The 71,470-nt window shown below is 42.7% G+C and overlaps 4 protein-coding genes and 1 non-coding gene across 5 annotated transcripts; 2 read left to right on the forward strand and 3 right to left on the reverse strand.

Moving 5' to 3' along the window:
* Positions 1-371: 371 nt before the first annotated feature.
* Positions 372-17,706, reverse strand: WBP11 (WW domain binding protein 11). The gene is made up of 12 exons (XM_056134561.1): positions 17,589-17,706; positions 15,944-16,063; positions 15,446-15,477; positions 13,997-14,090; positions 10,712-10,908; positions 9,600-9,733; positions 8,939-9,138; positions 7,600-7,788; positions 5,939-6,040; positions 4,992-5,279; positions 3,917-4,099; positions 372-1,333 (listed from the first exon to the last, which is right to left on the reverse strand). The coding sequence occupies exons 2-12, from the start codon at positions 16,005-16,007 to the stop codon at positions 900-902; spliced, it is 1,917 nt and encodes a 638-aa protein (XP_055990536.1). The 5' UTR covers positions 16,008-16,063; positions 17,589-17,706; the 3' UTR covers positions 372-899.
* A 3,599-nt stretch (positions 17,707-21,305) lies between these two features.
* SMCO3 (single-pass membrane protein with coiled-coil domains 3) lies at positions 21,306-21,983 on the reverse strand. The gene has a single exon (XM_056134656.1). It carries the CDS (start codon positions 21,981-21,983, stop codon positions 21,306-21,308), a length of 678 nt encoding a protein of 225 aa, XP_055990631.1.
* An 885-nt stretch (positions 21,984-22,868) lies between these two features.
* Positions 22,869-22,973, forward strand: LOC130042492 (U6 spliceosomal RNA). The gene has a single exon (XR_008795240.1). It is a non-coding gene; the product is annotated as a U6 spliceosomal RNA (small nuclear RNA).
* Positions 22,974-31,627: 8,654 nt separating this feature from the next.
* Positions 31,628-32,326, forward strand: CUNH12orf60 (chromosome unknown C12orf60 homolog). Its single transcript, XM_056134593.1, has one exon. It carries the CDS (start codon positions 31,628-31,630, stop codon positions 32,324-32,326), a length of 699 nt encoding a protein of 232 aa, XP_055990568.1.
* Positions 32,327-41,209: 8,883 nt separating this feature from the next.
* On the reverse strand, positions 41,210-52,757 carry ART4 (ADP-ribosyltransferase 4 (inactive) (Dombrock blood group)). Its single transcript, XM_056134632.1, has 3 exons — positions 52,333-52,757; positions 47,652-48,360; positions 41,210-41,817 (listed from the first exon to the last, which is right to left on the reverse strand). Exons 1-3 carry the CDS (start codon positions 52,462-52,464, stop codon positions 41,726-41,728), a joined length of 933 nt encoding a protein of 310 aa, XP_055990607.1. The 5' UTR covers positions 52,465-52,757; the 3' UTR covers positions 41,210-41,725.
* Between the last annotated feature and the right edge of the window lie 18,713 nt (positions 52,758-71,470).

A 71,470-nucleotide genomic window follows, 5' to 3' on the forward strand; every position in this document is an offset into this window, starting at 1 on the left:
TTCCTACATGTAAAACATGCACCAGACTCACTGAATTCTCTCTCCAGCTCTCTCCCTTAAACTCAGGACAAGAGAGATGACTTCTAGGGCTGGATTTGATCCTTGGCACCACATGGCCCTGGGAACCACTGTGAGTAACAGCAACTGCCCTGGAGCATGGCTAGGTAGGGCTCCTAACACAAAACCAAAAGCAAGCCTACTTGAAACATTTTCGCTTAGGATACTTATTCTGTACCAGAACTAGTACTTCCTTAAAAACTGATTTAAAATACTTTTTTCACCATGAAACAGATGTTTTTACATTATTACTAAAACAGGTATTTTGGTGTAGAACATTTATTTATTTATTTATTCACGAAACACTCAAAAGATCGGTGGGAAATAATTTTAATCAAAGAATTGTACATTTCTTCCCACGTATCTTGCTTTGTATTAGGAAATGACATTGCAATCCTTTTCACTACAATATTACAAAATATTTACAATATTAAGAATAACTCAAACACAAAAGGCAAGATGGGGTAAAATAAACTTTTCCCCCCCCCAGAAATCTCTACTCCAGTGCCCCTCAACACATCAGAAGAGAACCGAAACAAGTAACGAAGATCCCTGGTCACAAATTTCCAAAGATTTGTAAAGGGAAAGAATCGAAAAGGGATGGAAATGATGGTCTGAACGGGCATGGATGTTAGCAGCACTGCTTCGACAACCCATCTAATCTGAATGAAATACCCGTTAGGATATGGAGTAAACTGTGAACAATGCTAAACTTTAGGATATTTCTTGAACTGAAATGAGAAAATACCCTGACAAGTGAAAGTAGCTCTGCCTGCCTTTACTCAGAGCCTTTCTGCACCAACCACTGATGTGAACAAATTCTGCTCTGGCCCCAGCCGCTGTCACAGTAGCCCTTCCATCTCTTTCATGAACGCTTCATAAACATCATCCTTAGTTTGTACTGAAACAGGAAGAGATGGGCCAGATTTAGGGGCTGCTTTGGCAAGAGGCACAGCAGAATCATCCTCCGACTTTCTTTGGGGAGCAGCGGTAGCCCCTTTATTCTCCCGACGGACCCTCAGTGCGGTGGGCACAAACCGAGTAATCTCGGCTTTGGGGTTGGTGATCTGTGGCTTGGCACTGATGGTTGCTGTCGCCTTCTTCTCAATGGTGGCTGCGCTCGTATCATCCGCCTTGGGGCGCTGGATCAAGTTGGGAGGCGCGCTTAGAACTCCTGGGTTCGGCAAGGGAGCCGGTGGGAAAAGCCCAGGCGGGGCAGGTCCAAGTGGAGGCACCAAAGGTGGGCGCATCATCCCAGGACGAGGCGGAGGGATCCCTAAGGGAAGAACACAGGCAGGTGAGCACCACAAAATACAACTCGACTCGTATTAAGTTGGCAATTTTAACTTTGGACTTTTGGCCTGTATTCCTCCTTCAGTTTATATCCCTCTTTGTAATTTTCTCAGTAATACAAAACTTTAAAATATAAGTTGCCTAACTTCAAATTGGAATTTAAGTTTGTTAGCCAGCCCGAGTTTTTATTCTAGCTGTCCAGGGCAGATGCTTGCAAGGTGGGATTTATTCCCCGTGTATCACTGGTTTCTACATCACTCCATCCAAAAATGTAACTCAAGTAGTTTTAGCTTAAACCCTCAATTAGGAGAATCACTGTCATCCCGTTGTTCATTGATTTGCTCGGTCGGGCACCAGTAACGTCTCCATCCATCCCAGCCCTGAGATTTTCGCAGCCTCTCCTTACTCGTCTTTCCCAAAGGTGCCTTATTAGAGGCTCTTTCAGGGTCAAGGGAATGAGACCCATTATTGTTACTGTTTTTGGCATGTGGAATACTCCACGGGGAGCTTGCCAGGCTCTCTGAGAGGGACAGAGAACGTATACAAGAGAATTTAAGCAAGTAGGTACCAAAATGTAAGTACAATTATATAATATTTAAACAATATAAGCGTGTTCATAAAACAGCTTATCATAGAATAAATAGATAATAAAAACACTGGATGGTTTAGAGAACATACTTCCAAATCAGATCTAATTCTGAGTCTTAGTTTGCCACTAATGGGTCCTCCTAAGTTCTCATTTCTCTCTCTGTCCAAGGGTAGTGCCATACTGCGGTGAACGGGAAATGAGAGGATATGCAAGCATGAGAGCAGCAGGCTCAATAGAAGGGACTCCTGTCAATATTGTAGTCCATGTCTGAGGTGTTTTTGTTAAGCACTCTATTTTAAATTTTCTGTGTGTGGGGACAGCAGGTTTGAGCCGGGGCTGGCGGGAGCGGCAGGGACCTCATGGGAAGGGGGGCTTTGTGGGCCGTCCCCCATGCCCCACCGAGGTCGCCAGCTGCCCCCCACGATCGGCTCTCCGGCACGGCCACGGCCCCGGAGGCACAAGGACTTAGCACAGAGAACCAGCCGCTTGGAGCAGAAAAGCAAATGGACTATGTGTTAAACCGCGCCACCAAGCCTGCCCGGAGGGGAAAGGGTGTTGACCGGCCCGCCCGCTCCTCTCTGGAAAGAAAGATGGCGGCCGCACGGGAGCCTTGTGGACAGCAGGTTTGAGCCGGGGCTGGCGGGAGCGGCAGGGACCTCATGGGAAGGGGGGCTTGTGGGCCGTCCCCCACGCCCCACCGAGGTCGCCAGCTGCCCCCCACGAGCGGCTCTCCGGCACGGCCACGACTCCAGGGCACAGAAACCAATCTCTTAACTAGCTAACTTTTAATAGAAATTCTTCCAGGGTCAATAAGTAAAATAGCAGAAATTCAAAACCGCGCGGCCGCTATGGCCGTGCGACATCATTTTATTCTTAAACCAAGTTGTAGAAAGCAAATCATTTCACAACGCTGTTTCAGCATGTCTGATTGGGGGGGGGGGGGGTCGTAAACTCTAAACAATAATTGTGCATCTTCTATCGAAATAATCTATCTAGTCACAGTAGATAGAGTATTAACTAGAACTCATCTGCCTCACAAGAATTGGGAGGGGTGGGAGGTGGGGGTCTATTGGGGTTCGGGGTTAAAAATAAGTATTGGTAAAGGGAAATGTGTTTGATATCTACATGACTGAGACCTAAACCCGAAAGCTCTGTAACTTTTCCCACAGTGATTCAATAAATAAATAAATTATAAAAAAAAAAATTTCTGTGTGTGTGTGTGTGTGTGGGGGGGTGTCCTTAGAGGACTTACAGTCATCTGATTTTCATTTCATTTGATTTTGAAATTTTTAAAATTTCAAAAACAACTTGAGAGACTTGCACAGAGCTCAAAATATTCTTATTTTGTAATTTCTTAGCAATTACAATATCGCCATAACTGAAAAGGAGTTCACGCACTGGCAGTTTACACTTAACATCATTTACCCAAGAACTGCAGATCTCAATTTCTTCAAACGCCACTCTTGTAGAGGGAGGCTACTTGATTTCAATGCTCAGGAGACAATGAAGTCTTGGAGACTGAACCCAAGTCTCCCTCATGCAAAGCACCACAGTGGTTCTCTGAATCCTCTCCTGACCCTCATATCCATTAGTAAGAGTGACTAAAGTACTCAATTTCATTATTGCTTATAAAGATGCATAATTATTTTATATGCCATTAAGAAAGGAAAAGAAAGTCTTGTATAATGAACTGGAACACCCAGTTTAATAAACCAGAAATACAATCCTATTTTTAAAAACTCTAACGAAGAACTAAATCTAAAGTGGTATGTGGTTGGGAAAGCTTGTCATACGTGACAGACAAAATGCAAACACTCTTTGAAAGAACTTCAATTTAGGTCAAAAGTAATGGAAATTATACCACTTAAGATACCTCTTTACGATACCAAAACATCAGTCTTAGAGCAAAAAAAAAGTAAGTATTAAGATGAATCGAAATATGAGACAATACATTTTGATCTAGAAATGAAACACTACCTGGAGGTGCAGGGGGAGGTAGCCTTGGTGGAGGTCCCCGAGGAGGGGGGCCTGGAGGCAGACCTGGAGGCGGACCTGGGGGAGGGCCGGGGGGCCGGCCTGGTGGTGGTCCTGGAGGTAAAAGTCGGGGTAAAGGCCCTCGGAGTCCTGGCATTCCGGGTGGCCTCAAGAATGGAGGAGCTCCTGGAAAGAGAAAAACGATACATTCGCCTTAAAACAAAGATACAGGAAATATTGTGATTTTAAAAACACGTAACTCAGATGCGGTTTAACTTAGCACTTTAACTTGAAACAATTAACAAAAAAAAAAACCCTACAGAATATGTGGAAATATCATTTATTCAACAAAAACCTGAATACCAGAGACTGAATTTGTTTAGATTCTTTCTCTTTATATTTTACATATTTTCCATATGTATATTTATAAATGTATTCTTTTTATTTATGTACTGATTTAGAAATGATCACCACTCTACTTGGATGATACAAAGATGAGGATTACTAAATATCCCAACATAAATTAAAAATGGAACATAAAGCACGGTACTTCAAAGATTCATCTGAAGCGCATTTGGAAAAGACAAGGACCACCCATGTTAAGACCTGTAATCTTTGAATCACTCAGAAAAGGAAAACTTCACCTGAAGAAAATTTATAGGATCAAGTGTTGTAAACTGCCCTACTTCTGCAAACTATATACGTGGTGCACCTCTGGGGGTGAGGGGCACCCCAAGCAGAGTTCAGGAGAGAGCTGGGCGCACCACTCCCAGTGAAGGCTCAGCCAGCCGATCAGGACAGATCAATAGTCGGGGTCAGCAATGCTGGAAACCAAACTCTTATCTCACACATGGAAGACATGTGCAAAAACTGATTCGAGCTATTACATAGCCCATTTTAATGCTTTTAAGCCAAACTCTGATTAATACCAGTCACTTCTGGAGCTAAGGTTACACAGATATCCAATAATTACCAACCTATAAAAAATACGAATACTGACCATGTCCTAGTCCCACTCACTACCTGAGTCAACTTGTCTTATTTAGACATCACTTTATTTCCATACGTTAGTGCTTACCTGGAGGTGGTCCAGGAGGAAGGCCTGTAGGTGGCCCGGGTGGTCTTAAAGGAGGGGCAGGGGGTGGCCCCAGAGGTGGTGGTCCTGGCATGGGAGGTGCCTGTATCTGAGAAGGAGGAACAGACTGCGGAGGCGCTTGCTGCTGGGAAGCACCAGATGTGCCATCAGAGAGTGAGTCCTCCTTGTGCTGCTTCTGTGATGGTTTTTCTGTGTCAGAATCTTCCGAATCATCCTCCTCCTCCTCTGAAAACTCCTCTACTTCACGTCCCTCCTCAGGGATTTCCTGACCTGAAATTTTAAATCAGGAAAGCAGATTCCTTTCTTAGGCTGAAAAAACCCGGATGCCAAAGAGATACACCCACTAAATGTTTCTTTAAAATTAATCTAGCAGTTTTTGATAAAATACTCGAGAGGTGTTACAATCCAAGAGCATATTCTTCTATGCTAGGATAAGAGAGCTGAGCAAGCACAGGGTTTAGAAGAAAACTGGGAAGAAATGGGCAGTTTACCTCATGAACTGGTTTTCGTGGGGGGAGGGTGTAGCTTGAGCCAGACCCGGCAGTGCTTGGTGATCACTCCCTGAAGTCCTTGTGATGCTCAGTACTAGACTATGAGAGACTGTGAGGCAAGTCCCTGATCTATCTCTACGGCCCCATAGATCTGAGCAATTTTTTAAAAAATTTTTTTCTGTGCCCCAAGCAGGAAATAGCTCTGGCCACGAACCTAGTATGAACAAATGTCCATCTGCTATGCTCCTAACTGACAGAAGAGCAACAACACCAATGAGGTGTCCCTTTGCCCACTGCCAGAGCTATCGTAGCTTAATTTTTATAAAATAAGAACTTAGAACAATTATTTCAGGGTTGCTGAGATGTTAAATGTAAAAACACAAGTAAAGCAACAGGCAAGAGAAACACCCAAGGACTCATCTTCTCTTCCCACCTCACCTGCCATTCGAAGCATCATGGCTTGGAGAGGAGTCAGCTCCTTCATATTCTTCTTTTTCTTCCTTGACTTTCCAGGCATATCTGCAAATCGTACACTCAAACCTAAGGAGCAGAGGAGGGACACAGTCCGTAGGCAAACATTAACAAAACTCAGTGAATATTTAGTAGATATCAAATACTGTAAGGCACATACTAGCTATGATTGCTGTCTTCTACTGGGCAGAAGATAAAGACAGAGCATGCTAATGACACATGGAAAAAAAAGTTGCTATTAATGTACTTTATCCAATAACTAAGTTCTAAGGGAAAAAAGATACATTTTCAACATCTTTGTAAATAATTGATTTTTTCCCTAGTAAAGTATATAAATTGTGAAAACTGAACAAAGAAGTGACAGGACCCAGAACATACATTAACTGAAATGGAGCCAAGGATGCTCTAAATAAATACATCTGATCTAGTCCAAATAACTTGTCAGAGAAATTTTCTATAAAAGTGTATGAAAAGATAGCTACCCAGAACTCTTAAAACAAATTTTAGCTTCAATAACAAAACTAACCTGGCGAACATAAAATTTAATTCAAGTGTCTAAAAAAAAACCATTATAAGCATGTAGGATTGGTCCTAGAAATGCCAAGACTGTTGTGGTGCCAGTGATGAAACTGGAGCAGTGACTAGGCAAGGTCAACGCCCCCCGACCACTCACTCTGAACTCTGAGATCTTCCTTATGACTTTCCTTTACTGTTACTTTCTGTTCTGGGGGTGAGGTGGGAGTTGGAGCCTCATGTGGTGGTACGGAGGAGATTCCTGGCAGTGTTCAGGGACCATGTGGTGCCAGGGATGAATTCGGGTGAGCAGGATGCAGTGTGAGGGCCTGACCTCCTTACTCTTTTTGGCCATTTTTCTACATGGGGAGTTTGAGGCGGGGCTATTTTACAAAGTACATGTAACTGTCTGAATTTATGATACATACATGAACATAAATTATTGGCTGAAACATATTTTCCTCGAACTATGACTCCACTCGTAAGCTTACTTGAATTACACTTGTGGTTTTATGTTTTTAAGATACTAAACAAATTTAAAGGACGTATGCTATAGATGAATAAAATAGTTACCCCCCCACCCCCCGCCCACACTTTCAGGACACATCTGGGGAGTGCTCAGGATGTGAAACTGAGCTTGAATTCTGCATGCTAAGCATGTATTCTAGCTTCCTTTCCTCTCTATGCCCATGACACCTCTACTTTTTATAGCTCTTACCTTTTCCCCTAAAAAGTCCTCAGGGAGCGTGTGTGCACCACACAGACACACTATTCTGTTAGGGGGATGGGAGCAGGAAGCACCCCTGGCATGCCTGAATGCTACAGACCACTCTCTGCAATACTTGGAGGGGAGAGACATTTAGATGGTAACTGGGATCAAACTGCATGCCTGGCACATGTTAGGTATGTGCTCTACACTGGAGTCACAGCCCTGGACCTTGATATTTTACACACTATTCTGTACTTCACACCACACCTTTCATACGTTTCACTGAAGACCATGTGTCAAGAGCTTATGAGATTTCTGAGACAAAAAGGTAAAAAGAGCTATGATCTTCAAGAAACTCATAAAGACCCCGTAACAAATCAGGATCTTTGAATTTTCAGTTGCAGACCTTTTTTTTCTTCATTGGTGTCTCTCTCATTATCATCCCGGTGCCCAAAGTCATCGCCTTCACTTTCTCCATCTGATCGGTCAGTGTCACTGTCATCAGTACTGTCATCGTGCTTATCTTGATCCATGTCCTCAGGATAGCCATCATCTTCACTGGTGCTGGAAACGTCATCATCATGACCCCGCTGAGCTGAGAGCAGCGAATAAGGAAAGGAACAAATGAACAGATTCTCCACACCACGGAATCTCTCTCTCTCTCTCTCTCTCTCTCACACACACACACACACACACACACAAACTCACTCAGGGATTGCTTCAGGGTTCTGGGGACCAAATACAGTGCCAGGGATTAAACATGAGTTAGGTCCATGCAAGGCAAACATCCTACCTGGCTGTACTATCATTCCAGCTCCAATTATGCTCAGTATTTGACTCAGAATAATTTAAATTTTTACATACGTATCCCTTCTATTCAGAGAGTCTGACAATACTTTCAAGTAACTTTAAATTCCTTTCTGATGACGGATATAAGATTATTTTGCAGGAGGAGGGGATTTGGGTCGTATCTAGCAATGCAAAGCGGTCATTTCTAGCAGTGCTTTGAGAACATATGCAGGACAGAACTGACCGAGTGCTGACTGCATGCAAGGTATGCACTTTAACCCTTGTAACTATTTCTCTAGTCCCCAACCTAGTAAAGTAAAGGCCCTCCCGTTGATCATCGATTTTGCTCGAGTGGGCCCAGTAACATCTCCATTGGAGACTTTGTTGTTACTGTGTTTGGCATATCGAATAAGTCACGGGGAGCTTGCCAGGCTCTGTCCCCAACCTAAGTTTTTCTTTTTTTTAATTAAGAGATTTATGAGCTGAAGAGATTGTGTAGGACAATAAGGTTCTTGCTCTGCATGTGGTTGACCCCTGGTTCAAATACCCACACCACGTATGGTTTCCTGGGCACTGCCAAGAGTGACACCCCCCTCCCGCACAGCTGGATATGGTCCCCAAAACAAAAGTGGGCAAACAATTTTAAAAGGTTCATGCTTGAAAATAAGCCCACTTCAGAACTTACTATGTAAGTCACGTATATAATAATGCTGTCACATATATAATAATGCTGTCTGGTAACAATAAATGAAAGGCAAACATATCCAACTGCTTCTATATTCCCTCATATATGATGCCTTTTCTTAGGCAGATCCTATGATTTATCCCTTTGTCAGTGTATATAGTGTCCACTCATCACTTTCCAATTTCTGGGAATGGTGGACAAGGTATTACACAGGGCCCACATTGAAAAAGGAAAGTGGCTGTAAGGGTAAAAGGAAACAGTCAATGCCTACCCAGTTCGGGACTATATAGCATGTCTTCATCTCGCCTCCGAGGAGGAAGATCTAGGGCAAAGCCAACTTTACGGCCATACATCTGTAAGACTTGAGGAGGTGGCGGCCCAGGAGGAGGACCGGGAGGCTTTCTGCCAGGAGGCAAGCGTGGGACACCGTGTCCGAGAAGAGGAAGTATAGAAACTGCCCGAGATGGAGGTCTGTGAAAGAAAATTATAATTAACAATGACATATTACTGCCCTCTTTCAACAATTTTCAAGGATTTATTTCACATGTAATTATATACCCACATGTAATCACTACTGATATGCACATTCTTATACTCTACTGCACTGATTTTAGCAGTGTATACACAAGAGGAACTTTACTAAATTTTCTGATTATGAAAAAAATTGGCGATCGGGTGGGCTGAGGTCCCAAACAGGGCTTGGGGGCTTAGGGGATACTCTTTATGATACTTGGTCAAATGGGCCGGGTCATTCAATGGGGTCAGCAATGCAGTGGCACTTAGGGCCAACAGTGTGAGGGCCACCAGGGCCAGCCCCTAGTACTGTCTGGGAAGCCATGTGATCAGAGGATCAAACCTGGGGCATTGAGTATGCTGTACTTCAGCCCTCTGACACTAAAAAGTGCGTTTTGGTTATGTTATCACTTCCTTACCCATAGGCTGAAGTCTTCTTAAGGATGGAGGGCGGCTGGGCACCAGGAAGGGGAATGTCCTGGATCAGGATGTTGGAAGGGGCATGTGGCATATCTGGCAAAGGAATACTCTCCACTTCCACATGCTGAGCGTTCTGAAACAGAGGGAATCCTTCAATAGTATAAGAGTAATCTACAAGACAGACTTACAGTTTAATATCATTTGTTTCATAGACTAGATTTTCCAAGTAGCATATTATGAAAATACAAAGTCGAAAGTATTCCCAAAGACTATCAATGAATTGAGAAAAATCTTTACTCCCTCTAAAAGAACACAAAGCCAGCTGTTTCTCTTATCAGAGGGCTCTTTTTGACTATGATCTGAAACAAATGCTGTTACGTAGAAGTCCAATTGTTGAAGTATTAGCACTGAAGACCATCTACACATTCTGGCTAACAGAATGATAGACATCCAGTGGCAGAATTTGGCATCTAACTTTAATATGCTTTATGGAATTTTTGCCATATGAGCTGATGACATTAAAATTAAACGAGTTACCTTAGTCTCTTTCTCTGTGAAACAGGATGCTTATTACCTAATTGAAAAATCCTCATATCATTTGGCTATTTCACAATGTGATGTAAAACAGAATCACATATTTACCGAGTTTTGGCATATGTACATCCCTCAGTCTTTCAGTTAAGTCAATCCCTAACATATAACAAGGCACCCACCTACTACTAACATTTTTCTGCCATAGCTTTGCCTGCTTTTCACATAAGCGAAAACTTTGAAAATTCAGATTGTTTTCAAAGTTTATACATTAAAAAAGTTTTTAACCCTATACTGCTATAAGTATCAGTAGATAATTCCTTTTTATCCTCAGGAGTATTCAATTTTTATGTTTATCCAGCATCATTTTAATGAGCTGGAATTTTTCTGGTTTGGAGCTACTACTTTAAGCAGTTGGGATTAATTTCTCTTATATATGTTGGATTAAGATATGTTGGCCCAAAAACCTGGTGTATATTTAACACATTGCAGAAAGAGGTTCAGCGCAACCAACTCTTTTATAAATTTTCTGGAGCAAATCTAAGTATTAAATTTTATTTCTCAAAAGAAACTTGATTACCTTGACAGCATCAAAATACTGGCTAAGTTGAGCCCTTTTCTGTTCATATTCCACTTCCAGCTTTCTTAATTCTTTGTATATATCTGGATTCTCTTTCTCATACAGCCGTAGAATACGTTCAAACGTTTCACGCAGTTTTTTACGCTTATCTTTCAGCACCTTCTCATTTAACTGTGGTTGTTGTACTGGGTTAAATTCTTGAGAGAAAAAAGCAGATTAGAGAACTAAACAGGTCACTTTAAGACGATAATCATTTAGTAAGACTCTGCTGATATTCAGGCAAAGAACTATAAATGGTTCTAGAGATCAGATATCCTCTTCAACTTTACTCAAAGAAACTGGAGCTGATACTAAAACCCTATTGGTTTAAGATGACCTTTATTTATTCATTTATTAATTTTTTTGGGGGGATACCCTCGGTGATGCTCAGGGATTACTCTTGGTTTTGTGCTCAGGGATGACTCCTGGCAGGGCGTGGGGGACTGTATATGATGCCAAGGATAAACCCCACTCAGCTGTGTGCACTGCAAGCGCTCTCTACCCATTGTGTTACTGCTCCAGTAACATGTCCACTTATTTTGATAATCATTTCGTACCAGATAGCATACTCAAATCTATATACCAAAATCAAATGTATCTGGTTACACACACACAGACACACAGACAGACACACACACACACACACACACACACAAAGCAGTTTTACTTTCCCAAGAAATGTCACCTTTCATCATCAGAACAATGAGTTAATTTCACTCCTTTAAACTAAAAAGCTGGTATAACTAATGTTCTAGCTTGGTTTTCTCATTTCCTCCTGAGATCTTGAGTACTTTACTTGAATTCTGATCCTTTAGTGCCTTTGTCTGGAAAATGAAAGCATCAACTATTTTACAACAAAGCTCTGATGATTAAACAGAACTACAATAAAATATCCAGGATGACAGGCTCATCAGTCAACCAGTTTTATAATGGAACGATGTTCTTTGTCTAGCTACCACTCAATCCTCTTTCAAGGGATCATGTTCAACATGATGCGTAGTTTTTAGGTCTTCAGCCAAGAGAGGAATATCAGCCAGACTCCCAGGCTCTCCTAGCCTATCAGAATTTTCCTGCCTTCCCCACCCTCCAGACCCAGACAGTCAAGACCAACTGATATATGATCTGAATTGTGAAACGCTCCTTCTTTGAGATTTAAATTCCTAATTCTTTGTATATATCTGGGTTTAAAGGTACAGCCAGGAGACAGACGCTCTCTTACACAGGAATATAACACAAACCTAAGCTGCCTGTGGCCTTGTCTCCTGGCAATCATGAACTCCACGAACAGTGGCCCATCTATCCTAAGAAGTCTTTATTTTAGGACATTTTATTTTAGTCCCACTTAAACATCAGAGCTTTACTGTGGAGTAGTTGATGCTTTCATCAACTGTATATAAGTTAACACAGATCAGTCCAGAGAGATGGAATCTTGACAGTGATCCCTGAGTTTTCCAGGTTAGCTTCCCTCTAAGAAATCCTTGCCACAGAGACTAATGTAACTGACCTTGTTCCCTAAATCCTTTGACCTATTAAGTTGGTCTGGAGCGATAGCACAGCGGGTAGGGCGTTCGCCTTACAAGCGGCCAACATGGCCGACCCGAGTTCGATTCCTCCGCCCCTCTCAGAGAGCCTGGCAAGCTACCAAGAGTATTTGATATGCCAGACACAGTAACAACAAAGTCTCCAATGGAGACGTTACTGGGCCCGCTCGAGCAAATCGACGATCAACGGGAGGGCCTTTACCTTTTACCTTATTAAGTTGGTGATTTTCTGATGAACGTAGTCTTATGTCATGCTATTCCTAGTGTGATTAATCAAAGTATATTGAATGCCTTAATTTTAACCCAGACTTGTTTCCTAACAGAATTTACCTAAGAAAGGTAAATAATCCTTGGGTCTTACTTTCTTCATCTGTAAAATAAGGACAACATAAAAAAGCTACTGAGAGTACCTCGCCCGCACGGCAGAGCCTGGCAAGCTCCCCGCGAAGTATTCAATATGCCAAACACAGTAACAACAAAGTCTCCAATGGAGACGTTACTGGGCCCGCTCGAGCAAAACGACGAACAACGGGAGGGCCTTTACCATTTACCAAGAATCAATGTGGGAGTGGGTGGCAGTGTGGGGAGGGGAGGAATTGATATGTAGCCCACAACTAAGTGTACAAACCATGAACTTCAGTTAAAATCTCTTAAAATGACAAAAATCAGGAGCTAGGCATATGGCTTAAGAGAGAGAACACAGATTTTTACTGTGTAAGGTCCTGAGTTTGGTTCCCCAGCACCACGTTTTCCCCTAGAGGACTACAGGGTGTGGCTCTTACCGGAACAACTAACTCACAGAAATCAATTTGGGAAAATTTGCTAGACCTAGGGATACTACCACATCCATGGATACCAGAGCAGGGGGAACATGGTGAAATAAACAGGGAGATGCAGGATCAGGTAGCCTGATTGAGAACTCCTGGCCAAGGTTATTAGTACATTGACTCTGGCATATTGAAAAACCGTCTGATATTAAGTGGTTTAGTATGTCAACTCTGGCTTATTAAACAACCGCAAAGGTATAAACTTAAAACATTGAACGAGTTACTGTACACAGAGCCTCTGTACTTTTTTTGGGTTGTTTTGGGCCATACCCAGTGGTGCTCAGGGCTTATTCCTGGCACTGTGCTCAGGAATTGTTCTTGATGGTGCTCACGGAACCACATGGGATCAAACCTGGGTCAGCTGTATGCGAGGCAAGTGCCTTATCCCTTACAGTAATTTCTCCAGTCTTGACATCTTTTAGTATTTTTCCTACATATCTTAACCTTATTGAAAAAATAGAAAATAATAATAAAAAAATCAAGTAGCCAGATACTTAGAATTAAATGGCAATTGTCACAATGAAAAAAGAAAAACAAAAACCCCACAAAACCAAAAAACAAAAAAAAACACAAGGTAATTTGAAAATCTGTTGTCCAAATATGAGCTGGCCAAACTAAGCATTCATAACCAAAATTAGTTCAAGTCATTAAGCTATCCCCTCATTTTAGATGAGATCTACAGTTAGGAATAACGTTACCAATTCTAATTCATGTTCCTAATACTAAGCCAAATCGAAGTGTCACATGTCATCAATCATCCTTTATATATATTTTTTCTTATGTCTGTACTGCTTTCTGAGTACCTGCCTGCTTGTCCCAGTGTATCAAACCGTTATCCCTGCTGTACAAAAAAATCCAACCTTTTTATATATTCTTACCCATTTCATCCAATTTCTCCATGTCTCGGATAATTTGTTTAGGATCTTTCATCTTCAAAACGGCAGCTCGTACCATCATGCGTTGCTTTTTGTTCTTAAATAATGAACAGAACGTCAGGATGTTGTACACTCAGTAATTTTAAATTTCAATTTGGATAAAAAATCTAAACTTTAAATTTCAAGTGAAGTCAACTTCTGTCTTTGAATTCTTCTCATGTTTCCACCACCAAAAATAGCATTATTTTTTGCTCTCAGAAATACTCAGGGTGAGGCAGACTGACTTGCATATTGTAGACTGCATACTTAGCTTTCAGGAACCTTGGGTACATTCTCTAAGACATGGCCCCCTCTTAAAGTGCCAGGCTCAGGTAAACCAAACACAATAAATAAAATTTAAAAAATTATTTATATGCCATTTTAGGTTTTTTTTTTTTAAATCTTGTGAAGATCATTAGCAGTTAGGGGGACAGAACACTAGTACAGCAAGTAGGGTGCCTGCCTGACCATGGTCAACCCAGGCTGAATACCTGGCGTCACATATGGTCCTCAAGCCCTGCCAGGAGTGATTCCTGAGCAGAATCAGAAGCCCTGAGCACTGCTGGGAGTGCCACCCCACCCTCAAAAACAAACAAACCCCCAAGGTTGTTATTAGTTAAAAGTTTAAAAAAGGGGCTGGAGCAATAGCACAGCGGGTAGGGCGTTTGCCTTGCATGCAGCCAACCACGGTTCAATTCCCAGCATCCCATATGGTCCCCTGAGCTCTGCCAGGTGCATGAACCAGGAGTAACCCCTGTGCAATCCCAGGTATGACCCAACAAACTGGAAAAAAAAAAAGTTTCAAAAAAATTCCCCACAAACACAAAGTGTACAGTTAAATTCTAAAATTATGCATTCAGAGAAACACTGCATAATTTAATGCTAAACAATGTAATAAGAGCACACAATTTCAAATGATAAAAATCTGAGTTAGGGTCAGAGACAGTACAGCAATGAGTTGCTTGTCTTGCATGCTGCTGCCCTGGGTTTGAGCCCTAGCACCCCATGTGGTTCCTGGGTCTCGCCAAAGCACAGAGCCAAGAGAAAGGCCTAAGCACCACTGTGTGTGGCTCCCCAAGCCCCCAAATAAACAAAATAAAATCTGAGTTCTCATTGTGTTAGGCTTGCCACTAAAAAAGTAAATCCTTATTCTGGTTAAATACTTTACAACAAACATAATAACTATAGTACAAAGTTAATTAAAACAAATGTAATCTACTTAGACACTTAAACAGGGCTGTCTGCATTCAGGATTAAGGCAAGCACCTTAATCCTTTCTGGAAATTTTATGGTTAGTTTAAGAAGCATAAATTTTTCCCCCTAGTATATAATGTTACTTCGAAATCAGCTAATCCCAAATAACATAGTGCTAAATAACATCAATATATAAAAAGGATGTTTCTGAGCTCCTACCTTCTTTAATTCTCTCTTCCGGGCTTCTTTCCCTTGAGAGAGAGAAAATATAAAACATTTGAATCCTATCAGCATTTGCTTTAACAAAGGTAATTCTTACTGTGACCAGCTGTCCTGCGCACTGACAGGTTGAGCAGCACTTTGCCTTACATATTCCTGATTCTTCTAATTATGTAAACAAAAACATCAAAGAAAAGCATCTTTTCTTTCTAACTATGAACATGAAGGAGAAAATACCATAATATTCTTAAGTTTAAACTTACTAACAAAATAATATTGAACCCCCCCCATCTTATTTTACGTGCTAATCTTACAAATATGGTACTTGTTCTTTGGTATATTTAAAGTTTTTATCCTGTATTTACAAGGACAATAATAACTTTATACAACTGATTCTTAGCACTGCTAATATTGTAATTAAGACATAATAAAACAAATTCCCCAAGGCTTCAGATTTTTATTATTCCTCTTTATCATTCCACATTAAGAGACACTTACGGGCTTGGTCTGTAGGGTTCATAAACTTTCCACTCTTGGTGGATGATGTAGATCTTCGTCCCATGTTGATAATTTGTGTGGTTTACTTGCTTATCAAAAAAAAAAATGAAAACCAACAAACTGCAAAAACAAAGAAAGAGCTTACTTTTCCCTGCACTACAAAATTTATTCGTTCATTTATAAAATCTGTCGATATCTGAAAAACATTCCTTTGAAAATCTGAGACCCCTTTTTTCTCCTTTGTTTTTACTTTTAGTGTTTAAGGATGATGGTAGCCGCTTTCTTCACCATAAAAAGTTAGGTCCTTAGTTTTCCTTAGAAAGGAAATGGACTTGAGGATCACTGATCTATTACGTCCTTAATTGAATTCTCTTTATGGGTCACAGCACTGTCAATAGAAGAAATCAATCAGAAGCAGCGTTACTAATCCAAGGCAGCAACTACGCTCCCTTCAATTAATCGGGAGAGGGAGCAGGGTACTGCTGGGGGCTCTGCCCCATTCCCGGTATTTCTCGGCATGTAACCCCACACCCCCTAAAACAGCGAAAACTCAATTAAGCCCAAAGCCATTCAAAATTCGCTTGGCACTCAAGTTTATCATCCTTGGTTTGGGGGTTTAGGACGCCAGAGACGCACAAATACCCATTGCGGGAGGGAGTCGGATACTAGTCCAGAACACTGGATGCAGAAACGTCACTCTTTAACATAAAAACACTTCTCTTGGCAAGGGACTGCCTGACGCCCGGTTTGCCTAACGGGATCTGCAAGGGGCAAGTGGGGGGCGGGTGGGGGGGCGACCCTCAAAGCCCATCACGGTGCCGGAACCAGCCCGACCCCGGGATGGCCCGGGTCAAACTGCCGCTTTGCAGGCACACGCTGGGGCCAACTCTCCCCCTTCTTCGGGACCGAGACGCGTCTGAAAAACGGGTCCGGGCTGGGGTGGGGTGGGGGGTGGGGGGGTAACCAACCCCCACATCGCCACTTCCCCCTCTTCCCCGACGGCGAGTTTCTTAACGTCTCCGCCAGGTCCCGGATTTCGGCTCCAGGTTTCCGAAGCCCGTCCGGGATACAAGGTTTTTTTTTTTGTTTGTTTTTGATTTAAAAAAAAAAAAAAAAGAAAAGTGGGCCCGGATGGACGGGGGCGTGCGGGGCACGAAAGAGGAGGAGAGAAACCGCGGGTGTCACAGCCCGAGTCACTTTCGATTCTTTTTTTTTTTTTTAGTCTTATTTATTTTTTTGGAGGGGGCGCGGGGGGGAGGGGTCCAAGAGCCGCGGCGACGGGACGGCCGGCGCCCCCACCCCCACCCCCACCCCGCCCCCCTGCGGGGTTCTCAGGCATCTCGGCCCGGGGGCGGCCGCCGCGGCGCCGGGAGCAACTGCCGAGGCCCCCCGCGACGGTTGCGGCCGGGCTCGAGTCTCTCAGATCCCCCCCCTTTCACCTCCCCGCACACGTCAGCGCGCAGACACGGGAGAGGCGACGCCCCCCGGAGACCCCCGGCGCCCAGAGGGAGACCCACACCACGGCGGGGCCTGGTGTTTCCGAGGCAACCGCGAGGGCGCCGCGAAGGAAGCGCAGCGAGGCGGAGGGACCGAGGCGAACCCCCCCACCTCCCCCACCCCTGGACCCCCCCCAACGCACACTCACATTTCTGCCGGGCTGCCGAGGCTGGGAGGGGCGGAGAGGGGGCGAGTTTTTACGGCTCTGGGACTTCGCAGGGGCCTTCACCTCTGCCGGCCGGTCAGCCGCCCAGCCACCGCCATCTTGAAAGCTCGCGCCCCTCCGCCACCGTGACGCCACTTCCGGTCTGGCGGAGCCGGCGAGCTACGCGGTTCCCGGCTCTGGAAACCATAGAGAGTCAACACGCGTTTCAGGCCAGAGTGGCTTCCGCCTCGGGAGCAATCCCGGATTGGTTGGGTGGCTGGCTGGGAGCCCGCCCTCCTTCCGCAGACGGGGGCTCTGCGTCGATTTGATGGTCATCTAGTTCAATGACGGCAGAGCCAATGGAACATCCGGCTGGTCTCGATCCTCGGCGGCGCAGTCGACTTGTTCTTTTCTCCTTCTGGCGTCATTTTCTGGGCTCTCCAGGGGTGGGAGCAACCTTTGCGCTGCTGTTTGGGTCTCTTTCGGTTGGGGGCGTGTGTATAAAAATTCAGGAAGTTCGACACTCCTTTGTAAACCTGAGCAAATCAGGACCCAGATTAGGGCCCCAGGTAGCTAATCAGCACGATTTGTGTTTGGAATTGGCAATGTGGGGGAACTCCCTACAGTTGAGAATCAGAGAGGGACCAGGGAGAGAGCACACGGGCCACGGTGGGGCAAGGACGTGCCTTGCATGCTGCCAACCCAGTTCCAGGCGGAGCACCGGGTGTGGCTAATTTCCTCCCCCGAGTCAGTATAAATTCGGGAATGGAAGCTTATATCGGCTTCTTTCCCGTGCACACTCAACATTGATCCTCTATGACGTCACACACGACGTCACTTAGGTCTGGTCATCTTTTCCTTCTATACACTTAAGATTCCTCCCCTATCACTTCTCCTCCAAGGTAAGGTTAAATGTTTGTTACAGGACCCTCTAATGTATTTCTCATCTAAATAGCCATCTAGGAAAATCTTAGAGACACATCGCTTTTCATGAGTGATACATATTCCGGAATATCAGTGGAGATGTGTATTCATTTCCGACAATTTTATATGTTCATTGACTATGCGGGAACGTGTCCTTTTGTCCTGACACCACAAAAACAAAGTTTGTCTCTTAACTAACTTTGCCTATTACAGCTTTGGTTTGAGACAGAATTTTTCATCCTTGGAAAAGCATTAACAAGATCCTATAGAGACTTACAAAGCAGTCAATAAAGAAGACTTACTTTTGTAGGTGAATTTGTGTTATTGTGCAACTAATTAAAAAGTCATTTGAACATATTAGTCATTTGCTCGAGCAGGCCCAGTAATGTCTCCACTCTGAGACTTGTTGTTACTGTGTTTGGCATATTGAATACATCACGGATAGCTTGCCAGGCTTTGCCCTACGGGTGAGATACTCATGGTAGCTTGCCAGGCTCTCTGAGAGGGGCAGAGGAATTGAACCCAGCTTGGCCAGGCTGGCTGCGCACAGGGCAAACACCCTTCCACTATGCTATTGCTCCTGCCCCAATAGTAAATAGTAAATTAATAATTTACTATTTGATATATGCTGACCTTTTTTAAAATTTCAAGACGTTTCTTGTTTTAGGTTGCAAGAATATAATAAACTCTTTGTTTTATTTTGTTTGATAGTCTACTCAAACCCATTCTTGCATGAACAACCTATTTGTAATTTGGTGATGGATTTACAAGACAAATAATGCATCTGCAGAAGTCCAGCAGAACTATTAGGCCTCCATAAGCCTCTTTCTCCCCTGAAATCAGGTTATTAATGAACTAGGTAAACCATCTCAAAGTTTTATTTTTATTTATTTATTTATTTATTTTGCTTTTTGGGTCACAACCAGCAATGCTCAGGGGTTACTCCTGGCTCTGCACTCAGGAATTACTCCTGGCGGTGCTTGGGGGACCATATAGGATGCTAGGAATCGAACCTGGGTGGGTCTCTTGCAAGGCAAACGCCCTACCCACTGTGCTATTGCTCCAGCCCCGTTTGGTTTGGTTTTGTTTTGCTTTAAAGTTTTAAATAGCAAGGGGAGTTTCCTACTTTCTGAAAGTATTGAGAAACTCTTTTTTTGAGATACATTATTTTTATTGAATCATCTGAGATAGAGCATTAACAAAATTGTTAATGATTGCATTTCAGTCAAACAATATTCCATCACCCATCCCTCCACCAGTGTAATTTCCCAGCACCATTGTCCCTAGTTTCTTTCCCACCCCTTCAAGCCACCTTCCTTCCCAGCCTGCCTCAATGGCAGACTCCTCTCTTTCTCTCCTCTCTCTCTCTCTCTCTCTCTCTCTCTCTCTCTCTCTTTCAAACTTTTTCTTGGAAGTTATTAAATACTGGAAGGTATTAAATACTGCTTTTTGTTTAAATACAAATTCTTATGAAGAGTAGCTACTGGAAATTAGTTATACCAGAAATAAAGCACTTAGCATGTATGCGTGTCATCGCGGAGTCAGGAGTAATCCCTGAGCACCAATCCCTGAGCATTAGGCCCAAGCCTAATATCCTGCAGCCCCTCAGCCCCACCAAAACCAACCAAACAACAACAAAAAACTTAGCAACTTCCTTGTACCTTAAATGCATTTTAGGCTGGGATTTGCTTGATTTTTTAAATATCCTAGAGTGTTAAAAGATCATTTGAGGGTTATTTGACCATCATACCACTGTTGGTAAGGTTTTGCAGCAATGACAGAAGAAAGCCTTTGCGTCTAAAAAGTTTAGTTTTTGTGGTGTTGGGACAGAATCCAGGGCATTACACATACAAGACATATGCGCCACTAGTAAGACACACTCTCCACTCAGAATATTTATTTTTGTAATCTTTAGTTTTTATCATTTACAAAGACATCCAGAGATTCTCAGAAGTTTCTGGATCCTTTGTCTCCTTTCTTAATTGAAGTAAATGGTAAACTGTATTTCAGTCTCTTCCTCTTGACAGGAAATCGAGCTTAAATGTTTGGTCAAAATTATGGCATTGTTTCTCTTCCATTCAAAGGCTCACAGTTCATGTCTTGGCTGAAGTTAATTAAATGATGTCTGAAGCAAGTGGTAGGAACATCAATGTAAATCATTGTAATCAATGCAATTACAATCAGTGTCACTGTCACTGTCACTGTCCTCCCGTTGTTCATCGATTTTCTCGAGCGGGCCCAGTAGCGTCTCCATCGTGAGACTTTGTTGTTACTGTGTTTGGCATATCAAATAAGTCACAGGTAGCTTGCCAGGCTTTGCCGTGCAGGCAAGATACTCTCGGTAGCTTGCCGGGCTCTCCGAAAGGGGCAGAGGAATCGACAATCTGTAAATTTTAGGAATTCGAGGCATAAGACAAAAGGAAATCCCTCCACTCCTGCCTTACAAATTTTACTCGAGTATTGATCTGGTAGTACAGAGTAAGAATATACCTTCACAGGATTGATGCAGAGTCTCACGTTTGCTAGTTTTGGCATCTTTAATTCTTCACAAGTTGTTTGCTATATTTACTTATTTTGGGGGGTTGGGGATTTCTAGAGTTGCTGAAGACCACCAGGGCCAAACCTGGAACTTCCACATGCAAGGCATGTGCTTTCAGCCGTTGGAGCTCATGCTTCACTACTGGTTATCATGTTTTCGTATGTGTTGGAAATTTGGGGGAAATAGACCCAGTGGAAGAAACAAGATACTACTATTGAGCTAGAAGCAGAATACTATTCCAAAAATAAAATACCAGTTTATTTCATTTGATGTTTTACTGTGTTAGTGACCTCAGTAATAGCATGTTGATATTTTTCTGAGGCGGACTTGAATTCCACCAGATGCTTCTCATAACTTTTGATGGCTGCTTGTAGCTGTGTTTTCTCCACTGCTCCGAGAATGGCCCGGAAAATCATATCGATGCCAAGGCCAAGAACAGCCACCCCAATGCTACCAAGGAGAGAAGCACCAATTTGAGCTAACACGGTGACCAACTTGCTCATTATGCCAGTTGTCACATTGGAACCGATGAGTTTAACAGCCACTGAACTGGCTGCAGAAGTAGCCTCTCCCAGGATGACTGAAATAACCTTTTGTACGATTGCAATTTTATCTGTTTCCCTCTCTTTAATATCTTGAAGTTTTCTATAAAGAGTTGGCTCTAGTTTATCTTTTAGGGCCTCATCAACCTTTTGCAGTTCCTTTTGGATGCTCATCATGGCTTGAATGATGAGATCACAGTTTTCTTTGATAGTCCCGTTGCTTTTCATCTCAATAGAGGCCAGCCTGCATCCCAAGTGCGTATTTAAAACCCCAATGAGCTTGTTGGTGGCATGGAAACTGTCAGATAAACAGTTGAGGAGCTGCTGGTGAAGATGGTTTACTTCCTGCCGCCTCCTTGGGTTCTCAGGGTAGAGGAAGTCACTCTGAGCCATATTTCAAATATGATCTCTGGAAAATAAGAGAGTAAATCTTCCCTGAACATCTTGAAAAAGAGCTCCTCATAATAGTTTTGGTCAGGAAACAGTTTTATTTTTTAAAAAAATGCATAACATGGAGGCAAAGCACTCTCCCAGTAATTTCTCACAAAACTTTAGACAATTTTTCCAAACAATTATCCTTATGAGACTTGAAGTTAGGGACTGGAGTGAGAGCACAGCGGGTAGGGCGTTTGCTTTGCATGCGGCTGACCCGGGTTTGATTCCCAGCATCACATACGGTCCCCCGGGCACCACCAGGGGTAATTCCTGAGTGCATGAACCAGGAGTAACCCCTGTGCCTTGCCGGGTGTGACCCAAAAAGCAAAAAAAAAAAAAAAAAAAAAAAACCAAAAAACAAAAACAAAAACAAAAACAGAAAAAAACAAACTTGAAGTTAGTGTATGGAACATATAGGGTAACAGAAACAGCCTATTGCTATATTGATCAAGGCATTACATTTTGTAGAGGGTGGGGAATTCTGGATAGGAGGAAGATATTTGATTTTCAAACAAGCATCTGGTTATTAATAGAGATGATTTTTTCAAATAATTTTAAAATAATACTTGAAACACACTGGATTAACTCTTTATTACCAGAATTTCATAATTTTTCCAACCAGTTGTTATCACATTGACTAAATTTGCCAGATTGATTTATGTAACACTTGGAGTTAAATTAGGATCTAGAAGAATATTAAGATATCTGATTTACAGAATTGTTAATAATCAAATTTTATTTCTAAAATGTTACTGTAACTTATAATATTCAAGTTACTGTGTGTGTATGTGTGTGTTTCAAAAGATTGAATTCAGGAGCTCACACATGTAAGGCAAATAAATGGTCTACCATGCTCACACATATACTAAAATTGGAATGATACAGAGAAGATTAACACGGCCCCTGCGCAAGGATGACACGCAAATTCATGAAGGATTTCATATTAAAAAAAATGGTCTACCACTGGCTACTTACCCAGCCCTACATGTATCTCTTTATAGCCAGATTACTATCTAAACTTAAGGTACATCTAATCTCAACACGCAGGAAACAGAATTTTTACTTTTCTAAAAAAATTCTCATGAGAAGAAGTCTGTATGCTCAAGATTTTTTGGATTAAAATATCACCCGGTGAAAAAGTGAGCATGGGGCAGAAGATAGTGCATTTAAGATGAACTGATTTTCCATCTACAAAATTTATAAATGATAACAGCCTATGTGACCCTTGATCATTATTAATCTAAGCCAGATAAGCCTGGAGAAAAAGATAATGTGGTTTCACAAAATATTAAGCAATCTGCAGCAGTAGTACCCCTGAGAATAAACAAAAGAAGGCTAGCTGGAGGGGCCTTCTTGTGTGGGTTGTTTTTTTTTTTGCCCAAGGAATGTGCCCAGAAAGAGCAGACTTGTTCTTTTGAGTTTATTGGGTGAAAAATCTGAGTTTGAGCCAGTTAGAACAACTCAACATGCAGATGGTGCATAGATTTCCTGTTTGTCTTGCACTTCTAATTCTCTTTTAAATTTTCGGAGGAAAGAAAGGTAGATTCTTCTATAGCTGCATGACATCTGGAATGTTTTCTCTGTGCTAAGCCACAACCTCATTAGTTTGAGTCCTATCTATCTATTCTAGGATCATGATTTTTAGCTTGGACTTAGGATCATCAGAAGTATACGATGAAAGAATATTCTTTTTTCCTTGAAAGTAAGCATGAAAATAATCTATCCTCCAAATCAGAAAGATATAATTTGAAAGTAAAAGGAAATTTCAAAGTGGATTAGAACCATAATCACTTTAAACTTCTAATTAAAGCATTATATTTTCTTGTGAGGGAAAGCGAAGTTTAACTTAGAATAATAATGGTTAAGTGCAATATAGACTTATAAATTTTTCTTTTCTGTTCCGGGGATCAAACCTAGGTGTTTAACTTAGAATAATAATAATGAAGTGCAATAGTGACTCTTCTAAATTTTACTTTTCAGTTCTGGGGATTAAACCTAAGACCTCACTCATGCACAGAACCATTGAGCCATATACTTGGCCCAAGCTGTTCAATTTAAAAAACATTTTTATCATGTTTCTTGTCATATCTGGGATCAAACTCAGGGTATCACACCCTGCTCCCTACCTGGCAGTACTTAGAGTTTACTCTGGCTCTGTGTACAGAAATCACTCCTGATGGTGTGTGGGGACTGTATATGGTACAGGGGATCAAACTGAAGTCAGCCACATGCAAGGAAAGCACCCGAACCGCTGTGCTGTTTCTTTGGCCTCTAGATGTAAATTTTTTAAATAAAGTAGTTCACAATATTTCATTACATTTAATATTCAAACACCAATTCCACCATTATTACACCTTCGCGCCACCATATTTTGGGCGTTTCCATCCCGAACTCCAATCCCTGCCCCAAAGCAGAACTGAAATAATATACTATTTCACTCTAAGGTTGATTGTTTCTTTCTTTGAATCCCATCAAATGTGGTGCAGTACTCTTGGAGTATGGGTAGGGTGTTGGTATGAAGTGTCGCGCAGCTGCAAGTGTGTTTGGGTGAGGCTTGGCTCCAGCGTGGAGCATGAGCATTGTGGTGGTTGAGTTCTGGAGATTTTGAGCTGCCGGGGCTGGGTCCCTTGGGGTGGGGAGTGGTCTTTCCTGCCCCGCTCTGAGACCCTGACATTTTAAAGAAAGTGCACTGGTGCCCTTTGCAGAAAAACCTTTATCATGGTCAGAAAAAAATTTTTCCCTCCTTTGATTCAGAGCCAGCCACCCCCCACCCCCAAGACACCCTTGATAGATTTCCACAATAGTTTCTAGAATATAATTCAATTTAAAGAAATTGTTTGCTGAGGGCTAACACAGTCTTTAGACTCCAAATACTACTACTGTGTTCATTGGCTGTGCCTGAGTGAGGTCCTAGGTTTGATCTCCAGAACTGAAAAGAAAAAAAAATTAGAAAAAAAGAAAAAAATTAAAAAAAAAACTATACTGCACTTAACCATTATTAATTTAAGCTAGATTCTTCAAATTTGGGGTTGCAAACTGCAATCCACTAACTACAAATTTAGACTTTGATTTCTGTTTTTGTTTGTTTGTTTGTTTGTTTCCTCTTAAAAGTTTTCATTGAACTTTTTCTTTTGGGGGGATTTGACTTTCTAGATGTTATCATGAAATGAAAACTCCAGTTTCTGACTGAATTCAGAAGATCTCCAACTACATGCCTATTCATATATTTAGGTGAGAAAACACTTAATCCCAAAAAGGCAGAAGCTATCTAGAACTTTTCCTATTCCATAGTATGAAGCTGTTAGCGTTCAAAAAAGGCATGTGGCTCTGTTTACCTCGAGATAAATGGATGAAGAGGTGAATGGGGTTGATGTTGATGGATGTTGATGCTGAATGCTTCCAAATAACTTCTAAGTAATTATTTTATACAATTTTATTTAGTTGTAATCATAAGTTGTATTCAGAAGTCTGAATGGATAAGACTTTCTTTTTTTCTCAGAGAAAATTATAATAGGAATTTTCCCTCTAAAACTGTATGTTTTTGTAATATTATCTTTATTTATTGGGGCTAGGGGGTAGGCCACATCTGGAAATTCCTGATTCTGTGCTTAGCAGTGCTGGGGCTTGGAATCTAACCCTGAAGAAGCAGGGCTGGCCACAGTGAGGTTAGTTAGTGCCTTAAGCCTTATACTATATCTCTTGTCCTTCTTTCTCCTTTACCTTGAATGATTACTGTTAAATTCAGAAGGCCAACGCAGAGACTAGAGATGTGACTCAGTGGTTAAGCACTTGCTCTGTGTGTGTATAAGGGTTTAATCTTCGGTGCCTGGGTTCAATCCCTAGCTCTACAATAAAAGAAACAAAAATCAAAGGGGTGAAGCTAAGTTATGTTAAATAAGAATTCATATGAAGTAAGAGTCTTTGTTTCCATTCTAATTTACTAAGACATGCTGAATACTGGACCAGCATAAACATTTTAACCAGATTTGATAATGCAAGTAGATGATATTATGGAATAAAATAACCCACAAATCAGGTACGTTTATATATTGTATTTACTATCATATTACATGAAGAACTTAACTTAATAATTGAAATGACTCCACAAGTGAGTCACTCTAGGTATGATGGACTAGTTTTTGCAGTTTATAAAAATTTATTTTTATTTTGGGGTTACACCCATCAGTGTTCCGGGCTTACTCCTGGTTCTGTGCTTAGGGATGACTGGTGCTTAGGGAACCATATATACTGCCAGGGATTTGAACCAGGGTTAGCACCATGCAAGGCAAGCACCTTAGCCCCTTGTACTATCCCTAAGGTCCCAGAATTCCCTTTCTTAAAGACCATAGTAGTTACTTAGGTATGTTTCCAGTGCTTTTAATACCAATCATAATCAGTATATTTAGTTCTGGGATATATATGTTCCCCAATCCATCTTCAAGGATAAACTTTGAAAAATTAGCTTTAAAATTTTTTAAATAAAAAAGTGATTTTACAATATTTTTTTAAAAGTCATTTTATTGTGTTTATTTTTTGTTTTGGTTGTGAGGCTGCACTTGGCGGTGCTCAGCTCCGGCAGGCTCGAGAGACCATATAAAATGTCAGGGATCAAACCCAGGTGGGCCACGTGCAAGACAAATGCCCTCCCCACCATCCCATCACTCTGTTTTTGAGCCATACCTGGCAGTGCTCAGGGGTTTCCTCTAGCTGTGAGCCCAGGGGTTACTTCTGGCAGGAATTGAGGATGCTGTGAAGTGACTGGGATCAAACCTGGGAGAATTTGTGCATGGCAAGGTCTTACCCACTGTGCTATCTCTCTAGTCCCCAAAAAGTCATTTAAAAACCATCTGCAAATGACTTTGACAGATTGGCACTCCCAGCGTCCCTGGCATAGCCCTGCTGGGCAGGCTTTCAAAACAAAAGATAGACACCAGCATATCGATTACCAACTCCTTTCTCTGGAAAATGTAAGTTTTATGTGATTTGTTATAATATGGTAACTGTCAGTGAAAATTCACGCTGGGAGGGCCCAGACCTATCTGCACAGGAGAGTTGATGTTAAACTTTTTGTTGTGGTGGTTCCCTAGAGACCTGTGGCAGGCAGTGGGCAATTGCTGGCCAGCAGGAGGAGCTCTTGGTCCCTGCACCCCAATTCTCCCCAAGCTTCTGCGTTAGCTCTGTTTTCCCAGTGATTCTTGCCATGTCCAACACATACAGAAAACAATAATGATGAAACAATTTGGTCTCTGAGATTTACCTCTCAATTAACTTTAAAGAAGAGTTAGAGGTAAGTTATATAAGATAGATGCTGTTTTCATCATTTTGAAGCTGGACTAGCGATTCACATGGATTTACCATATTATTATCTCCATTCCTATGGGTGTTGGAACTTTCCCAATAATAATAATGAAAAACATGACCCCTGCCAGCGACTGAGATTTAGTGTTTGTGCTTTCTGAGGTTTTCTGTTTCTCTTGGCTGTCACTTTCTTCCACTGTTCAGCGTGAGTCTAGCTGTCATACAACGTTCTCACAGTTGGGAGGGTAGGAGTAGATTATCGGTAATGTCGGGAACTTTCCAGGAGGAAACAGCAGCTACTAACTAGTTGTGAGACTACCTTTCACTTATTTTGAATAAAAAAAACTATAGCCACCATGGGATGGAGAAATAATATGCAGAGGCCAGGGCGTTTGCCTTGCACTTGGTCTACCCAGGTTCAATACTCAGCACCCAAGGTGGTCTCCCAAACACCATCAGGAGTGACTCCCGAGTGCAGAGCCTTAAGTAAGCCATGAGCTCTGCTGGATGTGGTCCAAAACCCAAAACCCCAAACGACTACAATAAAGCAACCCCCAAGACCACAAACATAAGTTGACCCTGCTGATGACATGTTTTTAAAGGTAAGTTCTGATTTCTGATCAGAAAGTAGAATATCAAAGTCATTCAGCATTTACCAAATGGTCATTTGAGAAATCTCTACTTTATCCCTGGGGATATTAAAATAGTAAATGTTCCTTGCACTTAAGAAGAGGAGTCTAGGGGCTGAGCAATAGCACAGTGGGTAGGGCGTTTGCCTTGCACGTGGCCGACCCAGATTCAATTCCCAGCATCCCATAGAGTCCCTTGAGCACCGCCAGGAGTAATTCCTGAGTGCAGAGCCAGGAGTAACCCCTGAGCATCGCTGGGTGTGGCCCAAAAAGCGAAAGTACAAAACAAAAGACAAAAACAAACAAACAAAAAAACCGGGGTGGGGATGGGGAGAGTCTATTTGGAGACACAGAAATGCTATGATAATTCATGTAATACAACTTTTAAAGAAACAAAAGCTACCATGCATTTACTGGTTCTGGTTTATACACCTGTTTTAATTTTTTAGGTCTTGAGTATTCATCTTAGTGCTGAAGAAATACAAGGCACTTACAATCTGTATGGGTGACACATTCACATAAGGTCTACCTCTAACCCTTTCTAAATTTTATGCCTGTATTGTGTTAACTTGCCTTCTGACTTCATTAGTTCTTGAAGCTATATATTTTCTCTTCCGGGGTGTGTTCAGAGCCATAATCACAAGAAATCTGCCATGGGATCCTTTTAGAGAACAAAGTTATCTTGTTGCTTTATTATATTTATGACTAGTGTCAAGATTTCTCTGTTATTTTAAATTTCAAATAATCTGGAATAACACAGTCTTATATCAACATTACCAAAATATCCATATTGCTTACCTTCCTGGCTGTCTGACTTTGGTGGTTTCAGCCGCTGTTTGAGAGTGTTGTGGAAGAGCTTTTTCATCAGTGTTTTCTGGAGGTTTCTGATGGAATGTGCTGATGTCCAAGCTTTGCTAGTCTCTGCTGGGTCCCTCTGCCTGTCTGGTTTACAGGCTATTTCTGCATGGCTACATTCTCAGGATGATTCTGTTTTCTCTATTAATGTAAAATTAGTATTTAGTAAATATTTGAAAACACAAATAGTCAAACTTAATTTTCTCTGAAGGGCTTTTTTTTATTGTAGAAAAGTGCTGTACAATTGGGTGAATTTAGTTTTTTTCATTTCATTTTTTCATCATCCTGTTATTCGTCGATTGCCTCGAGCAGGCCCCAGTAACGTCTCTTTCATCCTAGCCCTGAGATTATATTAAAGGCTCTTTAGGAGAATGAGACCCATCATTGTTACTGGTATTTGGCATATTTGGTACGTCACGGGGAGTTTGCCAGACTCTGCCCTGTGGGCAGGCTACATTTGATAGCCTGCAAGTGTGTAGAATTTAGTTTAGTGGCAAATATATTTTTTGATAGCAGTTTTCCTGTTTTGGAATTATATGTTGTCACCTATTTGAGATTTACCATGATTGGTACAAATACAAATTTTCTATAGGTATATAACTTGCTACCTATGCCAAGTGCATCACAAAGGAATGAGGGTAAGATGACCTATGTACTTGAGGTAGTAGAATATTAAAGTCTAAGTAGCCTATGAGATATATAATTAACATTGTAATCCACAGAGGATGTATTTTAAATAATAGTAGGAAGCAGTGGGGTCATATTGGTATGGATTGGAGAGATGTGTCCACAAGTCAGGGGATGCTAGTACACCAGGAGCTAGACTAAGCAAGGAAATGATTCTCTTCAAGGGCCTTTAGGCTGAAGAGGCTTTTGCCATCTTTTAGACTTTTGGAAACCTAAAGAGGTCTTTTGGCTATTGACATCCTGCGATCCTTTATCCTTCTAATCCCCAGAACTATGAAGTAATATATTTCTGCCATGCCACCAAATTTGCAGACATTTGTGAAAATAACCCTAGGGAAGTGACATGGGATTTGTTTAATAAACAAGTAAAACTATAAAAGTTATTTAGATGATTATTTGATGGACTTCGAGAATCTCAGCTTCCTTTGGAGCTTCTCTAACTGGACTTGTATCTAGTGCTGATTTTATGCTGACCCCACAGCTCAATGCGGGAGGAATACTGGAAGTCAGAAAACAAAACCAGAGAACTTCATTACAGCATTGCTCTTCAAATGTGGTACCCCCTTCCCACCCTGATGCTGTCATTGACCTTTCAGAGTTAACTGGTAGTTGCTTTAAGGATTATCTCTAGAGGTTTTTTTTTTTTTTTTTTTTGGTTATAGTCAGTAGAAGGGCTGGAGCGATAGCACAGCGAGTAGGGCGTTTGCCTTGCACGCAGCTGACCCGAGTTTGATTCCTTCATCTCTCTTGGAGAGCCCGGCAAGCTACCAAGAGTATCCCGCCTGCATGGCAGAGTCTGGCAAGCTCCCCGTGGCATATTCAATATGCCAAAAACAGTAACAACAAGTCTCACAATAGAGACATTACTTGTGCCTGCTTGAGCAAATTGATGAACAACAGCAGGTCAGTGTTACAGTGCTATAGTCAGTAGAAAATATTGGCTGGAGTGTGCCTTTCATCTTTTTTTTTTTCTTTTTGGGTTACACCTAGCAATGCACAGGAGTTACTCCTGGTTCATGCACTCAGGAATTACTCCTGGCGGTGCGTGGGGGACCATATGGGTTGCTGGGAAACGAACCTAGGTCGGCTGCATTCAAGGCAAACGCCCTACCTGCTGTGCTATTGCTCCAGCCCCGTGCCTTTCATCTTAACCAGAATCGAACCTCTCTATACAGTGTGTGTGTGTGTGTGTGTGTGTGTGTGCGCGCACACACGCATTCAGAGCGCCACACAGGCAAGACATACACTCTCACCCTGAATTAGATCCCTGTACCCATTTTCCCTACCGTGTAATAATTATATTTTTATTTTACTTAAATTTTAAAATTTTATTTTTTTTAAACACTGTGACTTACAAAGTTGTTCATAATACAGTTGTTTCAGCTATTCGATATCCCAACACTAATCCCACCACCATGTGACCTTCCTTCCACCAGTATCCCCAGTTTCTCACCCACCCACCAAGCCTGCCCCTTAGCAGACACAAACAGATTTACTTCATATTGCTTGTTGCAATAAAATGAGAAACGGAATGATCAGAAAATAGATCAATAAAAATCAAATTGTGATAATTGTTATAGCTCACAATTTGACCATGTAATTTTTAAAGTGTTTTATCCAGTATCTCCAACTAAAGTGGATGATAATTGAAAGTAATATCTGAGAATATGTCACACCACATCTCTTTCTTCTTTTGGGTATTGTGGTTTGCAATAGAGGTATTGAGTGGCCATCATATTTGGTCTGTAGTCTACTTTCAGTCCACATCTCCCATCCTGAGCGGGGCCTCCTAGCACCCTTTACTTGGTGGTTCCTTCTCTATCTGAGCTGGAAAGGAATTATTCTTTTTTATTTTTCTTTTTGGGTCACACCTGGCGATGCACGGGGATTACTCCTGGCTCATGCACTCAGGAATTACTCCCAGCGGTGCTCAGGGAAACCATATGGGATGCTGGGTATTGAACCGCATGCAAGGCAAATGCCCTACCCGCTGTGCTATCACTCCAGCCCCCTGGAAAGGAATTATTCTTACACATAGATTATACTTCATTTCTTTCTGGTTGACAAAAATACCTTAGTTTTTATTGAGATTGTGACTTTGTTTTGCAGTACTGAAACATTTTTGTTGGAAAAATGTCTTCAGAGTCAGAAAAGGATAAAGAGAGGCTGACTCAAGCTGCCAAAACATTCTTCTTTCAAATGCAAGAAATTTCTTCCTTGACAAAAACTTTCACTGAAATGTTTAACAAAGGTATGCATGCTCAGATTAATTTGGGACCTGAGAAAGAAGAAGGTTTTGTTAAAGATGTCTTTGAACAAATTCTCAAAGTCTTTAAGGAGATGCAAAGTGTACTGGACAACAAAATGCAATCTTTGAGTTCCAGTTTTTCAGCTGCTGTTGACAAGGTTAGTAATCTAAAGGCGATTCCTCAAAAAGCTAAAGAAATATTAAAAGCAACACCAACCATTGCTCCCATGCTGGATACTGGTAGTAACATCTTTATCAATTTGGAGTCTACTCTTGCACTCCTAATGGAATATCCCATCATGAATCTCAAATTAGTTGATGTCTATAGAAAAGAGATCACAGAACCATCAGGTGCGACCACCTCTAAGAAGTCTGAAAGATCAGAGTCACCAGAAACCGTTACAAAAGATACCCTGCAAACTTTGCAGGAGACATTAAAAATAGAGACCAAAGAGAATAGCACGGCCTCCACTGCTGATCAGTTAGAGCAAATTACTAAGAATCTGGGAACAATCTTACAGATCCTCCAAACAGGCATCCAAAGTATGGAAAGCTTAATTTCTATGTCTCCGAAGGCAAATTAACCTGTGTGAGTGCAACAGGAGATGTGCTCATTTCACCAGAAAAATCCTTTCCAATTCTGTGAGCTTTTAGAACTCCCCAAGATTCTTTGATGCCAGACATGGGGACAGAAGTGTGAAGAACAGTCACCTAGCAAATAATTTTCCTCTAGGTTTGATTTATTCAAATAAAAATAAAGCGTACTTGAAATGTGATTTATTAGAAAGAATACATTCTTCCCCAAAGCAAGGTACTATGGAACCAGGAAAGATTTGCAATGGATCACCTTACAAACCCTTATCAAGGCATACATATTTTGATTGGTCACTCCACAGTCACCTTACACCATCACTGACATACACAATCCAGTTGGTCATTTCAATCTGATTATAGGTCACAACCAATCTGATAGGAGAAACAAATAAGGGACGGAGATACATAATGTATTAAATCCAGGTCACTGCATAGAGAGTTGGTGTGGTGTGGAAGAAGTAGAAGAGAGAAGAGGCTTCATGAGTGACAAAAAGGAAGGAGAGCAGAGTGGTAAGGAGAAAGTAGTGGAAGAGTACGTAGAGAACAGAATAGAGCAGAGCGGGGTTGGTTCAGGATTCAGAGGTTTCTGTGTGCGGCTGCAGCCTGCAGAGACAGACCTGAAGAGTCATTAAAGAGGTGTAAACCGTAATGCCCAAGAGTAGAGAGAGAGTATGGGGGAAATTGTCTGCCATGGAGGCAGGGGGAAGGTGAGAAAGGTGGGAAAATTGTATACTGGGAACATTGGTGGTGGAGACTGTGCACTGGTAGAGGGATGGGTGTTTCATCACTGTGTGATTGAAACTCAAACATGAAAGCTTGTAACTGTATCTCACAGTGATTCAATTAAAAAAATTTTAAAAAAGGAAGAAAATGAAAAAGAAGTGTTAAATGACAGGCTGTAAATCAGAAGATCTCTGGCAGTCCCTGTGCTCATCTTACACAATGTCCAAGTTGATGCCAGCTGTAACAGTTCTGTTGAAACAAAAAAAATGTTTTACCAACAGAAAATTAGATTTGTTTGTAAACAACAAAAGAATTATATGGGAAGTGGACCCTCTTGAATTACACAGGTGCTTCCCTGCACTGGAGTTAGTGTTCTAGTGGGTTCGGGTGCTCATGTTCTTGTCCTCAACTGCTTGATAGAAATCTAGGGACTGGAGACCCCATGGCTGAATTCAGAACAGACTTTCCTTAAGGAGAGGGAAAGGAAGGTGGGGGCTCCCACACTATGGGAGGGGTCTACTAAAGAAGGATTCTGGAGAAAAGCCCTTCTCCTTTGACAATTTTTTAACAAAGGTGGGTGGGAAAGCATTTCTTTACTATGGTCCTCTTAAGAATGTGCGCGATTAAAACAGGGGAGAGGATGATGAGATGATTCTCTTCTGGTATCCTGATCCAACAGGGCCTTGGTCATCCAGCGATCAGCCCATCTAGGCCACCCTTTTCCATACAGATGATGCCCTTTCTTTGGGCCATTTCCCTAATCTGGCCCTGTTTGCCCTTTTGTTCCTGTCATTAACAGCACCTTATACTGGCCTTTGAGGGACTGTAGCTGGGTAAAGAAGACATTCTTCCTTTTCCTGGGGCCTGGAAGCTGTCTCTGCTAGGGACAGAGAGCATGTTGCAAAGTTGCTGTAGTTTTCATTATTTATTTGAGTGGGGAGCACCTCAAGTGCTCAGGGACTACTGGTTCGGTGTGTAAGGGTTGCTCCTGGCAATGCTTGGCAGACCATGCAGTGCCAGGGATCAAATCAGGGCTCACCAACCCTTTGAACCAGTTCTCTGGGCTCTGTGGTGCTTTGATTGTGTTTGTGTCAGAAGCTTGTCTAATCTCCTATCTCATTTAAATAGGATTTCAGGATAATGATTTTTACAATACCTAATTGGATCTCTTTTGAGAATAAAGCAATGACAATATCCCTATTTCCTTATTGGAATACTCCTTTTAAGAACACCTGTTATTTTTAAAATAAAACATTTTTTTTCTCACTTAACGATTTGAAATTTTGTTTTCCTTTATTTTGTATTTTTCGAAGGCCATACCTAGTGGTGCTGGGTGATTATGTGAGGTTATTGCATGCAAAGCATATCCCTCAGACGTCTGAAATAAATCATGGAAAACTAAGATGAAGAGGAAGGAGAGGGAGTTGTAGTTATTTACTCTTTAGTCTACTATGTGATCTCTTCCACCAACATTACCAGACGCTTCGTCATGGCTGTTTTGGAAGTTGCCACTTGTCAGTCTGAGCCCCAGATTTTTCTGTGACATCAAAGCGATCATTGCAATCATCATTGGAATGTTCAGTATAAAATCCCTTTTGTGATCTCAAATAGCATGTCCTATGGTGAGGTTCAAGTTATTTGAGCTTAGAAGACCCAGAGAAAAGGATGTATTGCAATACATGAGCGTTTTATTTCCTTTTGGTCTTGATGCTGAAACCTTACTCATTGCAATAAGTGTTGTTAATAGCTCCTGAATGGAAGAGAATTTTGAGCTGGTCTCTAAACGGAAGGAGGAGGCTACCAGGACACTCACTTTGCAACTTTTTCAGGGCCTGTTTGTGTCCAGAGCTTCACCCTCCCCTTGATCTTACTATTCTGTCCCAGGTTGTGGCAATATTTGGGAAACAGGGATGAGGGAGAATTCACATGGAAATAACTGGCACAAGGACCAAAAACATCCTGGGGCAGAGTCTTTCCATGAACTGAGAGGAAGGACCAGTGGCCTGGTCCAGGAACATCCTGACCAGATGCCAGTGGGAATGGCAGCGAGTGTAGCCTCTTGATGTTAGAACTGGTAGTTGCCCCGTTCCACAAGGATGGTCTTCCGGACTCCGACTCTTCTGAAGCCTATCAGGGACATTCTCTCCCTGCTAGGTACCACCAACCTGCCCAGTCTGGTGGCTTCAAGTCTCCTGTTGCTTCCCAGCTGGCAGAAGATTAGGGGAAGACACACCCTCAGCCCTAGAACTCCCCTATCACATTTTCCACAAACACTTTGGTTTTGCTTCTGGCGTTTTCCCAAGCCCTTCAGGTTTTGAAGAACCAGAAAGAAAAGAGTCGTTTCTGGGCCTGGAGCGATAATACAGTGGGTAGGGTGTTTGCTTTGGCATGAGACTAACCTGGGTTCGATCCCAGGCATCCCATGTGGTTACCCCAAGCACCACTAGGAGTGAATTCCTGAGTGCAGAGCCAGGAATAACCCCTGAGCATTGCCGGATGTGACCCAAAAAGGCCAAAATAACTAACTAAATAAAGGTTGTTTCTATGGGAGGGCACTCTGATTCCCATTCCAAGGCTCTGAGTACATTAGGGTCTCCGAAACCTAATGAAGAGAAAAGCGAATTGGCATCAAAACTGAACAAATAGAGCAAAACACAAGGCCATTTATTGTCATAATAAAGAGGAAAGAAGATAGGAAATTATGTAATACAATAGTTATCTTTTATAATCAATCTAACCGTTCAGTACTTGTTTGGTAAACCATAAAGCCCAAAAGGAAGAGAGAGAGAGAGAGAGAGAGAGAGAGAGAGAGAGAGAGAGAGAGAGAGAGAGAGAACTCAAACCAAGAATTCTGATGTCCCAAGCAAGTCAAACTCTACAAAATTTTTCTTTCATTGACTTTATTTATGTATTTGGCCACAATTGGCTGTGCTCAGGGTTTACTTCTGACTTTACACTCAGGGATCACTCCTGGTGGGATTTGGGGTACCATATTGGGTGCCTGGATTGAATCTGGGCCAGTCATGTGCCAGGTAAAAACCCTAGCTACTGTACTATTGCTCCAGCCCCCTCTATTTTTTAAAGGAAGAGTTAATATAAAACTCTAGTATATTCACAATGTATGAAAAGCACCATATTATAAAGATAAAAGCTAATGAGGTTAGGACACTCTTGTATACATAAAATGGAAGGATTACATGATTTAATAAAATTACCATAGGAGATAAGATATCACACAACTTTACAGTGTGTGTGTGTGTGTGTGTGTGTGTGTGGAGAGGGTTGTTGGGCCACACCCAGTGGTGTTCAGGGTTTATTCTGGCTCTCTGCTCAAAGGTTACTTCCCGTAGTGCGGGAGGCAGAATGGGGGTGGGGATGGAGAGGAGCAGTTGTGGTGCAAGGGATTGAATTGGGGTCCGCTTCTTGTAAGGCAAGAGCCTTATCCCCTGTATTTGCCTCTCTATCCCCCAGCGTAGTCTTTTTCTCTATTTAATCACTGAAATTTGCAAAGTTGCTCACAATACAGTTGTTTCAGACAATTCAATATTTCAACACCAGTCCCACCACTGGAGTACAAAGTGTGGGTGCATTCGGTGTCTGATGAACAAAGGAACGAAGGAATGGGGCGCTAGGCTGGTTGGTAATCAGTGATCCTTTATTTCATTTCCTTCCCTACTTCTCTCTCACAGCACTATGGGAAGTAACCTTTGAGCAGAGAGCCAGAATAAACCCTGAGCACCGCTGGGTGTGGCCCAACAACCCTCTCCACACACACACACACACACACACACACACACACTGTAAAGTTGTGTGATATCTTATCTCCTATGGTAATTTTATTAAATCATGTAATCCTTCCATTTTATGTATACAAGAGAAAATTATATAGAAATTATATAGAAATTGTGAAAGGTGGGGACACACATAGGTGGGGTTGAACATTATCATAACAATAAATAAACAGATGTAAAGCCCCTCCTTCAGAAAGGGAAGTTCTTCTAGGAGATTAATTCAAGGGTTCAGCACTGGATTACTAGGAGATCCTCTTAAAGGCAGGATTCTAAGGGTGTATTGCTTTCTTCTTTCCTTAGCTAGTAATCCACTTATTTCTGATCATTTTGTATGAACACAGTAAGAGATATATTAAGTTTAAAAGTTGGCTCTTCCTATATATATCCCAGACCACAGTCCTCAGACCAGGTTAGTCTTTCCTAACCCCAGCAGAGTCCTTATTCAGTTATGTCTTTTTGGATCATGACAGAGTTTATTCCATGACCGTGCTCTTAACTTTTTACACTTCTTATGGCATTTAGCCTGTCCCTTTTCAATGCCAAGGTAGCTTACAGCTTTCCCTGGGTCCATCCAATTCCCTCATCAGGACCTCCTTTTGGTGGGGGTGGGGGTTTTTGGAAGTAAGGGCAACTGAAGCTTAAGTAAGGTAAATATGATGGGTGCCCAGAAGCAAATATTATTTGGAGTCAATTAACTTCCATGTTATAAAAACATAGCATCAACTGTCTTCCTGTGTTTATACAAAAAGGATATTGCTAAACCATGCTGGCAAAAGACATAGAGGAAAGAGAAAAGCAATATAGGATTATTTAATTATTTAATTATTTCCACCTGATGGAATTAGGTGTGCCTCAGGAGGTGAGGCAATTAGGTGGTGGGAGTAACTCAATAAACCTAAACTCCCTGCAGGAGGAGCAAGGACAGACCAATGTTATTCAACACATCAGCAGTGTGTCCTTACCTCCACCAGTGTCCCTAGTTTCCTAAACCTCCAGCCTTCTCCCTTAGCAAGTACTAATTAATTTACTTTATATTGCTTATTACAACATATATCTCATAACGGTATTGCTAAAATCATAGCCCGAGGGACTTACTGAGCTGTTAGGTTCTAGTTGGACTGTCTGTATTATTGTTTCCACTCATCATCTTTCTCTATCCTTTTTTTTTCTTTTTTGGGTCACACCCAGCGATGCACAGGGGTTACTCCTGGTTCATACAATCAGGAATTACTCCTGGCCGTGCTTGGGGGACCATATGGGATGCTGGGAATTGAACCCGTGCAAGGCAAACGCCCTACCCACTGTGCTATCACTCCAGCCCCTCTTTCTCTATCTTTTATGATCCCTCCTTCCTTCCCTTTTCTCCTTCCCTCCCCCCTCCCTCCCTCCCTCCCTCCCTCCCTCCCTTCCTTCCTTCCTTCCTTCCTTCCTTCCTTCCTTCCTTCCTTCCTTCCTTTCTTTTTTCCTTCATAAACCTTTGCAATCTAAGGGCCCATTTTATCTTCAGATGATATTTCAGACTACCTTTAACAAGGAGGTAGAAATTCAATGCTATTTATTTATTTTTTAAACTGGTCTTACAAAGTTTTGTGAATGTAGATTTTGGTTATTTTTAAATCAGTGACCTGTTTTCGAGTCTTCTTGTTAAAAAACTTTGCACTGCAGGAAGAAGTGAAGATGTGAACTGTATCCACTTGCCCTTAACTGAACCACAAATCTACATAACTCACGATCACAAGTTCTCTCTCCAAAGATTTGCTCTTTAAGTTAACAGCTGCAGAAGAGAAAAATGTTATCTTCCTAAAAACTTGCTTATTCTCATAATCGAATATATTACACGTCAGATTTCTGACTTTTCTGATTCCAGATATTTGGCATCAGGCCCTGGAATTCACATGTCTGTCAAGTTATAAAGGGCTACCGTCTCTGCCACTGGTGCTGGGAGCATGTTTTGTTTGTTGCTTTGGTTTTTGGGCCACACCCAACAGTGCTCAGGGCTTACAACTGGCTCTGTGCTCAGAGATTACTCCTAGCAGTGCTCTGGGGATCATATATAATGCTGGTATTAAACTCGGCTAAGCTGTGCACGAGGCAAATGCCCTACTTGCTGGTCTAGCTTGCCAGTCCTGTGGGAACATGTGTTAAGAATCACTAATCTATCTCAGATCAGGGGAATAAAATTGAGAGTCTAGACACAGACCTTCACATCTACAGATAGTTCATTGTTGATAAAGAAGCAAAAAGTATGAAGTGAATCAAGGAAAACTTCAACAAATGTTTGTAGGAAAACTGGTTTGTCACATGCAAAAAAAAAAAAAAAAAAAGGAACTCAGCTCTGTTTCTAACACCATGCACAAAACTTCAAGTTAAAAGGGACTAAAGACCTCCAGATCAGACTTCAATCCATAAATCATATTGAGGAAAGCACAGGCAGAACTAATGTCCCAACGTCTCTCTAATGCTGCCTCCTCCCTGAAGTCTTCCAGGCTTTGTCTCTTGCCTCAGCAGAAACCTATTTTCCTAAATTCCATCAACAAAAGACCTGATTTCTTCTCTTTTTCAGTATCACCTTTGCTGATACTTGTGTTGTTTTTTTTTTTAATTTCTTCCAAAAGATTGTAAATTCATGGGCAGCCAGATCAAATATAGTTAAGTTGGATCTTGAGTGTAATAGTTCAATAAATGCTTTCATATGTGGAACAAAAAATGATATTCAAGAGATGGGTAACCTTTTCCTAATGCAGCCCTTACCCCCCAAAGCTGCCTGCAAAACTAGTTCCAGTGGTATCCCCCTGCCCCCATCCCCTGGACACTCTGCTAGATAGTCACTTATCTGTCAAAATTCCTGGGAAAGAATCACTAAAACTTTTTGTTTAAGTAAATTTTATGCTTGCTTTATTAGATATAAAGTTCAGTGTAAACTAGCTGCCACAGGTGTACTTGGCTCTGTAAGTCTCAAAAACCCGTTGAGAAGAGCAAGGGCATTTGATAGTTAAATTCTCTACCAGGTGACTTCTTTGAGCAAATTCCCATTCAGCTTTTCTCTCATGAAACTAGCCCTTCAGCATGACTCGTAGGGGCAAGGTGCACTGATGGTCATGTTTTTAGCTTATTATCCAAAGTTCAGAGAAGCCAAAAAGCATGGACTCAGAATTTAACGGTATGGAATTCTTTTTTTTTTCTTTTTGGGTCACAACCAACGATGCTCAGGGGTTACTCCTGGCTTTTCACTCAGGAATTACTCCTGGAGGTGCTTGGGGGACCATATGGGATGCCAGGGATCGAACCTGGGTGGGCTGCATGAAAGGCAAACACCCTACCGGCTGTACTATTGCTCCAGCCCCATTCCATTCCAGTTAATCCCACACTTGAGCCTTCTGAAACCAGAAAAGCAATCCCCCAATATTCCACCAATACTCTATGTTCCCTGAGATGTGAGCTGAGAATATTTCTAGCTATTTAAACCTGGTTGTTTGCACGTAATAGGAACTTCTATTGCTTTGATATTTTCTTAGTAACTTTCCTCTCCAATTTCTCTTTTACCTCCACACACATTGCATGTATTCTTAATAAATATGCTAAAGTCTCCAATTTGCCATAAAGTTTTCTGAGTCACTTATATGCTTAAATTCTACTCAAAAATACTTCAGGCACCCCATTTATTCACACTCAATGGTTTTACTAATATCTCCTAACTTCCTCTTATTTCTCAAGTTTCCAAGTTGCCTTCCTGCTGGGATTGCACCTGATCTACAATGCTGATACAAATTCCTGAAGAAAATTCACACCATGGTTCTGTTTCTGGGTCTCAAAACATTCCTATGCGATGAAGAACTACATTTTTTCTTCCGAACTCAAAATTCTCTGATTTTCTCCCATTTAGGATTGCTATAAAGAAAACAGAGTCCTTGTATTCATAGTATCCTCTTCCACAGCTTGAGATAGAAAATTTGACTCAACTTAATTTAAGCAAAAGTGCAATTTACTATCTCGTATAATTTGGGCTGCCTTGTAGGAGCTCAGAACTAAATATTGGTATCCCTAAATGACACAATTCTCTAGCAATGAATGACTCTTGTATAGATGCTATATTAAGGAGAACAATTCTTATAATACCAAACCCATGGGCTAGAGCGATAGCACAGTGGTAGGGTGTTTGCCTTGCGCGTGGCCAGCCTGACTGAGCCGGGTTCGATTCCTCCGCCCCTCTTGGAGAGCCCAGCAAACCACTGAGAGTATCTCACCCCCATGGCAAAGCCTGGCAAGCTCCCCGTATTCGATATGCCAAACGCAGTAACAACAAGTCTCACAATGGAGACGTTACTGGGCCCGCTGGAGCAAATCGATGAACAACGGGAGGATGGTGCTACAGTGCAATTTATTGATTGATGTAACAACAACAACAGAAAAAGCTGGAGCATCTAATTTCAGGTTCATTCTGCTTGAGGGACTCGTACACGTGTCCTCAGGATGCCGTTTCTTTTCATTTCTCAGCTCTTCCTTGTGTTATCTCCATCTTAGTTGAAGCTGCGCTCTCCCAACTCCCTTTTGTCCCTCATTGCAGCTCGTCATTCCTCTTCTGTATTGATTCTATCTTGAAAATTAAGGGTCTTCACCCCACTCTCAATCTCAGTTCAAAGCTGTTGCCCTGAGTCCATTTCACGGGCTGACTGGGTCATTTTCAATTTCTGCATGAATGTCTGTGTTCACAGAGAAGAACCAGACCGAGGAACCACCGTTTGTAGGGAGGCGCTGTGCCAGTTCTACAGTAATTGATTTCCAAGAGAGGAGGTCCCCTCGGTATTCTGGGGGCCTTCTCTGAAATGAGGCAAAAAAAAAAAAAGGGCGCAGGAAGAGCAAAACCACATGTTTCCTTTATATTCCGCTTTTGGAAGAGATGAGGGCACTGGTCAAAAGCGACAGAGAGGCAACGATGACAGGAACAGGGAGATGCTTTCTGCCGGAAGCTGTTCAAAAAAAAAAGAGAAAAAAGAAAAAAGATGTTTTAACTAGAAAAGGCTTTTGTTTTTTAAAACGACCGCATTTCATTGTAGACTAACTTTTTTTTTCACACCTGGTAGTGCTCAGGGCCTCCTCATGACCCTGGTCTTGAGGGTACCCCTGGCAGTGCTTGCTTGGGAGCTTATGCGGTGCTGGGAAATTCACCTGGGTCTCTGTTGGATAACATTCCTGTTGTCCTCGCTCCTTCCTCAGGGAGCTTAGGTTTATTGAGCTACTCCCATAACAGTGCCCCCGAGGCACACCCAATTCCTCAAGCACTAATAATCCTATATTGTTTTTCTCTTTCCCTTATGTCACTTGCATGGTTTAGCAATGCCCTTTTTGTATAGACACAGGAAGACAGTTGATCTATGCTTTGTAACATGGGAGTTAATTGACTCAAAATAATATTTATTTCCCAGCATCCATTTTTATTTAACTTAAGCCTCAGTTGCCCTTAGTTCCTAGCACTCCAAAGCAGGGTCCCAACGAAGGGACTGGACGGACACAAGGCAAGCTGTAAGCTACTCTGGCATCAAAAGGGAACAAGTTAAGCAGCATAAGTAATAAGTTAAGAGCACAGTCCTGGAACAAACTCGGTCATGACCTAAAAAGAAGTAACTGAATAAAGACCCTGCTGGGGTTAAGAAAGACTAACCTGGCCTGAGAACTTTGATCTGGAATATATAGTGAGATGTCCCCAGGAAAGCCAGCCTTTAAGTTTAACATATCTCTTACTGTGTTCATACAAAATGACTAGAAATATTAAAAGAAGTAGATTTAATATGATTGTTTAAATGGATTACTAGCTAAGGAAAGGAAAAAGCAATACACCCTGGATGGATTCCCCCCTTGAGCGGATCTCCTAGTAATCTGGAGTGCTGAACCCTCAGGTGAGATTTTGTCCTTAAATTAATTTCTTAGAACTTCCCCTGAAGAAGTGGCTTTACCTTTGTTTGTTGTTATGACGATGTTCAACCCCACCTATATGTACCCCACCTTCATGATGTCTCTATAACTATGCTGTAAGGGGAAGGAGGGGGATATAATGAAGTAGAGGACTTTGAGGTAAGGAGGAAGAAGAATATAAGGAAGACGAGGAGGATGAGGACAAGGATGATGGAACTATGATGACTGGGACTATGGCCAAAACTACAACTACAATTATGGTGTAAAGGGAGAGATCACACTACAATGGGGAGGAGGGGAAATAAGCTGTCTACCAACAAGCCTGGGGCCCTGTATCTCCATTTCCTGATCCTTCATCTGTCTGTCGGCATGGGCTGGCCTGGGGAGATGGCTCTCACGATTTTCCTTGGAAACTCACAGGTCTTCAACATGAAAACCACGTACTTAGAGGTAGACTCACATTTTTAACTTCGAAATTTCTTACAAGGGGCCAGAATGATGGCAACAAAGGCATGGTAGGTAGGACACTTGCCTTGCATGCTGCTGACTTGGGTTTGATCCCTGGAACCACATATGGCCCCCTAGGCCTGCCAGGAGTGATCCCTGAGCACAGAGTACAGAGCCAGGAGAAAGCCCTGAGCACAACCAGGTCTGACCTCAATAACGAACAAAAACGAACCAAAAAGGAAATTTCTTTTTTTTTTTCTTTTTGGGTCACATCCTGTGATGCACAGGGGAATTCTTGACTCTGCACTCAGGAATGACTCCTGGCAGTGTTCGGGGGACCATATTGGATGCTGGGAATCAAACCCGGGTCAGTTGTGTGCAAGGCAAACACCCTACCCACTGTGCTATCGCTCCAGCACCCCCAAAGAAATTCCTAATAAAATATTTGAAGGTATCCACCTTAAAAAATAAACAAGATAAACAAAACAAAAACAAAACACCTATTCTTAGATTTTTCTCACTTAATAGACCTAAGATTCCTTATTTGCAGATAATAAAACAGGCACCTCCAAAAGTTCAGAGGTTTGTCTCTGGTTACCCAGCTGACTGGGAATCACCAATAGGCCTATCTATTACCATCATTTTCATCACCATTTTGAAAGCTAACATTGATGGAATATTTCATTATTCTGTGGTAGGCAGTGTTTTAAGCACTTGAAATAAATTATGTAGTTCTCGTGACAAACTTGTGAGGTATTTATTCTCATTATCTTCAGTTTAAATCAATAAGGCGCAGAGATGGGAAGAAACATGCCAAACATCTCTGAGCTTTTAGGTATCATTCTCATTTAGTGGCGCAAGCTCCTACTGGCTCCAAAGTCTGTTGCCTTTACATCAGGGCACTCAGTCTCCCAGACTCATTTAATTTCCCACTCCTCCTCCCCCCAAATCCCATTTTACAATATTAAAATCACTGAGACAAAGAGAGACTAAATGCTTTGCTCACATTCTCACTAATTGGTGGGATTAGCATGTAAAATTAGGCTTTCCGTAAACAACTGACCATATTTTTTTTCTAGAAGTATGCTTAAGAATTTTGCTTATGTGAAAAATTTGAACAAATAAGCCCCTCTTCTTTGTGAGTCCAGTGATACAGAACAGAGCATGTTCTTGTGTGTATACAGATTTTTGGCACTAGTTACTTTGCTGAATGAAGCAACATTTAAGGACAAATAATGAACATATTTTGAGTTTTCCAGCGGCATGAAAACATCCATTACTGTGGTAACCTCTCATGTGAGGGGTGAGAGAAGTATTAGAAGGCAAAACTGTTCATTCAGCATCCCTTAAATAATTTTTCTTTTGCAAATTTACTCCCTTCAGAGTGAGGATTGGACCTCACCAGCTGTGGTCAGGGTTTATTTCTGGCTTTGTGCTCAGGGATCACTCCTAGAGATTCTTGGGGGACCCTATAGGATGCCATGGATAGAATCTGGAAAATTCACATGCAAGGAAAATATTCTGCCAGCTGTACTATCTCTGTGGACCCTAATTTGACTTATTGAATCTCTAAAGGTGACAAATTTCTGGGAACTCAGAATTTGTAAACTTCAGTTATAGAAAACAGATCCAATAAAAATAAACAGAAGGAGTGAATGTGGGGTCAAAGTGTCTAGATTTTCTGACAGCTTTTCCAATACTTTGTACTCCATTTCTTGCCCACAAAACGTTTACAGAAAGTAGAAGATTATGGAATCCCTTAAGTCATGTTTGGGATTTGAAATATCTAGTCAAGACAAATCACACTTCCAGAATCTTGTAATATGCATGGCCATTCCTGCTAATCTTTCATGGAAAACCAAGTTGTAATTGTGTTGGAGTAGTTTAACCAGAAGAAAGTGGAGATCATTAATATCATTACTTTGGAGGGTGGTGGTAGGGTCCTGAAACATTTTCCTGGACAGTTACAAAGCATATATATATAATATATACATATATTATATTTATATACCCCTCCATTATTTTCTTACTCCTTGACCTAAATGTTTCACTATTTTTTCTTACTTAACATATATTACAGGGTTAATTAACATAACAGAAAAACAGTCTATTAAATTCATAAGAACCAAGTAGTAGTATCTTGTGCCAAACAATGTCCTGTTCAGGCATATTTTCAAAGAATCCTGGCACCTGAATATGAGTGTTCTCATTGATTATCAAAAAAATCTCAGTTTTATTCATATTATATCCCAGCTTTTCCTTCTTTGCAAACACCCTAATCTTTCAAATCTGTGGCACAGACACTCATTTTCTTCTTGTGGTGTTGCTTGCCGCAGGCCCAGGAGAGGAGGGAGGAGTTTGGTAGGTTTCCTCACTCCTGGCCCGCGATGGCAGACAGGCCAGAGGGAGCAGAGCCCAGGTCTTAGTGCGGGTGGGTGCCAGACTAGGGACTTTTCTGAGACACAAAACACTTGAAGTGTGGGGAATGTTGAGATGCTGAATTATCAATAGCAGCAGTCAGGTTGGAACTATTTCGAAGAAAGTCCCTGGGCTGGGCTGCTGTTAGCTGTGGGTGTGATTGCATGTCCCGATCGATGATGCTGGGTTTTCTTTCACATCCAACAGGGCACCACGTTTGCTACAGAACGATTGTTTTGTGAAATGGTTGTGCCTGGCTGTAGGATAACATTGGGTTTATCTTTTCAACCTTGCCACAAGGGAATTTAGTTTATTTTAAAGCAATGTCCTTTATGTATGGACACAGGAAGACAGTTAATATTATGCTTTGTACCTTGGGAGTTGATTGACTCTGAATAATATTTACTCCTGGGCATCTGCTTTCTTGACTCAGTTGTCCTTAGTTCCTAGAACCCCCAAAGCAGAGTCCTGATGAGGGACTGAGTGGACCCACGCAAGCTGTGAGCTACCCTGGCATCAAGATGGGCCAGGCCAAAGCGCCACAATACTCAACTATAAGTTGAGAGCATGATCATGGACAAATGCTATCATGATCCAAAAGTAACGACTTGAGATAAAGACCCTGCTGGGGTTAGGAAGAGCAATCTGGCCTGAGAACTGTGGTTTGGAATGTGATGTAAGATGTTCTCAGGAAGAAAAAAACTTTAAGTTGGTATATCTCTTACTGTGCACATACAGAATGACATTGCTAGAAATATTAGAAGTAGATTCACTACAACTGTTTAAGTGGATTACTAGCTGAGGAAAGAAGAAAGCAACACAACTCCTAAAACGTTATCATTCTCTATAATATAAAGTTTGAAAGTCTTTGGCATGAAATCCAAGAGTTTCCACTGTCTGGGTCTGTCAATCTATTCCCTCTTTCCCCGCCAGTCTCATCCTATATTCCAGCCATTCATATTTGGACATTTCTTGAAGATACCAGGTTGTCTGAAACCTACACGATTTCACGTTTACCATTTTTTGCTTGGGATGACTTTTTTTCTCTTCTCTCATGGACTGTTCCCTCTTCAAATTCCATGTGGTCTTCTCCTGTGAAAGTGTCCTCACTTTTTCTGGACACAATCCGTAGCTGACTGCCTGAAGCAGTCACCAAGAGAGCATTATCCTCTGATAAATAACTTAGGACTTTTGTGTGTAGGCACTAGTTCTTAATTTCCTGGATTAAAAGTCCTCCCAAGAGAGTGATTTTACTTTATTGATTTTGTGTCACCCAGGTCTCCTATCCCAGTCCTTGGAACATAGATAATGACAGCTGAGGAAAGTGAATGAATAAAGCTTTGCTTCCTGTTTTATCTCTGTACTCCTCATTCACACAAGGGCTCATGATAAAGATAAGAAAAGATTTCAGAGGGAAAAGGAGAAAATTCTGTGGTTTCTTTTTTTCATAATTTTAGGGCAGGGGGTGGGTGGAGGAGGGGAAGGGCACACCTGGTGGTGCTCAGGCGCTACTCCTAGTTCTGTGCTCAGGGGTCACTTCTGGTATTGTTCAGTGGTTACTCCTGGTTTTGTGCTCAGGGGTCACTCCTGGTGTTGCTCAGGCATTATTCATGATTCTTTGCTCAGAAGGTGCCCTGGTGGTACTCAGGGTAATTATATGTGTGCCAGAGATGAAATCAGGGCTGGCAGCCAGCATGCAAAGTAAGCACTGCAGCCTCAGTACTGCCTCTCCAGAATAGAATGCTATAGTTTCTGCACTCTCTTTTCCAGTGGACATTTAATCTCTCTGTCTAGAATTCTGTACTCCTAGTGTTACTGTAGAAACATATTTTCCTAAGATAATTGAGAAAAAAAGGAGCACCAAGAAAGAAAGCAGGTTTGCTTAGTCCCTTAATCCCACCATTCCAAGACCAATGATATGTTTTTGGTCTTTTCTTCCCAAGCCCACTCAGAAACAGAACTTGTGAAGAAGAGCACCAGTCTGTGATCCCGACAGGACAGCGTCAATTGAACTCAACATTCATACCTTTTAGCAGTTGGCAGTTGTATGTACTGAAGTTCCCAGTGGAATGCAGTTGCACCCAATTTCCTTTTGGGAGGGAGGTCACATTGACCACTTCAAACAACTCGTAGGGAGGGACCAGGACCTCCTTCTTGAGAGTGAAATACTCCACAGGTATACCCAGGCAGGTCGATATGCTAAACAGAGTTTTGTTTCCCAACTTCGGTGTATCTTCTCTGAGGAGGGAGGCAGAAAGGAATTGGCCAAATCGAAGTGTGTCACCAATGGATGCTTCCAAGGACACATTCGTTGCCTCATGACGCACTTTGTAACAGTGAGAGTCATTGTTCCTGAGCATTTGTTTCCTCAGCAGCTGGATGGCCGAGGTCAGATAGTAGTGGAGGTATTTGAAGTGGAAGGCATGTGAATACTGTGCTGCAGACTGACCCGTGCTGGCCATGACTCTGGTGAATTCGGAGCGGATGTTGCTGTTCAGGGTATAAACTAGGATGGCCACAGCATGTGTTATAGTCATGTTCGGGGGGAGAGACTTTTCTTGGTTCAGCCAGTTTAAGTGTGCATTCTGCCAGATCTTGGAGTAATTCCGATTGGCTTCTACTTCTTTGGTGAAATAATCCCCTTCATTTAGCATTTCCATGGTCTGCTGGCTACAGCCTTGATACTGATCATCAAAGGAACCTGGTGTCAAGTCAATGACACTTGTGGCGGCAACCTAGGAGAGAAGAAAAATGGCCATTCTAATCTTTCAAGTTCTGAAGGTGGTGGCAGAACTGCTCTATTCTACAGAGCCAAGTTACCTAAGTGGAGGCAGCAGCTGCTGGCATGAGTTGCATACATGCGCATCACACTGACTGGTCTCTCTTGCATCGGTGACTTGGGGGAAGGACAGAGCTTACTCTTGTTTGACCAATATGGCTGAAAGTTTGAAATTGGAAAGTACATCTTGCAGGGAGGAGGTGACCCTTTTATATCATTGCAAATGGCAGTGGCTTTTAGGGGTCGGAGGGGTAGCACAGTGGAAGGGCACTGGCCTTGCATGCAGCTGACTTGAGTTTAATCCTGGGTACCTTATAGAGTCCCCATAGCCCATCAAGAGTGATCCATAAGTACAAAACCAGGAGTAAGCTATGAGGACAGCTAGGTGTGGCTCCAAAACCAAATCAAACCATACCAAACACACATCCTCCCTGATCCAGTAGGTGTGAGAAATTTGAAGGAAATAATAAACTAAAAGTTTTAATTAAATTTCTTTTCTTCATTGAAGTTGAGGGAACATGATTACTATCGGGTTAGTGTTGATGCCTTTGGTGAACATAGTTACTTATTTGCAATTACTTGCTTTTCTGTTTCCCCTATGGCCTTTTCATATTTTACTACAGAGCAGTGTTGTTCTTTGCTTAAACACAGAAAGACCATTAATTAATGCTGTTCTCCTAATATTTGGGAGTTGATTGACTCTGAAATATATCTACTCCTGGGCATTGGTTATAATTACTTGACTCAGGCTTCAGTAGCTGTAGTTCCTAACAACCCCAAAAGGGAGGTACCACTGTGGGACTGGGATGGACCCAGGACAAGTGGCTGAGCTATCCTGGCATCGAAATGAGACAGTCCTGAAAGCATAAATGCATGGTCTTGATGCAAGAGCTTAGTCTGGGATTTTTGGTAAAAGCCTTGCTTGCTCTCAGAGCCCAGAGAACTGAGTTTTGGGATCTTTGTTTCTTACTGTGTTTATTCAAACAAATGCAAGTATTGATAAAAAGTAAACCTAATTGTTTAACATATACAACTAGAGGGAAAGGCAAAGCAATGTAGATGTCCCTGGGAGACAGAGTGTTTCCTTGGGTTAATCTCCCCCAAGAGAATTGCCTCTGCCAAATATTTTATCTCTGTAAATGATCAATCATACCTATGTCCTATACCTCAACCCACCTCAGATGCTTTATAAGTATGCTAGCAGCTCTGCATTAAATGCGTCATTTTCACCGTTAGGTTGTGGTCCCCTATTTCTTCTCTCTGTCTCTCTGCTGGGGAGGCCTGGGGAGGATGAGAGGTGGCCAGGCCACCGAATGCATGCATCACACAGCACCCACACACTTTGTGAACTCACAATAAACCACATATAAATAAGATCTTTTAGTACTTGCCCTTCTCCCTCTGAGTTATTTTGCTTAACAGGAACCCCTCTAGCTCTACCAAAGTTGTAGAAAAAGCAAGATTTCATAGTAACCTTAAGGTTACTGTACTTTTTGTTTGCTCCACTGACCTCCTGCACATTCTCGTGGTTATTTTGGGAAAGGAGCACACTGGTAGTGTTGGATATTACACGAACAGTGCTCAGAGCATGTGCTCCACTGAGCTATTTCCCTGGCCCTCTCACAAGTATTTTAAGGAGTACTTACAAATAAATATTTACAAATAAATAGAATGTTGAGTCTGGAGTGATAGTACAGTGTGTAGGGCTCTTGTCTTGCACACGGCCTAACTGGGTTCCATACTGGCACCATATATGGTTCCCTGAACCCACCAGGAATGATCTCTCTGTGAAGAGCCAGGAGTAAGCTCTGAGAACCTCCTGGTATGGCCAAACACACACACATACACACATATACACACATGCCAACAACAACAACAACATCAATAAATTAAAAACAGATCGTCTGCCATGTATGTGTGAGACCCCCCCCCCCACACACACACAAAAACAACATCAAAGAAAAAAACCAACGAAGACACAAATAGTCGGCCTTGTATGTGTGAGACCCTCAGTTCTGTTCCTGATATCAAAAGTTTTTCCAAGACAGGGAGGGACCCTGAGTCAAGTATAGCCCTTTCGCACAACCATTTGTGGCCACAAAATAAAACAACAAAACTAGAATGTCTATTGAGTTTTTGATATTTAAGAAAAGTGATGAGAAATAGTAGGTTCTCCAGTGAGCCTCAGCAAAATAATTGCCCTTTCATATGCCCAGGATCTGAAAATATGTGGGGCTGGGAGACCAGAATTTTAACCACTGAAAGAAGCTGTGCTGAACACAAATCTATGTCTCTGATAACAATGGGTTGATAAAAACAAACCCTAGAGAGTGGCAGACCTGACCCCCAGTTGCGCTGATCTACATGGTGACCAGCCTGGATCAATTCCACAGGATGCAAGGAAACAAGACTCTGCATCTGGCTACATGGTGACCCCTCCAGATGAGTCCCACAGCACGCAGGAACATAGGACTCTGCATCTATCTACAGGCGACCCACCCAGTTGAGGCCCATAGCACATAGTAACACAGATCTCATACCCACTGCCACCAGTTAACTCCTGGGAGGAAGGAAGAAGAGCTGAGTGAAACCCAGCAAACCCACTTCTACCAGACACTGCCCAGCAAGGACACTTGCTGAATTTCAGGACTTGGGGACAGTAAAGGGACAGGCAATGGATAGGAGTGGGGAGAAGACGATCTAAATGGCAGCCAACTGGAAGTCACTTATGAACTTACGGGCATGTTACACTGAAGCTAAACCTTTGGTTCTGGAGTCACATCTTGGGGTTCTAAGACCTTACTCCTAGCTCTGTGCTCAAGATCACTTGTGGAGGTGCTCAGGGGACCACATGAAATGCCAGAAATCAAACCTAAGTCAGCTGTGTATATGCGTGGCATGCACCCTCTTGGTTGCATACTCTCTCTGACCCCTGAAACCAGAGCTTGGAAAGTAAATTTATCAAGTCTCATCAACCCATTAGTTTGAGCCATACTTGAGTGACCGGAATCCTAAGATATTACCATTTGGCAAAGAAATGCTTTTCTGGAAGAAACACAGCTCTCACTTAAGGAATGTATTAAGAGATAGAGAGATACTGACTCGTTACGGTCAGTGTCAAGGATATTGTACTAGAACTACCCCCCAAACACTCCCAAATACCCCACATGACCTTTGGTACTTTTACTATGATTCACATAAGAAGTCTTTTAGCTGTGCCAAGTGTAGCAAAATTTTAAGACTGCTTGTGACTTAAATAATCTGAATAAACTTGACACAACAAGTTTGGAAATATTTCCACAGCATCTGTTCGAGTCCAAACAAAATAGCCACAAATACTATGCTCTGTCAAATCTTGCCATGCTGAGCTTAAAAAAATATTACTATGACACTAGATCTCAGATAAGTACCACTCCGTGCCTACCACCAGGAGGTTATTTTTCATCCACTTTAGTCACAACACTTGTTTTGAGCTGATCCATGTGATAACAGTCTAAGGTCCAGTAGACTTGATCATTTTCCATTATTTGTCCTACAGTTACACTTTAACTTCAGGGTGAATGAAGAAAATAATACCATGCCTTGCTAACTTCCACAATGCCACATGTACAGACCGTAAAGATTGGCACTCAGTAAACATCCTTACTGACGTATCATTTCAGGGATCAGCTTCGCCTAGGTATGCAGTCCTCACTAGCCCACCGCTAAATGACCGTCCTCCTTCCTCCCAGCCCAGCTTTCATTACAATGCCCACCAGCAACTGCACCTGCGTTAGAGGTCAGTTCTGTTGAAGAATGCATCCCTTGGAGAAGGTTTTGTCAATCTTTTTTGCTGGCACTGTCATCTACACTAAAGGAACACAGAGCCCAGACAACTAAAGCTCATCCAAAGGGGTCACCAGGAGCCTTTTCCTCCATGGGCACTCACCGTGGGTTCCTGCAGGCTGGAGAGCAGCAGCAAGAGAGGCAGGAGCGGGGTCCTGGGGCGAGGACACAGACTGCCTCCCTCTGCCAGGGGACTGTATGCGTGTGCACGGACACTCTGCTCCCACCGCCTCATGGTGCACCGCGGCCGGGGAGTCCTAGAAGCTTCTGTCCTCAGCTGGAATCCTCGCTCACATACATCCCTCGGACGCCCCCGTTGGCCACCCGGCACCAGCAGCTTCTCCGTGGATGTTTTGGACGGCAACTCCCACTGCCTTGCAAAGCTGAAATCTCTGGATAATCGTAGACTTGTGTGTCCAATGAGGGAGTTCTAAAGGGAACCCAACGTCAGTTCCCAGAAAATACTCCCCAACAAGTCCGTACACGGGGAATTCCAAAGCCTGGTGCCGGTCAGGCTGGGTGGCTGAGCCTTTATTTTCTCAGGCAGGCAGGAAAAGCTTACAGGGGACCGCGTGGGGGCCAAGGACATTATCTGCAGCTCCAGGCTTCCCTGGTGGAGGATCTGATTGGCTTGGGACAATGTCACCTCAAGGTGGGTCCAGGCCAGGCTCATCTGGTGCTGCTGATAGGCCCGGAAGGGGTGTCCCAAAGCCCAGAGCCTTATGGGGCGAGTGTCAAAAAGGAGCTTCTCTCTACCACTTTCCCACGGCCTTAGGAATGACACAGAGCTTCCCAAAGAGGAGGTGCATGCGAGAAGGATGCTGGGGGACTGGTATAACCTCCGAAGCGATTGGGGGTGCTTTCTGCCGGTTGAGTTAAATAAAGAAGGTAGATTTCCAAGGGAGCACAGGGTGATTTATGTTTTCCTGATTCAGGAGTCTGGAGATAGCTCTGAGAACCTCTGGAATGTGGCCTTTAAGGACGAGCGTGGGGACTGACGTCCACCCCAGTGACTGCTGAGATGAGTCCCCAGCACCTTGGCCTCCTTAGAGCCCTGCCACCACCCTCCCCACCCCGACATCCTTCCTCTAGTCACAGTTCCTAGGAAGAAGACTTTTTTTTTTTTTGAGGGCTTGTGGGTTGGGTCACATCTGGCTGTGTTCAGGGATCACTCCCTGCTCTGTGCTCAAGGATCGTCCTGGCAGTGCTTGGGTGTGGGAGGGGGGGTTCCTATGCAGGGCTGGGCATGGAGCCCGAATCCTCAAGTGTTTTAACCCCCATGCTATTTCTTCAGAGAGCCGGTTTCTTTCTTTCTTTATTACAACTTGTTCCTGTAGATTCTTCCCTGTCAATTATTTAACTCTAATGGGAAGCGAGGCCTTGCTTGGGGTTTCCCCCTCAGTATTCTAAAATATTCGTGTTTCTTGTTACTTTCCATTCCCTTCTTTGTTGCTGTCATTGTGGTGCCCAGGGGCCGCACGTGCTTCATTTGGGTGCTCTACACCTGGTCACTGAGCTCGCTGGGGGTGGCACACTTCAGTGGCTGCGTTCACACATGCCTGGCAGAGCCCTGGAGTGTCTGCACTGGGGCTGAGGAAGCAGAGTCATCACTGCACTCAGCACATGTGGGCGCCACCAGGGGGAAACACTGGGCCTTATGCTTGCAATGTCAGTGTATTTTTTGTCACGAAGTTATCCTCTGGCTTTAAAAATACTTTTTAATATAAAATTTCTGACAATAATAGCATTTTATCCTATCAGAAAAGTTTAGAATGTCTAGAAAGACAAAAAGGCAAAGGCAACAATATGATCCACAACTCATTCTCAATAGTTAGAAAAGTGCTATTTAGACTCAGATTTTATACACAGACACACCATGACACGTTCTACGACTGACGTAGTACATAACTTTGCATAATTTCCCTTGTGTTTTAATTTAAACATGTTCCCATAGGACTTACTATTTACTGAAATATCATTTATATATGTTTTGTTTGTTTTGGGGAGACACCTAGTGGTGCTCAGGGCTTACTCCTGGCTCTGCACTGAGGGATCACTCCTAATGGTGCTCAGGGGTGCATATGAGGTGTCAGGAATTGAACCGGGATCTGCTGGATACAAGATAAATGCTTTACTCACTGTACCATTGCTCCGACCCTGAAATATTATTTTTAATGATTGCATAATATTCTAGTACAGGCAATACTGTGCAACGGAATATAGGCTGGATAACTTTACTTTGTCTCAGAACTGGGTTGATTAAAGATCAGAACTTGGACTAAGGTCATTCCCTCACTCTGTAGCAATTTCTGATGCTTCAGAAAGCTCCTTCCTCTCTGTCCTCTTGTATTTCCTCTTAGGGTAAGACATATCTGGTACATCCCGTTGAATGCTTTAATTATTCACGACCTTTAAATTATCTTTCAGCCTAAGATTTAAAAAAAAATATTCAGTAAAGGACTATTAGTTAGTACCATAATAGTGTGTGGAATAAATATCTTATATTTAACACATCTTCAAAGCTACTATTATAAGCAACAGTTCGTGATCAAGTGTTCATTGGAAGTCTTTGTGTCTCTTTTAACAGTTTTAAAGACATGATTCTAAGGATTTCATCAGTTACCAGTGGGAATGCATTTTTTTCCCAACTTAATGCAAAAGAGCTCTTTAAGACTTTAAAATTCCTTAGATTCTTCCCGTGGGCCAGGCTGTTAATTTGAGATAACAAGATATCTGTTTCCGAATTTGGAAGATGGGTATCTTGCAAATTGTTGGTTTAGTTAACTTAAAAAAAAAAAGGGCAAACTTTGCTGAACCTCTATTTCTTTAACTGCGTGCTGTGCTTCAAAGCCTAGTTTCTGTGCTGCCTCAGCTCATTTTAGTGGAGTGCTGGTGATGCCTTGTGAGGTTGTAGGCACTTCCCTCTCACTGCTGAGGCCCACTGCCCTCAGACTCTGTAAAGCTCCAGCTCCGAGAGCAGAGCTCAGAAGATTGAGGTGCTGGGAGCACATGAGATTCAATCCCAGCTGCTCATGGTCCCAGGAGCAATTCCAATCCAAACCCCTGAGGAATGCCAGGTGTAACACAACAGATTTTTTTTTTTTTGAGAGAGAGAGAGAGAGAGAGAGAGAGAGAGAGAGAGAGAGAGAAAGAGAGAGAGACAGATAGACACACACAGAGACACAAAGACACAGAGACACAGAGAGAAAATAATGCATTGAAGATTGAATGCAGGCTTCTCCAAAGGCAGAGAGAACCCCAGTTCACATCCCAGAGTTAGATATGAAAGTACACATCTCAAGATGCAAGCAACACACGTGCTAGGGCACCACACGGACTGGGCAGCAACACATGGGCACGGGCAGCACATGGGCTTGGGCAGCATATGCGTGCGCTTCCTTTGTTTAAGTTGGCTTTATAGGGGTTCTCCCCACCGGACCCACCCAAGCAATGCACTCTGACAGAGCTAGTCGTCTTTTTGCTAATTTGGGGGCTTATTTTCCTAATATGACTGCCACTTCCAGAATATGACCACCAGAGGGCAGGAGTACCCACAGCATCCTTCGGACTGTCATCAGAAAAGAGGAGAGGAGGAAAAGGAAAGGAGGGAGACAGAAACTGACTCAGAGATGAAGGGAATGGAAAAGGAGGAGAGTCAGGGAGTGGAGCAGGGGAGGAGGAACAGAACAGAGAGATTAGTAACCATCCATTGAGCGGGACAGGTCAGAGGTCTGCATATGAGGTATGTGTATTTTTGGATTCACTATCACTATCACCCCGTCATTCATCGATTTGCTTGAGCAGGCGCCAGTAACGTCTCCATTAATCTCTGTCATGTGGTACTGTAGCCCGATGGCATATTGGGGCTCTTTCAGGGTCAGGGGAATGAGGACCATCATTGTTACTGTTTTTGGCATATTGAGTACACCAACGGTAGCTTCCCAGGCTCTGCCGTGCAGGAGGGATAATCTCGGTAGTTTGCTGGGCTCTCCAAGAGGGATGGAGGCTTTGGGGCAGCCTCTAATCACCTTTACAGGTGTTCCCAGTCAGGCATATATGCAGGCGTGATACTCTCAGTAGCCCGCCGGGTTCTCTGAGAGTGAGAACTAGAGAATAAGAGGTCTTCTGGGAGCTTGGTTTTAGAGTCTCTGGATCCTGGCTATTGATGGGGTTATACGGCAGCTGGTGGGTGTAACTGTCTAGCTACTGGCAGATGGGGGATCTGGGTGGAGGAGGCCCAGTCCCGAACCGAGCAGGCTTAGAGATCTCAGCCCCAGGTCCTGTACACCCACCTTAGTTCCTCTGCCGGTTCCTTCATGCATGAGGCTTGTCCAAGTGTGTGGAGAGTGGTCTCTGTATGTCTGTGGCTGAGTTAAATTTGGATTAAAATGAAAAAAAATCAAAACAAACATTTTCTGACAATGTGTAGAGTCATTTAAAACCACCATTTCCTGTTTGCTGTGAGGCCCATTCTCTGATAGTTCTCAGGTAATAATGTAATAGTGTCAGTTCACTTGGGTGTTTTTTTCTTTTTTTTGTGTGTGTCACGCCTGGCGAGGCTCAGGGGGTAACTTCTGACTCTGTGCTCAGGAATTACTCTTGGCGATGTTAGGCAGACCACATGGGATGCTGGGGATTGAACTCAGGTTGGCTGCATGCAAGGTAAGTGCTGTACCCACTGTACTATCACTCTGGCCCCACTTTCAGTTCATTCGGAGCTTGTGGTTTTCTTAGCCACACCTTGGGCCTGGTGAGGCGCTACTGCTCCAGTCCAGATGTGCTGGGTGGTGCTCAGAGTGAGAACTTGGGGTCTTGTACAGGCAAGTGCTCCAGTCCTCCTGACTGTCTCCCCCATCTGGAGACAACACTTTAAGTGTGCAGAAATATTGCAGGTGATGTATTCGATATGCCAAACACAGTAACAACAAAATCTCCAATGGAGACGTTACTGGGCCCGCTCGAGCAAATCGATGAACAACGGGAGGGCCTTTACCTTTACCTCTTTAAAGGGAACCTACATGGACACAAGGATGCCCCCTCCTCTGCCCACACCTCAGCCACTGTTCTTCATGGTCTGTATTTTCTTCCAATTGTTTTCTCATTCTCCTTTTTTTTTTTTTTTTAAATTTCCAGGTCACTTGAAAGCAAGTTGAAAATGTTGTATTCCCGCACCTTAAATACTTCACAGTTTATCTTCTAAAGAACAAGGACACTCTCTTACAACAGCATCAGGGTACAAATGCTGACAACAGGAAACGGAACATTCATACATTCCTATGATATGAGCCATGGTTCCTGTGTGAATTTCATCGACTATTCCTGTAATGTCATTTAGAGCTTCCCCTCCGCCCCCCTCCAATCTCTTCAATACAAATCACCATTTGCATTTAGCTACCAAATGTTTTCAAAGTGGAATGTTTTTCTTCGGTATTTATTTTGCTTTCTGACCCTGACATCCTGGGAAAGTTGCAGCTGACTGTTTTGTAGATTACCCGCCCTGGGACTTGTCTATGATTTCCTGCAGATTCAGTTCAGCTCAACCACTTGGGCAGGGCGAGGAACCATCTCAGGGTATTTAACCTTTCTCATTTCTAACTTTGCTTTGAAAGCACAGCACCTGGGTGTGGAGGAAGAGCTTTGTTCTCATCATGCTTCACCCACTGAATCCAGCTGTGCGTGCTCCTGTGACATTTCTTACTCATTCTAAGAAATATTTATTTAGTCTTCTGCATTCTTCCTGGCTCACGGCCCCCACAAACCTTTGTATCTGCCTGCGTGGTATGAGCCACTGGGGTATCTTTTGTCCCCAGCTCTTGACTTAGCTCAGAATCAGAAGGTGAAAGGGTGGCTTTTGTTACTTTGACAACCCCCCTTCAACTGCTGCAGTGTAAGAGAGGGTGGAAAGTGCAAAGTCCCCCACAATAAGTACAGGTTGCCTGGGGAAGCAACTGAGACGGGAGGGTTGGAACTCACTGTTCCACCTTCTGCTCCCCAGGGAAGGGAGAGGGCTGTTGACTGAACCCCCTCCAAAGGCCAGTGATCCATCGCTTGTGCCTATGGAACGAAACTTCCATAGACCCCACAGAGTGGCATTGTAGGGAATTCTAGAATTCTGTCCCCAGTTGCATGGGACAGAGCTCCTGCCCTTAGGCTTCTTCTGGTTTTTGTCTCTTATTTATTTTATTATCTTATTTTATTATCTTATTATCTCACTCCTACTTTGGACAAACTTGCAGGCTATCGAATGTAGCCTGCCCACAGGGCAGAGTCTGGCAAACTCCCTGTGGCGTACCAAATATGCCAAATACCAGTAACAATGATGGGTCTCATTCTCCTAAAAAGCCTTGAATATAATCTCAGGGCTAGGATGAAAGAGACGTTACTGGGGCCTGCTCGAGGCAATCGACGATTAACAGGATGATGAAATGAAAAAAATGAAAAAATTTATTTTGGGGGCTGGAGCGATAGCACAGCAGGTAGGGCGTTCGCCTTACAAGCGGCCAACATGGCCGACCCGAGTTCGATTCCTCCGCCCCTCTCAGAGAGCCCAGCAAGCTACCGAGAGTATTCGATATGCCAGACACAGTAACAACAAAGTCTCCAATGGAGACGTTACTGGGCCCGCTCGAGCAAATCGACGATCAACGGGAGGGCCTTTATCTTATCTTTATTTTTGTGGTTCACACTGGTGGTATTTAGGGGACCACTTGTGTTGCTGTTTCTGAGGATCGAACCTGGGTCAGCTGCATGCAAGTCCCATCTTTCCCGCCTTGTTTGGTTCCTTCTGGTTTCACTGTATGAAGCATTTGTTTTCTCAGCTTATATATTTCTTTCCTCTGCAATCAGCATGTAAGTGTAAGGGAATGTGTTGCTGAGTTCTGTTGGACCCTCCGGCAAATCACTGGGACCCGTGGATGGACCTTGGGATCTTCTTTCTTCCCCAAGAAACTGGCTTTTGTTTCATTACTTCCTTTTCTAGGATCTCCAAACCTCACTACATAGAAAATTATATTCTTGTACCTTTGCTGTTCTGCTGTATTTTGAAACCTGTATAGCTGCTATTGTTTTTTTTTTTTTTTTTTGGAACTTAGTGGCTTTTCTGATGCTTCTCTTGGCAGAAAAGGATGTTGGGGTTCGCTGCCTGTTAACTGTTCCTGGCAGATGGGAGGAAGAAGCTGTTTCTCCTACACAGTGCTGAGGATAAGGAATAAGTCATGTTAAAACCATTTGCTTTCTAGGTTTCTATGAGTATCTCAAGTCAAATTCCAGTTTACAATTGAAAGTGATTTTTCCAAAAAAACCTCTCATCTGCTTGAAAAGTAAGTGTCTGGTGTTCTATATTGGACAACATCCATATTGGTGGTGTTCTAGAAAACTAGAATCCAGCTTTATGCTAACAGGACTTTGTATCCTTCTTTCTCTGAGACATGGTTAACATTAGCTAACAATGGTTAATGCTAAAAACATAGGCATGTTTTTCAAGTTACTAAGTAGCTTTTTTTCTTTTTTTTCTTTATGGGTCACACCCAGCATTGCACAGGGGTTACTCCTGGCTCTGCACTCAGGAATTACTTCTGGCGGTGCTCGGGGGACCATATGGGATGCTGGGAATTGAACCCAGGTCGGCCATGTGCAAGGCAAACGCCCTACTCACTGTGCTCCAGCACACTTCAGTCCCTCGAATCACTACATTGTTTTTTTTTCTTCACCAATCCTAGGGAAAATGTTTTAGGGCCTAGTACAGCAACTTATTAAATAACACATTATTAAATCTGTTTCATCAAATCCAAATTAATTCACTTTTAAAATAAAAGCCAAATGCAGGAATGCTCAGGGGCCCATGTGGTGCCAGGGATGGAACTCAGGGCTTTGTCCTTGCTTGGCCTGAGCTCTGCCATGTGAGTCACAGACCTCTGTGTTGATCTAACCCTCAAGCTCCTTTCCAAGATTTCAAGAGGCTGTGCCCTTCATTCTAGTTTTCCTTTCCCAGACTCCATCATTGGACTCAGCCGTCATTCATGTTGTCTCTTATCTGGGCCACTTTCCTCTTCTAGAATTTGCAGTCAGTTCCTGTTAGGTGCCAGAGATCTCGGTGGCACCTTTAAATGTTAAGTGGACACAAGCCTGAGCTCAACTGCCGACTGAGACACACAGAGACAGGATAGATATTTCAAGGTTTTGTTCACACTCTGGGGCTGGATAGCACAGGGGTAGGGCGTTTTCCTTGCACGCAGCCCAGCCTGGCAGAGCCAGGTTCGATTCTTCCGCCCCTATCAGAGAGCCCAGCAAGCTACCAAGAGTATCTCACCAGCACGGCAAAGCCTGGCAAGCTACCCATGACGTATTCAATATGCCAAACACAGTAACAACAAGTGTCAAAATGGAGACGTTACTGGGCCTGCTTGAGCACATCGATGACAGTGTTTGTTTTGACAGTGTTTACACTCCAAAACACACTCACACAAGGGACTCAGCGCTGAGGGTTTGTGAGCTGGTATTGCTCCCTGGGTTTGAAACTCTGATCCACTAGAGACTCAACACTGAGGGCATTCATTCGAGGGACTCAGCGCTGAGGATAAGCCTAAGAGACTCGGAACCTTGATCATCCTCAGGGACAGGTTTTTAAGCCCTCTGCCCTCCTGCCTACGTGCCTGGGCGCATGCTGGAGGTGTGTCTGACTGTCCCCTGCCAGGTGCGTTCTCACAGCCTTGAGCAAGCAAGTCCAGGGCGCAGAAGTGAAACCGTGTGCTTCACACACCTTACACTGACTTGAATCATCCTTGTTATCTGCGGTCAGCTGTCTGGGTATTTATGTCCGTGCCCTTGGGGTCTGGCACATTTTTTCTTACTAGGTTGTAAACTCATGACCCCGAGGCACAAAACGGAGCCTGGCTTTCCAAAACAGAGTTGCTGTGGCCCTTTCATTCCCTGTGATGATGGCAGGACATCTTTAAATGACCTGAAGGCTTCTTTGGTTCTAATCATGCCCTTATGTGGACACAACTGAAGGCAAAGCACGTTTGTGTGTTTTCTGTTTTATTGGCAAATATCATCCTTTGAAGTCACCTTTTAGAAATCTCAAGCCCTTCTCACATGATTCCCCATGTTAAAATGTCACCAGTCCTAATCACCTGTCAATTTGAAGAGACTTCGTAAATTCCCTTTAGAAGCTTAGATTTGTGAATATTTAGTGTCTTTATATTTTAGTTTATTAATCAACTTACTTTTGTGTCAGTGCTAGGAATTCAGCCCCAGGACTCACAGTCAGGAGGTAAGTGGTTACCTGCTGAGCTAGCTCCCTGGCCATTAGTTTCTTTATTTTTAACTTTGAATGAAACTTAATGGATCCTAATCCTGATAGAAAGTAAACCCCTTTCTATCTTGCACAGTTGAAATACTATTTTTTAAAATCATCATCAAAATACTCATTGGAAATTATTAACAAGGGGCCAGAATGATAGTATAGTGGATAGGACGTTTGCCTTCACACGGCTAACCCAAGTTTTATCCCTAGACCCACATATGGCCCCCTGAGCACCACAAGAGTAATTCCTGAGTGCAAAGACAGGAGTAAGCACTGAACATTGCCAGGTGTGACCCCCAAAAGCCAAAAAGCAAAATGACAGTCATTAACAATGGCATAGGAGCTCAGGAGATATTCCTAGGCATGACAATAGGAATTCCTTTTTAGGTTAAAAATGATGCATCTTATGGACTGGGGAGATACTTCAAAGGGATGGCTTGTTTGTGGAAGGCCTGGTTTGATTCTGGGGAATCACTGGGAGTATACTAGGGCCCCACAAGCACTGCTGGGGAGCCACATCTTCCTTTAAAAAAGATACATTTTATGGGGGTATGGTGCCACCAGCAGGTCAATCTGTACCTGTGAGGTGAGTGCATCAGCAGCCTGATGGCAACGTCAGACTTTCAGATACCCCCAAATTGCTGCTGTGCCTTTGGCCATACCCCAAAAACTTGGGGCAAGGTTTACCAAGAAAGTAAACGGCCAAAAGTTAGGTATGTGGGAAACACACCCACAAACCACCTACAGCTCAAGCTATATAATTGGAGGCATGGCCTCTCTGGTTCCTGATTGAACTGCTTAACGGCCATGATCCCAGAGACTCAGAAACAAATCTCGAAACTCAGTGGCTTTTGGCAGAAATGCGTCCTGTTCCTGCGGTAGGTTACTGACGCTGGGCCACTCCAGGTGGGAATAGGTTTTGTGCCTTGGCCTGTTCCCCCTGGTGGCCTGGTGACCACCATCCTCCAGAGGCCACTGGACAGTTAGGTTTGGGCCTGCAGCGACAAGACACACGGGGCCTTACCACATGGGGGTAGAGCCGACTCTTTCTCCCCATCCCAATGAGACCCTGAGTCACCGCTACAAATGGCCTCTCTGGCTCCTTATCAAGCTGATTAATAGCCATGATACCGGAGACTCAGAAACAAATCTTGAAACCCAGCAGCTTTAGGCAGAAATGCATCTGTACTGCATACAAGGTGGCCGCTGGCTCAGAGCTTATTGGAAAGCCAGGTATGAGCTGGCGGTGATGGAGCAACTGCAGTCTCATGGGAAGGAGGGCGGTACTGGCTCATCCTTCACGCCCTACCGAGGTCATGAGTTGCCCCCCCACAAGCGGATTTCTGGCATGGCCATGGCTCCAGAGGCAAAAGGACTTAATCCAGAACCCGGCAGCTTGCAGCAGAAAAGTGAATGGACTATGCTTTAAACTATGGCGCCGTGCCTCCCCAGGAGGGAAAGGGTGTTGCTCCCTTCCGCCTTTTTCTCCCCTGGCAGCAAGGTAGTCGCCACCTCAGAGCTTATTGAAAAGCCAGGTATGAACTGGCGGTGAAGGGGCAACTGCAGTCTCATGGGAAGGAGGGCGGTACTGGCTTGTCCTTCACGCCCTACCGAGGTCATGAGTTGCCCCCCACAAGCGGCTCTCTGGCATGGCCATGGCTCCAGAGGCAAAAGGACTTAGTCCAGAGCACAACAGCTTGCAGAAGAAAAGTGAATGGAACATGCATTAAACTATGGCACCATGCCTCCCCAGGAGGGAAAGGGTGTTGCTCCCTTCATCCTTCCCCACCCCCTCCCCCCTGGCAGCAAGGTGGTCGCCGCCTCAGAGCTTGTAGGAAAGCCAGGTACGAGCCAGCGGTGACAGGGCAACTGCAGTCTCATGGGAAGACGGTACCGGCACGCCCTTCACGCCCTACAGAGGTCACGAGTTTTCCCCCACGAGCGGCTCTCCGGCATGGCTATAACACCAGATGCACAGAAACCAATCTCGTAATTATCTGGCTCTTTGCAGAAATCCAAAATCATGGCCGCGTGACATTATGTGATTCTCATAACCAGCTATAGAAAACAAAATATTTCACAATGCCTTTTCAGCAATTCTGATTGTTTGGGGGGGGAATTCTAAGCAATAATGGTGCTTCTTTTGTCAAAATAATGAATGTAATCAATGTAGAGAAGAGTTAAGTAGAAATCATCTGCCTCACAGGCATTTGGAGGGGTGGGGGGGTATACTGGGGTTGTTGGCGGTGAAAAATGAGTACTGGTGAAGGGAAAGGTGTTTGATCATTGTATGACCGAGACTTAAACCTGAAAGCTTAGTAACTTTTCCCACAGTGATTCAATAAATAAATATAAAAAGAAAGTAAATAAATAAAAAAAAATAAGGTGGCGTTCATGCCCAATTCAATCAGTTAATAAGTGACTGAATAAATAGCAGTGCTTCTACAAAAAAATAATGCATTTTAAACTTCTAGCTACTTATACCTCCATTAATTGTTCCAGCAGATTTGAACTCATCTAATCCTGCTAATATTTTAACCAGAGATCTCAACTTGTCTGTTGAAAGGAAAAGATTTTTTTGTTTAACTTTAAAACTTTAAAGTATATATTTAAAATTATTTTTATATTCTGAACTGGGTTGTCCACTCTTCATTTAGCTATGTCTTATACTATTTACTCTGAGATTAGTTTAATGATATATGCTGCCTGGCTCTAGGGACTTTTAGGCATCTAAATTTGCCAATCTTTCTCAATTTATTCTGTTTGAGGATGTAGAAACTGAAAGAAAACATTCCCCCCTCCACCATGCCTGACTGAATTGAGGCGAAAAAATGATAATCTAGCAAATCATGAATTTTCAGCAGTCCATTTAAGCATAAACATGTTAATTTAAAGGTACCATTTTGTCATTCAAATGTGGGTAGTAAGAATTAACTGAGATAAAACATTGTTTTCTGGACCTGGGCAGGTCTCATTGCTTAATTAGAAGTTTTTTTCTCCTTTAATTAAAAAATATGCCTTTAAATGTTGTTTCAGACTGGAAGGTCTTTGGGTAAAACCGTAATTGCTGTCAAGGAAAACATGATTTTCCAGCCAACTTACTATAACCACACAGTTCTACATTCATATAAATCATGTACAAAAGCTGAACTGTACGGAATATTGAGAAGGAAAGTTCTGGTCAAGCTGGTGTCTCTGGATTTTGACTGCAGTTGCATAAACATTGATATTTTGTGATGAATGGCCAGGAAAACAGCCACTTACACCAAAAGTTAAGCATTAGCGTTGTTCACTCACTGGCCTAACAGAAAAACTGAATATAATTCTTTCAATGGCGAGAATTGTGAGTTTCCAGAGCCATCTGGGGGCAGCAGGAATAAGCAAATAAGCATAAGATCTCCTTTCTCCTTGTCTGCTTGTCTCCTGACCTCCCTTAAGTTAAATAGAAGTTAGACATTCAGGCTAGAGCTAGTAGGAGCACAGAAAGAAAATTTCTCTGACCTTTCTGGATTCTTTCAGCTTAATTAAATTGTCAAATTCACGTCAAGTTAGTAAAAGAAAAGAACACAATTATTACAGAGAATCTACTTGGAAGTGGCTGGTCCTGGAGGTCTTCAGCTGCTGGAGCCCTGGTCGGGGCGGGGAGGAAAGCTCTACCCGCTCCCCTCCAAGGGGCCCCGGCGAGGACAGCCAGGCACGGGGGCAGGAGACTGCACTGTTCTCTTCCGGGAGCTGGTTTTTATAGTCTCTGAGTCTTGGCCGTTGATGGGATTACACGGCGCCAGGGGGCCAGTTGGTGGGTGTGACCCCCGCCTACTGAAATTTGGATGATCTGGGTGGAGGATGCTCGACCCCAATCCGAGTAGGCTTGGAGATCTCGGCCCCAGAACCCGCGTGGCTTTGTCCCTCTGCCAGTACCTTCATGTGTGCAGAGAGTGGTCTCAGCATGGTGGTGGCTGGTCCTGGAGGTCTTCAGCTGCCGGAGCCCTGGTCGGGGCAGGGAGGAAAGCTCAACCTGCTCCCCTCCAAGGGGCCCCAGCAAGGACAGCCAGGCGCGGGGGCATCTTATTATGACATCTTATTATCTCACCTTATTATGGCGGCCACGCTGACACCTTATTATGACATCTTATTATCTCACTCCTACTTTGGACAAACTGGCAGGCTACCGAATGTAGCCTGCCCACACAGCAGAGTCTGGCAAACTCCCCGTGGCATACCCAATATGCCAAATACCAGTAACAAAGATGGGTCTCATTCTCCTAAAGAGCCTTGAATATAATCTCAGGGCTAGGATGAAAGAGACGTTACTGGGGCCTGCTGGAGGCAATCGACGAACAACAGGATGATTTGTGATTTGTGATTTGTGATCTACTTGGAAGTGGATAATGAAAGTAAATGGCATGTAAAAATGAAGAGTGTTTATATCCTGAGCAAAGTCATAAGCTTCTAGAACAGAGGAAGGGACTTAAGACAAAAGGACAGAGGCTCTATGATCAGTTGACTTCCCTACCTTATAGATAGGTTTCTCCAATAGAGAGATTATTTGTGGAAGTAGCCCTAAATCTGGGCATCCTCCCCGCCCCAACATTCATTCTTCTAGTTCCTTAAGGGTGTGAGTGGTAAAAGTTTTTCTTGAGCTTGCGTGGCCTCAATTTACTTAAGATACTCTTCTTGCCAAACATCAGATGTTGGGCTGGAGAGATAGCACAGGAAGTAAGATACTAGCCCGGCATGTATCTAACACTGTAGCTAACGGTAGCTAACACTGGTCTAAATTCACATCCCTTGTGGTTCTCTGAGCACTAGGAGGCCTCACTCCTGAGCAGAGAACCAGAAACAGCTCCTTGAGTACTGTTGGGTGTGGCCCACCCCTGCAAAAACCAAACAAACAGAACTCACAACATTGAAGTGGCAGGTTTTGGTGAGGCCATTACTGGGTAAATCTGAAAAGGCAATTGTTAATAAGAAGGATGAGATGTAGATTCTGTGTTCCAAGGAACACTCGAATCTGATGGCATATTGATTCTCAAGGGAGGTTCTTATTTGGTCAAGGATGGAAGAGGCCAACACAGAGGTTACCTTCTACTTAAAGGTAAAGAAAGATGGTGTGAGGGCAATCAAAAAGGGAATTTGAAACTCTGAAAACCTACTTAAGATTTTATTTGGAGTGGGTCAGATAAACCCTTGAGTTGTTAGGGAACACAGATACATGAATGTGTAAATTTTAAAGTTTCTATGTATGATACATAAAAAATGCCTGCTATAAACATTGGTATTAGATTTTTTAAATAAAGTGATTTATGATCTACTATAAAGTGGTTCACTAGTATGTATTTTAACACACGCTCGATTTAACAGTATAGATGAAAGTATCTAACCTGGGTCAATAATTCTTTTTATTGCATGCCTTTCCTCCCCATTATACTAAACATCCAATGAGTGACTTAAAAATTCTTATTGTGCAACTGTATTTGGCTTTTAATCCATAAAATACGTAGAACAGATAGTGTTAGTCATATTTTCTGAGTGAGAAACTATATGTTCAGTTGGGTTAAATGACTTGGCTAAATAGTATCTAGCTCCACATTTAGGACCAGGGATGTAGTTCAAGAGTAATAAATCACTTGCTGTGCGTCTTTGAGGCCCTAGGTTTGATGCCTGGCACAGCAAAATGAAATAAAGACCCACATTCGCTATTTGCTATCTTAAGCTCAGATTCACTTACGTGATTTCTCATGAACAAAATAAAATGCATAATAATTAGCTTCATTGCATTTAAGATTATGAGGTACAAGATGCTTAGATAGTAATAGAAAGTTTTGTTTTCTGGTCAAATTGTTCCTTATATTTGATCATATTGAATTTACAATGCAGAACTATGTTTACCTAAAGAATAAATTAAGTTGTCTGAAAATAGAATTCTAAGTTTCATAATCGCTCATCATATATATATATATATATATGATACCTGTGCATGTTGCTTCATTTCTGTGAACACTCTGTAACCCAATTATAATCACCTTTCTGCATTCCCTCTTATTGCCATTCCATCTACCTGAGGCTACCTCACTTCCTTCAGCTTGTTTGGTACCACACACTGTATTATTCTCTCCCTATTAGGAACAGAATGGTCAGATAATAGGTCTCATAGATATAGACATTACCTTCATTCACTGAGTATTTATCCTTTTTGGGAATAGCTCAAAATCACAAGAGATTTCTTTCACTGTGGACCTGAGCACCGAATCATCCTTCAGTTGAGAATGTACCTTCAGCACTGGTCCTCAGGCCTCTTAAGAGTTACTGGGAACCTCCCCACCACAATCTCATAATGAACCTACTTTAGCTACTCTTTTCACATTTGAATCTGTGTCTTAGATTTTGTATTAATTGAAACAGAATTATCTTTGTGTTTCTTGCCTTTTGTTTGCGATCTTGCCTTAAAATATTATATGCCTTTTCTTTTCCACATTATGCCATGGCAAGTTTATATCCCTGGTAGTATATATTTTCGTTCTCCATTTCCAACCAAACAGCACTGATTTCTTCAACCCCTTGTCTTGCAGTTTGGTTAATCTCCACATTTTATTTCTGGGTTGTAAAATGGAGCCATCAAAGGATTCAGGACAAAGACAAGGAATCATAACATTGGAGTACACTTCTGAGTTTTCTAAGGGGGTGGTGGATTACTTGAGATGGTACCAAGAGGAAAGACCAAGCAAAAGACAGAGCCTTCTCTTTTTTGTTTTTATTGGGAAGAAGGCCATGCCCAGCGATGTGCAGAGCTTAGCTCTGGCTCTGTGCTCAGGAATTACTCCTGGTGAGCTCAGTGGACCACATGGGACGCCAGGGATAAAACTGGGTTGGTCATGTGCTAGGCAAACGCCCTACCTGCTGTACTATTTCTCTGCCCCCAGTCTACTTTTTTAATTGTGCTCCCCCCCTCCTTTGCCCACAGTTTCAGAGACCAGATTGAAAGGAGACAAGGAGAGAAACTGAAAGTGAACCCCAACTGAACTTGGAGTGGTACAGGTGGGGTCAGGTGTCTTACATTTCATGCCCCTTGGGAAAGAGTTAGATCTCCGATGCATTCTTCACAGAACACACCTGTCCTGCGGGACATCGGCCAGTGATGAGCTGTGGGCACCAAGTGGGGGTGCTGGCACTACATGAGGAACACCCCGAGGCCCTAACCTCTGTGCCTACTTTGCATTTCATTTTGAAGTTGAAGCCAGAAAGAAGGCATTTTTGCCAATTCTCTTTGAAAGCCTAGATTTCTATGGGCCTGGATTAGCAGAGCCAGAATAGCATCGTTGGTTCTATTACTTTGGGGGTGGTCTATCATGAAAGAGTTTGGAAACCTTTCAGTCTATAAATATGGATACTGGAAAACCTCATGGGATACATACGGCTAATTCTACAACTCATCTCTCTTTATACCTAGTTTATCCTGTCAACGTCTTATTTAGCCTCTATAAGTAATGTTTGTTTTTAATCTGAAGGAAACAAATCATGTCATTGTTGAAAGTTGTAAGAGATGTGTGTACACCAGCAGGCACAGACCTGGGTTATGACTTTGAAGCTTTCTAACTGCAACATTTACAAACCCGACTCTACTTGTGGAAAACCATGGACATATTTTGGTTTGGCTCAAAATCTTCTTTTCATCTTCCAGGTCACTGAGTGCAAAGGGAGAAAAAAAAAGGGCACTGTAAATATTGTTGAGCACAGGTTTATTTTTCCTTCTTCCAAACTAAAATGCAAGATTTGATTTTGTCCAAGGGGTCTAGTTTTGTTCCAAGACAGGAGGCTGCCTCTCCATCACTTAAAAATGTCTTGGAAACATACTTCAATTTATGCTTATTCAATTGAGACTACTTTCACATGACTTTGTGATCTCCAAGGCAGTCTTGAAAAAGAAAAAGAAAGATGACTGGCAAAGTTATATAAGAAACTGGTAGAATTTTACAAGAAAAAAAATCCAACCCCATTAAAAAATGAGGAGAGGAATTTTAAAGAAACTTCCTCAAAGAAAAAATTCAAATGGCCAAAAGGCACATGAAAAAATGCTCTACATTGAACACAGGGGATTGCCCTGCCACAGAGGCAGGGGGGGATAGGGGGATGGGGGTGGTGGGGGATATTATCCATGGTGGTGGAAAATGGGCACTGGTGGAGGGATGGGTATCTGATCATTGTATAATCGAAACCCAAGCACAAAATATTGTAAATCTACAACTGTACCTCATGGTGTTTCACTAATAAAAAAAAAATAAAAAAAATGCTCTACATCACTAACCATCAGGGAAATGCAAATCAAAACAACAATGAGATATCATCTCACATCACATAGACTGGCACACATCCAAAAGAACAAGAGCAACTGGTGCTGGTGCGGATGCGGGAGGAAAGGGACTCTCCTTCAGTGTTGGTGGGAATGCCGACTGGTTCAGTATTTTTGGAAAATAATATGGACGTTCCTCAAAAAAAGAAATTAGGCTCCCATTTGACTCAGCAATAGCACTTCTGGGAATATACCCTGGGTACCCAAAAATACAGAGCAGAAACAACATCTGCACTTCTGTGTTCATTGTAGCACTATTTACTATTCACAATATGGAAGCCACCCCAGTGGCCCAGAACAGAAGACTCGGTGACTGGATAAAGAAACTATGGTACATCTACACAATGGAATACTGTGCACCCATTAGGAAAAAATGAAGTCGTGAAATTTGTTTATAAATTGATAAACATGGAGAGCACATGCTGAGTGAGATAAGTCCAAAGGAGAGTAACAGGAATAGTATGACTGAATTCATTTGTGTGATAATATGTACATACATATGAGACTAATATCCAAGGCCAGAGCAAACAGGGACTAGGAGGACTGGTCAATGGTTGAAATTTTGCTACAAGAGTTTGTGTGGGCCAAAGGGCAGTTAGGACTTCTTTAAGGGATCAACATGACACTAATAGTTAGACATGATCATTTTGGACAGGAATTGAATGTTGAAAGTAGGTAAAGGGATATATTCATGAAAACCTTTCAGTATCTGTATTGCAAACCATAAGGCAAAAAAGGAAAGGGAGAGAGAGAGGGAGGGAGGGAGGGAGGCAGGGAGGAAGAGAGAGAGAGAGAGAGAGAGAAAGAGAGAGAGAGAGAGAGAGAAGAAAATGCCTGCCATAGCAGCAGAGAGAGAGAGGGAGGGAAACCATGGTGATGGGAAAAGTACACTGATGAAGGAGTGGGTATTGGAACATTATATGACTGAAATACAATCACAAATAGTTTTGTAAGTGATTTAATAAAAATAAATTTAAAAAGGAAAGATGATTGGAAAGTAATTCTTTATTTTTCACTATTTTCTAGCATTAGAGTTGGGTCTTTTCCATTCTGTTTAAAGCCTTGTCTGTGAGCAGAAGACCTTCAGACCCAGTTTTGACTTTGCTCAATTTTTGAGGAGGGGGAATCGGGGTTGGGGAGTTCCCACATGGTGCTTGGGGGGCAAAGGGGCTACTCTGGGTGATGTTGGCCAGCGAGGCTGCTTGTTCACTGATATAGGGCTGGAAGAGGCGGCGCTGCTTGGATCCTGAAGTGCTGGGGATCATTCAGGCCAGCCCAGGTATAGTTGGGAATCCTTCAGGGCTAACAGAAATTCTTAGGGAACCATGAGTTTCCCGGGATCTAGGGGTTAGGTATTTGCAGAACATATGCCTTAACCCCTATACTCTTTTTCTAGTCCCCCAGATGACCAAACTTCTTACCTGTTGTAAATCTGGGAGTATTTGGGTATTGAAAATTGAGTTCTAGAGCTAGATTTGCTTTTGTAATGACTTTAACCTGGTTAACTCTCAGTTTCCACATCTCTTGATTATGAATAATAAGACCTCCTTTCCCTACAACCAGGAGCTCACGTGAATTGTAGAGAAAGAA

The sequence above is a fragment of the Sorex fumeus genome, unplaced genomic scaffold (assembly GCF_029834395.1).
Source record: "Sorex fumeus unplaced genomic scaffold, SorFum_2.1 ptg000100l, whole genome shotgun sequence".
Lineage (NCBI taxonomy): Eukaryota > Metazoa > Chordata > Mammalia > Eulipotyphla > Soricidae > Sorex > Sorex fumeus.

Coding starts and splice junctions, on each gene's coding strand:
- SMCO3 (XM_056134656.1), bottom strand. CDS start 21,983: ATGGCTCAGAGTGACTTCCTCTACCCTGAGAACCCAAGGAGGCGGCAG.
- ART4 (XM_056134632.1), bottom strand. CDS start 52,464: ATGAGGCGGTGGGAGCAGAGTGTCCGTGCACACGCATACAGTCCCCTG. Junction 48,361..52,332: donor CCAGCCTGCAGGAACCCACG/GTGAGTGCCCAT, acceptor CTTCTCTCCTAG/GTTGCCGCCACAAGTGTCAT. Junction 41,818..47,651: donor CAACTGCCAACTGCTAAAAG/GTATGAATGTTG, acceptor TTTTTTGAACAG/CTTCCGGCAGAAAGCATCTC.
- CUNH12orf60 (XM_056134593.1), top strand. CDS start 31,628: ATGTCTTCAGAGTCAGAAAAGGATAAAGAGAGGCTGACTCAAGCTGCC.
- WBP11 (XM_056134561.1), bottom strand. CDS start 16,007: ATGGGACGAAGATCTACATCATCCACCAAGAGTGGAAAGTTTATGAAC. Junction 14,091..15,445: donor GGAAGAGAGAATTAAAGAAG/GTAGGAGCTCAG, acceptor TCATTATTTAAG/AACAAAAAGCAACGCATGAT. Junction 5,280..5,938: donor CATGATGCTTCGAATGGCAG/GTGAGGTGGGAA, acceptor TTAAAATTTCAG/GTCAGGAAATCCCTGAGGAG.